Here is a 72089-nt window from a genome sequence, read left to right on the forward strand (position 1 = left end):
CTCTCCCTCTTTGACAACACATGCCAAAGACAACTCAAAACAACTTAATAGCATTATACCTGATCTACTGATTCATATGCAATGTCTTCATTGGTTTGCTGCATCAACTAATAGATCTTCAATTCTATTTCTGTTGATGCATCACTAGAACTGTATTTTAGTGAGCTTCAAATAGGAGAATGACCCCTGACTTACCTCTTAGATACAAGAATGCATCCTTAGGTAAAGGCTTTGTGAATATGTCAACAATTTGTTCCTTTGTATGGACATATTCCAATCTTATTTCCTTTTCTTGCACCAAGTCTCTAACAAAATGATACTTTATGGCAATATGCTTGGTTTTTGAATGCATCACTGGATTCTTGGAGATGTTAATTGCACTTGTGTTATCACAAAACATAACAATAGGTTCTTTGATTTCTTGCTTCATACCCTTCAATAATTGTTTGAACCACACAATGTTTGAGCAATTTACTGCTGCTGCAACATATTCAGCCTCTACTGTGGATTGAGATGTACAATTTTGCTTTTTGCTTGTCCAAGAAACCAACCTTTTTCCAAGAAAGAAAGCTCCTCCACTTGTGTTTTTTCTGTCATCAATATTTCCTGCCCAATCTGCACCAGTGAACACCTTTAAATCTAGATTTCCTCCAAGTTTATACCATAATCCATATTCTTCAGTTCCTTTTAAGTATCTCATGATCCTTTTGATTGCCATCATGTGATTTTCTTTTGGTTTTGTTGAGAATCTTGCTACAATTCCTACTGCAAGGGCAATGTCTGGTCTTGTGTGCACTACATATTACAACTTTCCAATCATAGATCTATACAATGTCTGATCCACTTCCTTTGATTCACCATCCTTGGTAAGTTTTAATCCAGTATACATAGGAGTCTCAACTAGTTTACAGTCTTCCATACCAAACTTTTTCAGTATCTCCTTGATGTATTTAGATTGAGTGATGTAGATTCCATTCTTATTCTGTTGAATTTGAAGACCAACAAAGAAATTGATTTCACCAAACATTGACATTTCAAATTCCTTGTTCATTTGTTCTAAAAATTCTTTGCAAAGATCATCATTTCTTGTGAACAAAGTATCATCTACAAATATTTCTGCCAAAATAATCTTATTATCTGATCCTTCCTTTGTGTACAAACTACTGTTGTCATTAGTTCTTTGAAAACTAATCTGAATAAGATAGTTATGCAATCTTTCATACCATGCTCTAGGGGTTTGTTTTAGACCATCTAATGCTTTATGCAATTTGCAGACCATGTCCTTCTTGTCTAGATCAACAAAACCTTCAAGTTGTTCAATATAAACCTCTTCATCCAATATACCATTGAGAAATGTTGACTTGACATCCATCTGATAAACTTTGAATCCTTTGAATGCAACATATGCAAGTAAGGTTCTGACACCTTCCAATCTTGCAACAGGAGCAAAAGTTTCTCCATAGTCTACACCTTCTTCTTGAGAGTATCCTTTGCATACCAGTTTAGCTTTGTTCCTTGATACCTTACCATCTTCATTTAGTTTGTTTTTGAATACCCACTTTGTTCCAATCACATTTTTGTTTTTGGGTCTAGGTACAAGAGTCCATGTTTTTTTTTTCTCTATTTGTTCTATCTCTTCATTCATAGCTTCAATCCAACTTTCATTGTCTAGTGCATCTTTGACATTTCTAGGTTCAAAATCAGCAAGTAAACAAGTGCCTTTCAACTTACTTCTTGTCATTTTTCCTTCTAATTTATCTCCAATGATCTGATCTGGTACATGATGCTTTCTGACATACTTGGCTAACACGGGTTCCTTGCCTTTTGAATGACTTGCATTGTTATCCTTCTGTGTCTCAACTTCTAGTTCTGATTCTGGTTGCTCAGGCTCGGTAGATGCTAACTCAGTAGCTTTTGTTTCAACTTGGGTTCTTGTAGCTTGGTAGGTACTGACTCGATTTGAACTTCTTGTGACTCGATTAATGAAGACTCTAGAGTTGAGGATTCTCGATTAATAGGTATACTTGGCATTGTATTAGGTTCCATGTAAAAAAATCTTTTGTAGTCTTCAGGTTCCTTTTTGATTTTTTCTTTTGTTCTTTCTACAAACTCATCAACTTTCACATGTGCACTTTCTATGACTTTGTGAGTAGATAAGTTCAAACATCTATATGCTTTACTTTTGCAAGAGTATCCCAAAAATATTCATTCATCACTTTTTACATCAAATTTACCTTTTCTAGATTCTTTCAAAATGTAACATTTGCTTCCAAATACTTTTAGATAACTTACATTAGGTTTGTAGCCATACCACAACTCATAGGGTGTTTTGAATGAGTCCTTTTTCAGCTCTACTCGGTTCAAGGTATGAACTACAGTGCTGATAGCTTCCTTCCAGTATTTGATAGCAATGCCTTTCTCAATCATTAAGGTTCTTGCACAATCCATGATAAATCTGTTCCTTCTTTTTGCTATTCCATTTTGTTCAGGAGTTCCAGGTGCTAAAACCTGTCTTTTGATTTCCCTTTCAATGCAAAAGTTATTGAACTCATATGAAATGAATTCACCACCTCTGTCAGACCTTAAGCATTTCAGTCTTTTGCCTGTTTCCTTTTCTACTTTGGCCAAATACCATTTGAACTTTTCAAATGCTTTTGATTTCTCTCTTAGGTACATGACAGTCATCATTCTTGAATAATCATCAACAAACAGAATGAAATTTTTTTCACCAGTATAAATTTCAATGCCAATAGGTCCACACAAATCAGTATGCACAATTTCTAGAACTTCTTGAGTCTGATAGTTCTTGCTTTTAAAACTAGTCTTTTCCATTTTACCAATTTGACAATTCTTGCATAGACCAACCTCAGGTTTCTTTATGTTAGGAATACCTCTTACTTTCTTGAATTTACTGATCTTTATCAAGTTTTCAAAGTTTACATGACATAACCTCTTATGCCATAACTAACTTTCTTCAATTTGAGCAATGAAACAAGAACATTCACCAAGCTCAAGATAAAATAAGTTACCTTTTGTTTGAGTGCCTAATCCAATCAGCTTTCCTTTGTCATCCAGCAATTTTGCTTTTCCATGCATAAATTCTACTTTGAATCCATTATTGAGTAGTTGTGCCACACTCAACAAATTATGGTTTAGTCCTTCTACCCAATATGCATTATCACATACCAAGTTCCTTGGTTAGTGAGATTCTTCCTTTTTCTCTTATATAACAAGGTTCATTGTTACCAAAACTTACACTGCCACCATCATAGTCTTCAAAGTATTCAAACTTAGTTTTATCACTAGTCATGTGATGAGAACAACCACTATCTATGATCCATGTATCATTTCTGCTCATATGAGAAATGAGTGACATTTCTTCATCATTATCAAATTCATCTTTCATAGCAATGTAGACAATTTCATCTTCTTCGTCATCATCAGAATCATTAGAATCTTAGCCATGAAACATGTTTTCTTACATTTATCCTTGAATGACTTGAAGTCTTTCTTGCCATTGTACTTGTGACCTTTCTTCTCATATTTCTTCTGCTTATTTGGGCACCTAGCTGCAATATGTCCAATTTCTTCACAAGAAAAGCAGATTAGAGGAACCTTACCTTTGTATTTCCCTTTGCCTCTTGAACATTTTCTTGCTAGTAGAGCTTCAACCACCTCAAGATCACTGTCTGAACTTTGTTCTGATTCTTCATCACTATCTGATTACGGATCCTTCATCTTTTTCCCTTTTTCTTTGAGTGAAAGCTTGGCTTCAAATGTTGATTCAATGTTCTTGACAGCTGGAACATAATTGTCATAGTTGTCTAGCTCAAATGCAATCAATCTTCCAACTATGGCCTCTAAATTTATTTTATGATTTGCCTTGCATCTTCTTTCTTGAATTGCAGAGACTCTGATTGCATAAATGAGAAGTAGAGTTCTAAGAACTTTACTTATAATTGTCTCATCATTGATATCTCCTCCAGATGCTTTGATTGCACTAACACATGCTTTAACTCTTTCAACATACTTTGCAATGTTTTCATCCTCACTCATCCTCATTTGATCAAATTGTCCTCACAAAATTTTTTCTTTGGCTCTTCTCACATTATCATCTCCTCCATAGATCTCTTTCAGCTTGTTCCACATTTCAACGATAGTTTTGCAATCCTTGATGTCATCAAATTCTTCATAACTCAGAGCATATGCTATATCTATCATCATTTTGTTGTGAGTCTTCTTTTCAGCAATATCATTGACATATAATGTACCAGAAGGTTCTTCATATTTTTCATCGAGATACTTTACCCCTGTATCACCAATAGAAGCCAGATGAAGCCTCATCAATCCTTGGCATGATGAGAAGTTGTTTTTGTTAAGTCTTGGAATTTCCCTTTTGTAAGACATCCTGATCTTTAGCTTAGATCCTTGAAATATTTTTCTGTAAGCACCAAAAGCTCTGATACCAATTATTGGAATTAAAGGTAGAGTAACTGAGAGAGGGGGTGAATCAATTACTTACAAAAATTAATCCACAGATCCCTTAGATGTCTTAAAGATCTAGTTACTGTTGATACTGGGTAAACATAACAAAAATGTTGTAACTCAGTAAATTAAACTGTTACTTATCTTCAAGCAAACATGCATGCAATTGAAAACAAAATGAACATAAGAGACACTAGATTTAACGTGAAAACCCAATATGGGAAAAACCACCAAGTACCTAGTCACCAATTTTTCACTCTTCTAAAGTGAGCCCTGTTAGGAGCCAACCCTGTTAAAGGTTACAATACACACTGTTAGGTGTGACCCTGTTAGAGGATTTAATCACCTTGTTAGGAGTGGCCTTGCTAGAGGTCTTTAGAACAATTCAACTAAATTGTCACCTTGTTAGAGGATTTACAAAATGGTTGTTAAACCAACTCTGTCAAGAGATTTGAAATCACTACTACAATGGTTAGAAAGAAACAATGAATTGACCTGAACATGATGCAACTGAATTTGGTGACTATAGGTCTCTGTTCAGCATCATTAGATCCTCCTTGATCAAGTATATCTTTGATGCTCCTCAATAATCTTTGATCATCCTTCAAATTTGCTTCCACAATAATCAGTCTTCATATCACATTAATTCAACACACACTTCCACTTCACACTTAGAATTTGCAACTTGACCTCTTAATTATACCATTCAAATTGTCAAGTTGGCCCATTTACATGTTACATTTACTAATAAACCATACATTAGTCGGCTACAAATATTACTCTAAACAAATAAATGTTATTTCATAACAATGAAATCCTTTACTGGCCGACCCTGATGGATAAATATTGCTTCCAAAAATTTCCTAAGTTAACCCTCTTGACTTGGTTAACATTGCAATGTCCATAAAATCCTTTGGCTGCCAAGTTTACTCGGTAAGAACTGTTTCTGCCACATTTCCTTTAATGACCGAGTTAGCTTGGTAAGAACTCTTTACTCGGTAGATACTACAAGTTTTCTTTACTAACCTCCTAGGCTCGATAGATTTTGTTGTTTTGCCTTGCTGACCATTTGAGCTCGGTAGACTCTGTCGTTTTCCTTGTTGACCTTCTGAGCTCAGTAGACTCTATCTTTGCCTTGTTGACCTTCTAAACTCGGTAGACTCTGTCCTTTGCCTTGCCGACCTTCTGAGCTCAGTAGACTCTATCTGATGACTGATATGACATTTGTGTGACATCAAAGACAACACACAATTGAACAATTGTATCCAACATGATCAGCATTAGAAGAATCGTCATTTTTAGTAAGTTTACATCCTATTATCATTGGTGTTCCCATAGGCTTACAATCTTCCATATGAAATTTCTTTAACATTTCTTTTGCATACTTAGTTTGGGATAATAATATACCATTTTCCAACTGAGAAATTTGCAACCCAAGAAAATAGGATAGTTCTCCAAGCATGGACATTTCAAATTCAAATTGCATAAGCTTTGAAAAACCTTGACTTAAAGCATCATCTTTGGATCCAAATATTATATCATCAACATAAACAAGAACAATGAGAACATCATCACATGTACCATATATATATAAATTGCTATCAACACCACCTCTTCTAAAGCCATTTTTTATAAGATACTAATCCAACCTAGAATACCAGGCCCTAAGAGCTTGTTTCAAACCATAAAGAGTCTTTTTAAGCCTGTATACATGATTATGATAGTCTTTGTTTTCAAATCCTTCAGGTTGATCCATATAAAGCTCTTCATTAGATATCCATTAAGAAATGTTGTTTTAACATCTATTTGGTACATTTTAAAGCCCTTCAAAGTTGAATATGCAAGAAAGATTCTAATTGCTTCAATTCTAGCCACTGGTGCAAAAGTTTCATCAAAGTCCACACCTTTTATTTGTGCATAACCCTTACAAACCAATCTAGCCTTGTTCCTTGATATCTTTCCATTTTCATCAAGTTTATTTCTAAAGACCCATTTAGCAACTATTATATTTTTATCTTTAGGTCTAGGCACTAATTCCCAAGTTTTATTCTTTTCAATTTGACTTAGTTCCTCTTTCATAGCATTAACCCAAAACTCATCCATACTAGCTTCTTTATATGATTTAGTTTCAATTTGAGATAACAAACATAGATTCGCACATTCACTAGATGTAGTTCTTGTTCTCATTTGAATACCTGGACGTTTATCCCCTATAATATGATCTTCAGGATGGTACTTCTTCAATCTTGTTCTTGTAGCCTTTGTACCTGTAGGTTCTAGTGTTTCTATTTGATCTTTTATCTCTTCTTTGCCATCATCAACCTTATTATCTACTTCTTTTCCTTTACTAACTTTATTGTCAACTTCTTTTAATGCTTTATCACTATCTTGTAGTAAAGTATTATCCATTTGTATTTCCTTTTTATCCTACACAACTTCATCCACTTTCACATTTATTCAACCTTTTATTAAAACATTTGTAAGCTTTACTTTGAGAAGAATATCCTAAAAAGATTCCTTCATCACATCTTGAATCAAAGCTTCCTATTTTATCATTAGAATTCTTAATGAAGCATCTACTTCCAAAAATTCTAAAATGCTTAATAGATGCAGGATGTCCATACCATAACTCATAAGGAGTGTACTTAGTTTTTACCCTTAGTTGTGCCCTGTTTAAAATATATATTGTTGTTTGAACTGTTTCTTTCCAATACTTGTTTGGTACTTTAGATTCATCTAACACAGTCCTTGCCATTTCTTTCACTGTTCGATTCTTTCTCTCAACAATTGTATTTTGTTGAGGTGTCCTGGATGCTGCATATTGTCTTTTGATACCATGTTTTTTACAATAACCAACAAATTCATCTGAAGTAAACTCTCCACCTTTATTTGATCGTAAGCATTTAACCTTCATGTCTGACTCATTATCAACCATTTTCCTAAAAATCTTAAACTTTTTAAATGCCTTTGATTTATGTTTTAAGAATGTTACCCATGTCATTCTTGTATAATCATCTATAAAAAGCATGAAATACTTTTCACCATTTAACAACATTGTCCTTGTAGGACGACATAAATCAGTATGTACTAATTGCAATGGTTCAGAAGTAAAATATTCTTTTGAAGGAAAAGATGCCTTTGTTTGTTTACCATATTGACACCCTTTACAAATAACATTCTCTGGCTTACTTATACATGACATACCTCTTACTTTTTGATGCTTACTAACTTTTACCAAGTTGTCAAAATTCAAGTGCCCAAGCCTTTTGTGCCATAACCAAATTTCATTCACCTGTCCCATAAGAAAAAACATCTTCATGATTGTGAGTATTTGTGATATCTTTTAAATTGTATACATTCCCTTTAGATATTTTACCTGATGCAACCAACTATCTAGATTTTAATTTGATTTGGCAACCATGGTCATCAAAAGAAACTTCATATTCATGATCACAAATTTGACTAACACTTAGAAGATTGTACTTTAATCCATCAACATAATACACATCATGAATGGACATTTTGTCACTGAGCATCAAAGAACCCAAACTTTAAATTTTCCTTGAAGAATCATCACCAAAACTAACATTGCCACCTTTGTAGTTAATCAATTTGTTAAACTTCATTCTATCTCCTGTCATGTGTCTAGAACAACCACTATCAATTATCCAAAAGTCTTTTTCTTCATAATGTAGAGCCATTTGAACAAAATAGACTTATTAATCTTAGGCCTCCATATCTTAGTCACTTTAGTATCAAATTCTTTATCAACTTGTAGACTAGCATAAGATTGATCATTCTGAATTGACTTAGTTTTGCAATTACTCATAACATGACCAAAGAGATTGCATTTGTAACATCTTAGACTATTCATTTTAGGAAAGGAATAACCAAAATAAAACTTTGAATACCTCCTTGACATGTATCTGCAATTACTTATTCTATGTCCATATTGATGACACATGAAGCAATACCCATCAAAGAAAGAAGTGAACTTGTTTGAGTATCTTTTACCAATGAATGAAGTGCTTGATGAAACCTAATTTTTATCATTAGAAATCTGATTAAAATCTGCATTTTTACCTGCATTTGATGTGGTAGCATTATGATTTGTATCCTTACTTTCAGATTTAAATATCTCGAATACAGATTTATCTTTCTTGTCACTAGAACATTGTCCAAGTTCAAAACTAATTCCTGTTAGATCACCAATTCTTCTTTGTTTCTTTAACATATCATCGAAAGTAGTGTTCTCATATTTTACTAACTTTCTTCTATATGATACTACTTCATTCATTAACCTCATACATTCCTGATCTTTAGAACTTAACTCTTCCTTAGTGACAAAGACAATTCTCTTTTGTTCCTCAACTTGTAATTTCAATTCTATAACTTGTTGATTTAAGTCCTTAGTTTCTTTTTCAAAGTTCTCTTTTTCTTTTAAGAATTGATTTTCTTGAACACTGAAATTCCTTTTTAATTCCTTGATCTTTTTAAGTGCATAAAGAAATTCACATTCTAAATCAGCCTCAACAAGTTCAATATCATCATCACTATCTGATTCTTGATAATATAGTCATGAATGAAACTTCACTTTCATCATATTCAAAACTACTAGATTCACTATCTGATACATCAGCAATCAAACTCTTCTTCTTCTTAAAGAACTTCTTTTTGTTATAGAATTTCTTTTTACTTGATTTCTCTTTCTCATCATCTACTTCATCATGACTATTATATGGACATTTAGATGCAAAGTGTCCTATTTTAGCACAATTAAAGCATTTGAAAGGAAGTTTACCTTTGTATTTACTTACTCCTTTATTTAATTTCCTTGATAAATGCACTTCAAGAACATCAAGGTCTTCTAATTTTGAAGAGACTTGCTTCACTTCTTTTCCACCTTGAATGCTGCTTCTTTGTTTGTGGATTCCTGTTTGCCAAACTTTCTCATTTCATAAGCTACAAGTGCTCGATGAATATCTTCCATTATATACTTGTTAATATCTCTAGTTTCTTCTATAGAACATATCTTAGAATCAAATTTATCAAGAAGAGATCTCAAAACTTTATTTACAACACCAATATTATCAATTTTTTCACCAAGTCCTCTTATGCCATTTACAGTTCCATCTATCTTAAGGAGATAATCTTCTACCTTTTCATCATTACCCATCTTAAGGTCTTCAAATCTTGATTTCAAACGTTGTATCTTGGCTTCTTTAACTCTATCATTACCATGATATGTGTTTTCAATTTGTCCCATACTTCTTTAGAAGAACCACAATGCATTACCTTAACAAAAACATCTTTAGATAAACTGTTAAGTATAACAAATTTAGTTTTTATATCCGTTTCATACTTCCTCTTTTCATCAGAATCTTTAGGTAAAGTATTAGGAACTTTATAACCATTAACAACTGAAGCCCAAATATTAACATTAATAGATAACAAATATGTTTGCATCATTACTTCCCAAAAAGCATAATCTGATCCATCAAAAATAAGAACTTTTGAAGAACTATCTTGAGCCATAAAAGATAAGTATTCCACTCAACCAAAATCTACCCAAAGTTGTTAAACTTGATAGAGGGAACCTTGCTCTGATACCACTTGTTGGAATACAAACACCATTGAGGGGGGGGGGGGGGGGGGGGGGGGAGGGGGGTGAATCAGTGGTTTAAAATACTTTGAAAAACTTGAAACAATTACAAGTTATAAAAATTTAACACATGAGCAAGATAGTTAATGAATAACAAAGTGATACAATATTTTAACATGGAAAACCCTTTAGGGTGAAAAGCCATTTTGAATTTGAAACTTTATTGGCCTCTTGGGCAAATCTTTTAGAGCTACAACTCTGGGAAGCACCAGCACCCTATTTTAGAAACACCAATTTCAAGGAATACCAATCCCTTACACCTGAAGCACCAACTCCATGAATACAAGAAGCACCGAATTCCAAAATGAACAAATGAGATATAAAATCAGAGGATCATCTCTATTACAACACAAATCATGAATCACTAGTTTCAACTTCTTGTTGAAAACACAATGTAGGATATAATTCTATTCTACTCAAAACATCCAATATCCAAATATATTTTCTTTTTCTATTAAGAGATATGATCAAATACTAATATGAATGAATGAAGCAACAATATATAACCCTTCTTCTATCTCTATTAAACTTTTCCAATAAAAATCAAATCACAAATATGAGAATAGAAACACAAAGCATTACCCTCTTCTTTGCTGTTAAAAATTCGCCTGCAAACTGTTCGGTCTACAAGGAATTCCACACCAATTCTGCAACTTCTATTAAAACCACCTGTTGGATGTTTTAAAGGAATGCATCCTCTACTTATAAACCAAGAAAATTGAAATTTTGGAGGCAATTACATACCCCAAACTTCCATTAGACCAAAATTGCTCAAAACTGCCAAAACTGTCATAAAATTTTGGCACGCGTTTATGATAAATGGACTTTTTTCTCCTTTTGTACATGTGTTATGCAAAAACTAATGAAGACCCATTTTAGCTAACTCTGAGACCTTTCCAAAAAGGTATAATAGTTGGGGTCTATCTGATAATAGCTTGTCGACTTTCTAATAGACCAAAACTATTTTTTATATCCATTTTCAAAAACAATGTGAACATTAAGTGTTAATTGTATAACACTTAAGTATTTGTCTTGAATATGTTTTGAATAATATTGAAGGACATCAAATAAGATAATTACATGATGTTAGCCATACCATATGTTCATTATTGACATCAATGACAACAATCAAAGACCAAATACCAAGGGTTCAACACAAACTATGTCTACTCTATCATGTGATGAGGATGGGAAGAAAAAATATGATCCTGCAAGAAATGATGATAGACTTAACATTCACAATCAATAAATGTTGACAATTTGGAGAGCAAATATTGATTGCCAAACATTTATCTTGCGGGAGCTTGTTCTCAAATACATTGCTAAATATGCATCAAAGGCAGAAAGAGCATCTGAGACATATACTAATATGTTAAAAAGAATATCTTTAGTCCAACAACTTGATAGTCAAGCTCTTACAACATATAGGAAATTTATGATAGAAATTGTAGTTCAACATGACATAGGGGCACAAGAAACATGTCACATGCTTCAAAAATTGCCTCTTGTTGTATGCAGTCATCCTTTCACATCCTTAAATGTTGGACAGAAAATGTTCCAATGGATAATAGACACATCAGGCCCAAATCAAATACAATCTACATACTTGTAGGCATACAATCAATGACCTTTGGAGCTTGAGATGCTAACACTTCTTGAATCTGCATGATCATACACCTATTCTGCAAATTGTAGAAATGACAAGTGGAAAGAAAGAAAGGTGAAGGCCATTGTCAATGTTTACCCAAGGTTCAACAATATTCCACATGTTGACTTAGATCATTTTGAAATATTTTGTTGGAGTGAGCTTCTCTTGTATAAACATTTTCGTATTATACAAAATGACATTAGTTTGACAAAAGAAAGAATTATTACAAATTGGACCCACATGAATACAAATGGATATCATGTTTGGCATGTCAATCGCATGCTAGAATGTGAACCAAACTCATAGGAAGAAGAAGAAAAGGAAGAAGAAGAGCAAGAAATGATGCAGATGAATGAATGGAAGATGTTGTCGCAACTGGGCACCTCACATAGTATTACTCTTGATGAAATTGAGATGCTTGGCAGGTGTGACTTGGATAACAACAACAAATGGGATCAAAGTATCATTCCCCAACATCTACATGAAATTGTAGCACAATTCATAAATACAAATAAAAATATTGTATAAGGTGAGAATATTCTACCAGATTACCGTATATCGAGGTATCAATTATCAACAAGTCAACAAATAACACTCGCAATAATTATAGAACATAACAAATCTTCACCTAGCAAACCTCTTTACATGATTATTCAAGGAGCGATTGGTACACGAAAGTCATACTTGATTGACTACATAAGAAATGCACAGAACAACAATGGTCAGTGACGAAAAGGACAACTATTGGCACTTGCTCCTACTAGTGTTGCTGCATTTAACATACATGCATCTACTATAAATACGGTGCTCAAGATACTGATTAAACAAATGCAACCACTACAAGGACATACATTAACTACATCTTAGGAGGACTTAAAAGATACACGATACATTCTTATTGATGAATTGAGCTTCATTGGCCCTAAGCTACTGCTAAAAATAGATAGTAGACTACAACACACATTTCCACAAAATCAGCAACTTTGCTTTGGTGGCCTTTCCATCATCCTAGTTGGTGACCTCGCCTAACTACCCCCTATGATGGACATGCCTCTATACACATCACATTCTATTGCAAGAACATTGTGGGAGCAATTCAAGACAGTTGTCACATTAGATACAATATTTCACCAACAAGGTGATGATATAGAGCAAGCACAATTTTGTCAACTCTTATAGAACATACGAAATGCAAGACCAACAAAAGAAGACTAGGAGCTCCTACTCACATGTACAGAGCAAAAGATTGCCTCAAATGAAAAGAATGAATTTGACAAATCAATACACCTATTTGATACGAATGATCTTGTCAGACTACACAATAAAAAAATGTTGAAATTATTGAATTGTCCAATTGCAATAAGTACAACAATAAGCACTACATGCAACACAAAATATGCAAGTGTTGATGAACGACTTGAAAAGGAGATCCTTTTGTGCAATGGGCAGCGTATCGTGCTCACAACAAACATATGGATTTTATTTCTGAACACAGATGGTCTAAGTCAAGGACAATGCTACCAAGTTCTATTTTACAAATTGCATACTATAGATGTGGTAAGAAAACTATTCAATATAATACAACCATATAGATCTGTTACTTATTTTTTATCGGTAATGTATATTATTTTAGATTATATTTTGCAAGCCACTTCAACAGATGTTCATATTGACGCAAACATTGCACCTTGTAGGTGCAAGTGCTAGTAATATTACGTGAAAGACCTTGCATTCACAAATAAGTCTTTTATATATGTTTCTATAAAAACGCTGTAAATGATTTGTAATGGTTTAAAATTTGCCCAAAAAAATGACATTCAATTAAATTATTGAAATTTCTATTAATAATTATTTAAAAAATTTACATGATGAAACATTAAAATAATAATATAATGAATAGCGAATGACAAATTCAACCTACAAAATGTTGTGGGATCGCTTGTATAAATTATTACACATTTTGAATATAGGGCCATTGTAGATAAAATAACCTTTTGAAAATTGCGAGTTTAACCCCACTCAATCGCACCGACCTAATCCATCCGAGACAGTTGCGTGACAAAAACTGAAATGGAAGATGTGGCGTTTTTTAGTCGGGAAGGATTGAATGCGAGAAATGTCACAGAACCCAAAAAGACAATTTGTAACTTCAATACAAAAATAGTATGCATATTTCTCTCGTTTTTTTTCGTTAAGGCATCTCCGTGTTTCCTGTTCATTAATATTCTCGTGCGACCGTGTCTCAAGATTTGGCTTTTCTCCAACTCCAGAGAAGAAAATAATGGTGGATTGCCTGTGGCGACCGTCTCTCCACCTGTGAAAGGAAATTTATCTCATCTTCCCTCTTTGACTGAGCTCCCTCTTTGCTATTAATCCAATTAAAGGGGTCTGTGCAATTCCTGCTTCCTTCTTCCTACTCTCTAATTCTGTCGATGGCAATTACTAACGACATTAATAGTGCTTTCCGATTAAGAACAGCGTGCAGAGACCATAAGAAGTGTCTATCTGAGCTCCTCGATATCTGCATACTATTCTCAATCGGATAGGTGTACCTATGATACAGACAAATCACCAGTTCTTTAGCATTTTCTGCCCGATTCTGTACAGGAAACCTACCCTCACCAAATGAGAAATGGTTGTGGTTGTTGTACCCAAACTTTGAAAATGGTGGGCTGTGTGCAGCGGGCAGTCACATGGGGCTCAAGATTTGCGCCCCTGGATTGACGTCAAGGACTGCATTCCCCAAACTGGTAGTGAGTAATCGATCCGTACGGAGGGTTAGGATTTTGCGGGACCCGTAGGCCCAAGCCAAAGTTTTCCAGGTTTAGAGACCGGTCATATGTGTGCCGCTCGGGCATCCCGGGAAGACGACATAATCCGCTCAGATCCGGATATTAAGGGGGAGAGGAACTAGAAGACGTTGAAGTTCGGGCAGCTCTCAAAGTCTTCTTTGCCGTGGATGGAACGAAATGTGTTCGGGCTTTGATCGCGAACGCGACTTTCCTTCACTGAGATGTCGTGAACAACCAGTTGACCATGGAAATAAAAGAATCTGGTGCCTGTAATTGCCATCGGTGACTCAGCTTTCTTCGTCATTTGCAGGCGGTCTGTCCGTATTGTTGTTTATCAGGGATATTGGCTACGATATGGGTGGAACAATTCCGAAGTATTGGAAATTTTTAAATTAGTGAAGCCGTCGAGAATTTTCACTGATCTGCCGATGGAATCCGACTTGACCCGTAAGTTTTCTTGCTCCTTAATGATCTTATTTTAGTTATGTGTTTGTTTTCCCTAGGGATTCAAGGTTAGGCTATTCAATTTGAGCTATTCGATTAGGAAGAAAATCCTTTCGCCGTTCAGTATGTGAAATTTGTCTGGAACAGTGTAATTTTAGCTCTTTTTGGAATCTGGTGGGTTTTAGGCGCGCAAGAATCTTTGACAGTTCAGACACGTCAAGTTAATGTGCAGGAAACCTTTATGGCACGAATAGCCTGCGTACATGCGGCTTTAATTAGGTTGTGTACTTTAATGATTAATAAAAAGTAAGAAAGAAAATTAATCCCCTTTCATAAGAGTGAGTTTGCTTTCCATTTTATGTTTTTTGCTCGAAACTTTTCGCTCTTATTTAATATTAGACTTTTTATTGGCAGTGAATTTAATTGTTTTATGAACTTGATTATTGAGTGAGGAATGTCGGTTTTCCAAGCATCTGTGATGCTATTCATCATGTGAAAGCAAACCTTTTCGTGATGATTAAGTTTTTCAGGGTGAAGTGTGTTCTAAAAGTGAAGTTTTGTTTTTGTTTTGATCTTTTACTTCCTATGCAAATAACACTTTTTGCTACTGAATTTTATTCAAACATGCTACTTCAAATTATGGTTTCTAGAGCAAAAATTTCAATCTTGAAATAAACTTGTATGGGCTCTTCAATGACGGCCTACAACGTTTATGCATTGATGGTCCGTGTGGATAAAATGTGACTGTGTGGAATTTGAATTTGTCCTATCTGGTGATTTAAGGCTCTTCAAATTTGTACGTTCCGTTAGCGTTGGGGATAATTTTGTCTGAATTTGGATTTTTTGGTCCTAGTTTATGGTTTGTGATTAAATTCTAGGGTTTTCAATATTCACAGTTATGGTGTATAATAGTTTGTGCTTTACTTGAGGATCCAAGTTTGATACTTGTCAAATAACAAAAGGGAAATAGTGTCCTTCAAAATTGAAGTTCGTGGCAATTTTATGACTTTCTTGTGCTCTCTGGTTGTCCATATGCGTCCACATTAGAAAATTTCGGGAAGCCGGCCCCTCTGATGTTAATATTAGTAATTTGAGGCTTTCTTATGATGCCCGAAATCCCCAGTGCTCCAGAAGGGCTTCTTGTAATTTAAGATTTTCGTATTGTATTTGATGCTTTAGATTTCATTCTGGCTGAGATTTTATGCAGTAAATTTACAGAGTACTGACTCTTTTAATAATTATACAGATGCTAACATGGAACCTTGCTTGGAGGGACGGTGACAGGGAAAGTTGGAATTTTTCGGTCACACGTAATCAGCTTTATATTTTGGGCTAAATAAGGACCTATTTCGAGTTGTATTATCTGGGTCCTTTTAACCTGTGGGTCTTTTTGACGTATTGATTGGTGACTTATCTTCTAAAGGGGAAAACAAAGGACATTTAGACTTAAAAAGAAGTAAATTTCGAGAGAGGAGATCATTAAAAATATAGAAATTCATGGCGAGAGCTACACTTCCTTTCCTTTTGTTAGTTGCTTTTGTCCTGTTTATTGCAACTTACAACACGGTTACCATGATATTTCGGCACAGCGTTGAAGGAGGGCATGATGTTGACGGAGGATATCCAGATCCAGAAATTGCAAATAGAGTGGATACAGAGGTTCGGCCATCGTCTTTTTCGGATCCAGTGATAAAAAGACCGCCAAGAACGGAACCTCCTAGGAAGATGCCTTTTCATGTCGCAGTGACTGCTACTGATGCTCCGTACAACAAATGGCAATGCCGAATAATGTACTATTGGTATAAGAAGTTTAGGGATCAACCAGGTTCTGAGATGGGAGAGTTCACTCGAGTGCTACATTCTGGAAACCCCGATAATCTTATGGATGAAATTCCAACTTTTGTGGTGGATCCTCTTCCGCCTGGATTAGATCGGGTATGATGTTATAGCCCAATCTCATTAGGTTTTAAAATATTTAATAGATTTTATGTGTTTTACAGCCATTATAGTTCCAATGTTTATATCGTAACAAAAGGTTTGATTTCAGCTGTAGTTTAATTGCCTTGGTACGAGAAGTTGGTTATTCTCTACATAGCTGTAACCTCATTCTTTCAGCCACCTAGTAGATGAAGATAGCGTTATTGTACTTCTCATGTCTTACTATTCTTGTTTGTCCATTTTTGTACTTATCATCTCTTACCATCATTATATCTCTCACTATTGTTTGTTCATACTTTTACTCCTCATCTCCTTCCCCGTGTGATGTTTACACCATCTATATCAATGTGTTTTATTATAATTGAAAATAATTTTGCATTGAATTTTCTCTAGAACTATTCTTGTAAGATTACAATTGTTATGCTGTTGATCCTTTGTTCATGGTTTATGAATGCAGGGCTACATTGTGTTAAACAGACCATGGGCCTTTGTGCAATGGTTGCAAAAGGCTACAATTAAAGAGGAGTATGTGTGATTGCTCCCAAGCTTCGAAAATTTGTTGAGCCATGCTGTTTTTCGTGTTTGAGGTTGAATAATCTTAATTAGAGAAGTACAGGAGTTGGATGATATTCTTAAATAACGAAAAAGGCTGTTCTTTTACTTTATGTCGATTCCTAACTGGAGAGTAGGATATTGTATCACAGGGATAACTCAAGTCTCTTAATAACATGATGCAGGTATATCTTGATGGCTGAGCCTGATCATATATTTGTCAAGCCTTTGCCAAATTTAGCACGAGATGATTTTCCTGCAGCTTTTCCATTTTTCTACATTAAGCCCACTGATCATCCTAAATTGGTACAGAAATTCTATCCTGCATCGATGGGGCCTGTCACAGACGTGGATCCAATTGGAAATTCTCCTGTCATTATAAAAAAGGTATCATCTCTGAAACTTCTGCTAATACAACTATAACAGAATGGCAAGTGGCTGTAGGGTTCTTTCTCTGCAACTTGCTACTAAGATTTTGCCTTGGAGTAAGTCCACAGACAAATTTACTGCACAAGATTTTATGAGATAGTTCATGATCAATGTGGAATTAAATGATGGCCTGCATGCCATTTCATATTTTTTAGTAGATTTCATCTTCGTTTTTTAATTTTGAAAGTAGATTTTATGGTTTTAAACTTTTACTTCAATCTTGTGTGGTGCCAGAATATTATCTGATATATCTCAAGTACTGATTAACTTCTTTGTTTCAGTCTCTTCTGGAGCAAATTGCGCCCACGTGGATGAATGTTTCAATGAGAATGAAAGAAGATCCGGAAGCTGATAAAACGTTTGGATGGGTACTTGAGATGTATGAGCTTCATGTCGAAATAGTCACTGGTGTTCTAAAGATAGGCATGCATTAGATTTTATGAGATGAGCATGTTGATCAAATGTGCTTTGTCAGCACTGTTTATTTGTTGATCAAAGTATAAATGATCTCCATCCTTACAGGTATGGATATGCCATCGCATCTGCGTTGCATGGGGTACAGCACATTCTCAGGAGGGACTTTATGATTCAGGTTAAAGTTGTTTCTATTTCTTTCTGCTAGATGTGTTTGCTAAATTAATATTTGGTGTTATAAAAGAATTTACTTTCCCAAAAATTGAAAATATATTTACATAGTTAAGCTGTCTAGAAATTATTCTTATAAGCTTTTATTCCTTTAGATCAGTCCCGGTTTGCGCAACTAACCTTAAGCTACTTCGAATGTTTTATGAACAGCCCCCATGGGATTTGGAAGTTGGAAATAAGTATATCATTCACTATACATATGGCTGTGATTATAATATGCAGGTACTTTTGTACATCTGATCTATATGATTACCCCTAAGGTACTTGTTTTGTGTATCTTTGCTATCTTGTAAGTCAGAAGTCGATCACTCCTATGCATATGATTTCAGTTACAACATGACAGTACTTTTATTAGATCTGATTTATGTGCCAAACCTTTGGGTAATTTCTACGTTTTATGCGACTATCCTTTTGAGGTACTTTTTATTTGTATCTTTGCTATCTTGGGAGTTGGAAAGAAGTATATCATTCACTATACATTTGGTTGCAAGTTGCAACTATAACCTCAAGTTAATTTTCAGGTGCTTTTGTCTTTTAATGTTCTCTGTGAATACTCTTGAGTTACTTTTTATGTGTATCTTTCTATCCTACTGGAAGTGTATTATTCACTTTACATCTGCTTGCAGTCAATATTAATCTGAAGGTACTTTTGTACATCTGATTTATGTGGAGTATCTTCAGATACTTCTAACGTTTTATGTGAACACCATTGAGGTAGGATTTATGTGGATCTGTGCTCTATAAAGATTTACCTGTCACCTAAACTGAGATGTATATGTATGGGTCAAGATTTGGGCATTGATATTCAGAAGTTAAATTAATATAGCACAGAGTATGGAGTCTTGATATAAAATTGAACTGGCTTGCTAGGACTAATATGGTGGTCTTCCCTGCTATTATGTGGTGCTTACTGGTACTAGTTCTCTTTCAGGGGAAGTTGACCTATGGAGTTATTGGAGAGTGGCGTTTTGATAAAAGATCATACCTTCGTGGAGCTCCACCAAGAAATCTTAGCATGCCTCCACCCGGAGTTCCAGAAAGTGTGGTAAGTTGCATGTTACTTCTCAACAATTAACTCCATAAAAGAATACGTGATCTCTCTAGAGGTTTTTCTTTTTTGCCGCCTCTATTTGTTATTGTTTTCTTCATTTGATTGATGCATTGACATATGACAAGCTATCTTTGATGAGGAACAGTCACCTAAATTTTCAACCTTTTTTTCATTATGTTGAATTCAGTTCAAGCTGCATGGATAAGTCTTGAAAACAGTATAAAAGAAGATTACATTTTTGTTAGATTATACAGTAATTTGTTTATTGATATTAGCTCTCTCCAATGTTCATCATTTTCTTAGGAACAGCTGAATTACATTGTGCAATTTAAGTGTCAGTTTATTAATGATAACAAATTTGCACAATCCATAGCAATTATTTAGACATTTTTTCTGGGTAGATTGCATAGAATTTTTTTCATCAACATTTTCGATGTCAGTTTATTCGTACCTTTCATATAGCTGATCATGGATAGTCATTGAAAAAGTTGTATCAGTAGATAATGTATGTTCATTGTTTGGTTAATTTTCTCAAATGATGAGGTTGAGTGTTCTTCAATTGTAAATCTCGTTTTATTTCTGTACATCTAATTACTTGCTTATGCATCCTCTAAAGCAAGCCTGAATTAAAAAGTTTGGATCTTGCCAAGACAGGTGACTCTGGTAAAAATGGTAAATGAAGCAACTGCAAACATTCCGGGTTGGGATGGAGGACTCTCAAAAGATGAGGTTGAGTGCTCATGAACTGTGAATCTTATTGGTTCTGTATCCTATAAAATAAATGTCAAGCTTAAATCAAACACTTTGGATCTTGTTGACACAGGTGACTTTGGTTAAAAAGGCAAATGAAGCTGCCACGAGCATTCCAAGTCGCAAAGGACAGAGTTGACACACTATTTTTTGTGCAATGTACAATGGGAGAGGTGCGTTTCTGACAGACATTTTTACACATTAATTCTCTTCCCTTTTTATATATGGTTTCAGAGAGTTGTGGTTGAAATCTGTTTTTATTTTTATGCTAAAGCTTGCAACTGTATTTATTTTGAAAAGAGAAAATTATGACTGGAGGAACTTATCCATGTCAGCCTTTTAGCAGGGATTTGATCCTAAACTGAAAATTTGGATAGTGTTCATGGCATCAATTTTCAGCTCTAGATGGTGGATTTATTTTATTCAAAATTCTTTTATCAATGGATATAAGCTGGGCAGGCTCTGCTGCTATGTAGATCTCAAAGAAAGAACTTGTAGCATTTTAACTAGGCATTAGTTGAGGTACCCTTCACCATGATGCTGTCCATTCTTTGTCCAAAGTGAGGTGATAGCATCCCTATTTGAGGTTGAGGTACAGTACAAACTTGAGAATTCCAACAGTGAGTATTTGACCGGCTATTTTTGTTAGTCAATCTTGGCTTGACTTTTTGAGAATGGAACTTGACGAGTTTAACCCATTCACTAATTTAATATTATAAGGAAATATGCAAAAATTCGTGATTGTTTAAGTTGGTAGTATGCATATGAAAGTTGGAAATATAGTTCATGTTGTTCATTTCCTTAGCTTGAAGCTCATTTCAGTCCTGGAAATTTAAAGCGCAGGGTATATTTACTTCTCATTATTCCATGTAATGTAGTTTAAGTCTAAGGGGCAATTGCACTTTCTTCAATGAGCTTTTCATATGTAAATGAACTTGTTTTGGAACGGTCTTGAGCAATGCTGAACTGGAAAAGTAAGATTGCACTTTACCTTTAGTAAGATTTCTTAGCCGAGAGCTAGCCTTCCCTACATTCCTTTTACCATTTTTGAGCTGACCAAAAGCGTTTCAATATGATTATTGTGAATGTATTAATCACAACAGTCAAAAGTTTACTAAGGTTAAATGTTGCCAATAATTTGAAATCTTTTTAATGGAGTTTGATTATAATTTATCTTTTAAAGAGGATTATTAAAAAGAGTCACTTGTTCATTGCACTGATAGAATCCCCAAGCGTAGGAATCACTTCATTTTCCTCTTCGGTCGAAGCTAAGTGTAGTAATGAAAACTGTTTCCTGAGTGAAACAATATAAACAATCGTATTTTAATTGCCTAAGATAATGGTTACGAGCTAAGGTATCTCTTACTTGTAAGAGGATGTTTCTCTACGATTAGACAATCATGATTGGAGGAACTAAATTCACAGAATTGTTTTCTTCTTAATATAGTTGAAAATTTAAAAACCAAGCACTCTTTATAAGATAATATATCATTTGTGTGCTATTTCTTTTGATGGAGGATCTTCTTTAATCTGCAAAATTGTTTTAGCTACCCGACCCAAGAGCACGAGCCTTAGGCCTAATCTCTTTGACTGAGAGTCAAGGACTGGGGTATTAATTCCGCCAAATTTGCCTGCGGTACAATCTCAGCCTCATTCTTTTTTAATGTTCAAGCCTTGCACTCAACAAGACTTGGTTCTTGGTGGACTCATGAAGAATCTTTCAACTTCACCAGCAGACCAAGGGCCCATTGACATTTGTGGGTTAATTTTAAATCTATCAGTTGATAGATATAAGATGAACAAAATTTTCAATTATTTTGCACTTTGGGCCATATGACCATGGCTATGATGAAATCTGTTTGATGCATTGCCAGCCCTCAGAAAATGTGCTCCTAGGATTTTGGACAATTTGAATTCATTACAAAGCATCTTGGTGTATTTTTTCTGGTGGCTGATGGCCAGAAGAGATGAGAGCAGCTAAATAGCCTAGCATCCTTTTGCTCTGTGATCCAATTTACTGTAAGTTTGGGGATGAATATGAGCTACTTCAAATTCAACTTTTATGGTTTTGATCAGAATGGGAATGTACTAAAAGAATATCAAATGACAACCTAAATTCAGTAGATTGTTTTATTTTTAATTACTTCCAAGGGACAGCTAATATAACTATCACAACAACCTGGTTTTCCTAGGATATCAGGGGGATCGAACTCTCATCAGGTTACTCACTTATATGCGTCTCTCACTGGCTACTCAACACACTAATCATATGTGAGGCGTGTCACAGCTCTCTATACCTTAGGAAGGCATTGCTTGTTTAGGATATATAGATTATGATAATATAGGAAGAATTAAATTTTAATAAAGCAACACCTAATGAGAATATTGATCACACATGTGGGAAGACCGTGTCGAAATTTAGAATACCAGCTTAATGAGTGCTACTAATTTTTTACATATCTGACATCTGGTCATTTTACAATTATAGATGCTGATTAGGGGATATTATACTAGTAACTCTTCGATGCAGCCTGGGACTAATCGGAAAAAGTGCAAATTTTCAAGTGTTAGATGTGACCTTATTAGTCTATATCTCATGGTGACTTGAATTCATTATAGTTATTGATAATGAAGCAGGAGCGTTTGAATCTCCACTTATTTAGGGCCTTCTAGATTCTTTGAGTAAGGCCTGCTAATGTTGCATGAACTTGTGGAGTTTGATCTTGAGCCCTTTGCTCATCAAAGTCTGGATATAGGAGTCACCCAGCCTCATTGGCATGGAAATGACTACACAACCATCAAAAGGATATCCGACAAGACCAATTTTTGAGTTTAATAATTAAATTAAAAATAAAAATGCAAACTTTAATCTAAATTTTAAATTAACTAGTAAATTCAGAAATTGGTCTTGTCAGGTATCCTTTTGATGCCCGCCTAGCCATTGCCCATTGACACCTTATTGCTTGCAAATTGCATTTCCAGCAGTACAACGGGAATGGTCGTACTTGGCTATTCTTTAGAAGGTACTTGGAGGTATTATATCACCACTAATATCTCCAGAAAGTAATAGTGAAATAGTTTAACTAGTTCATTCTTGAAAAATAATCCCACTTGAAATTGCGGGGTAATGATGATAAGCTGTAGATAGTAATAAATCATGATAACCAATGCACCATGATTAATAATCATGTTTAATAATGAAATTATTCACGCTGAACCATGGAAAAACATCAAAGGTATATACGGTCCGGAAATTTGTGCCAAACAGTTGTAAAAGAATAACACCATACTTTAATCAGATTTATTTTCGTCCTGCTTGAAAATTGCCATCATACATGGACATGTGGAACATTGTGGTGGGGAGGATAAGAACACCAAAAGTAGACTTGCACATTGTAGCCGTAATGAAGAGGGAGATTCTGGAATTGCACCAATTAGGAGGAGAATTAAAAGGAGACTGCCAAGTTGGAGAGGACGGAACGGATCAAGACGAGCTAGGGTTTTGCTTTTGACGTGCCCTTTTTCTGATTCTTTCTTCTTTTGAAAAGGTCTTCCGGACGGCTGAAGCATCCGTTGATGCCATCGAGGCTAACATAACTTACAAGAATCCTTATTTATTTTGTATTTTTCGATTTTCTTAATTTAGAAATTTATTGAAATGCTTAGCTAATGCAACTTAGCTAGAATTTTCGTGGAACAAATCCTGCAAGGGCAGCTAAAAAGATAAGCGCAGTCTCCGTGGGAACGTGTCATGCATATAAAGCTTGAATCTTCAAAAATCTAATTGGGAGTTTCATAGTTTTAGGATTATCAACTTTGAACATTGTCACGTTATTTCTAAACATACATTTCCTTGGTATGTTCATAATTGGCTTCATTGTGTATGACTCTAACTTTCAATGTGGGTTTGGTTCTACCCCTTGAAACCTAGGGGAGAGAACCTAGTCCGAACTTTGCGCTTATCAAAATATTTCGAAAAAATTTCAAATCACTCCTAGTTTTTTTTACAGTAGCTTACTTGGCAAGTCACCTAATTATAACTAAGGTTTGAAGTCTACGTCACTTGTTATGATGCCACATTAGCATGCCTTTTGCCAAGTCTAAAATAGGCCAAAAAAAAGTGAGACCAATGGTCGTGCATAAAGGGTACCCATAGTTGAACAACCGATGTGGCATCACATCATTGGTTAATTTTTATAACTAAGGGTACATTTTATTCAATTTCGGGTAGTTAGCATTGTACTAACAACTTTTAAAGTCACAAGTATTAGTACAATGTTGTCAAAAAATTGGGCATTAAGTCAATAAGTGTAGGTATCAAGTGAACAACTCCTATCGCAACTATTGGAACACGTTCAAGTATTGGGTCCTCTCCCTATTGGTGATTTGATGTGCAATGAATAAGACAAATTTATTGAGCACAATTGTATAAATGGTTTGTTAATATACATGCCAAATTTCCAATTTACTTATGTAGATCTTTTGTAGGCACAAAACGAGCAATGGATTTCCATCTCATGGCAGACTTCCAACAAAACCAAGTTGCTTGTAGATGCTACCAAAGAAAATATTATCTTATAAAAGTAGCATCAATTTATTCCGATAGTTGAACTATAATTAATGATAAGAACTCAACCAACTAAACAACTAAACTAGGCCAAGATCCTCCCCATTTGATGAATAGGGTTGTTTCTTGCAACTACTATTATCAAAATCTTAATTCTCAATGAAAGGAGAAATATAATGGTCATCAAGTCTTGGAAGATAATCTTGACCCTAACTTGTATCTCAATCCAGGGACAATCAATAGTCTTAGGATAATGCACGGTTGGAGTTTCTCTCTACTTAATGTCAATCCCTTGTTTCATCTTTCCTTCTTTCTGTCTATCTTTTGCTCGACTTGGAATTGTTAGGCTTTTTAAAACCTCCTTAATCTTACTTTGTCCCAAAGCTTCCTTGTCATTAACCTCTCTATATACCATTTATTATTGTGATCTCCTATCCTTTGTTGATTTTCATGTCTATGTGCTTCCCCAAAGTTGCAACTAAACCCTTTTATGGCCACATTGATTTTGTAGATTGATTTCCATTGTTTCTCCAACATTGGTTTGGCTCAATCTTTTCATGCCTCTCAAACCATGGTAAGGTGCTCCTATCCTACTTATATTTCTAATGGAGTCTCCTACCGAGGTCATCTTTATGGATCTCCATCCTATCAAAGCAATCTTTATGTGTCTCTATTATGCACTTTTTCAATTATTTCCACTTGTGTTACTCAAATTCTTGATACATTTGGGGCCACCACATTGATAGGTTAGTGTCTTTTTGATCTACACACGTCACATTGTTGCTCCATTTTTATGATAACTTGCATTTAGTTTTACTTTAAATAGTTCTTAAACTTAAATTTAGAATTCAAATGGTCTATTGTGCTTTTTTCTTGGTACATTTCAAATCTCGTTATAGATTAGCATATTTTCTCTATCCTTTAATTTATATTAGCCATGGATGTTGTACATCATACATGGTTTAGGCAGCCACAAGGATGGTGATTTATGTGAATTACATATTTTACATAATTGTTTGTATTTTGATGAGCATGTTTTAGATTAAGGTAAAAATAGGTTTTGAAAGGCACTCAAAGCCCTTAACAAGAAATCAGAAGATAAACCATTAAGTTCCACCAGGTCCTTGAAACTTAAAGTTTTTTAAAAGACTCAAAATAAGGTTTTACAAGGACTTGAAACCACAAAATAAAACCATTATATGAGACTAGGTTTTACAAGGACCTGGAACCTAGTTTTTAAAACAACAAAATCAGACAAAATGCTTAGACAATCGGGCCATAAACTAGGACAACTGTTAAGATAGAGACCAAAAATTAGAAACACAAAAGAATTGCTATTGCAGTTCTTTGATCATTTGGACCACCTCTTTTCCATCCTCCACGGTACTTTGGATGGTGTTCACTATAGAGCCCACCATGCCCTCAACAACTTTTTTCTTGGAACTCTGTTTGGTTCGTTTACTTGGACCACTTGGAGATATGATTTCTTCGTTAGTTCTCTTCCCTAAGTTGGCAGCAATTGTACAAATGCTGGAAGTAATTTGCTCCATCTTATTTCTGCTTTATTTGATCAATAATCGGAGGTTGTTTTCATATTCTTTTAGTTTATCCAGTGTATTACCAATTAGAATTTCCATCTAGGCAGTCTTAGCACGATCAGTTTCTTGGTTCTGCTCGATTGTGGTGACTTTCCTTTTTAAGTTCATTAATTCGTTATACACCTAGGAGTCAGTTTGAAGGGAAGAGTCTGCCTTTAGCTTAGCAATATGTAGGAAAGAAAGCCTAGAATCTCTACTAGCATAATCATCCTTATCCTCTCCCATATCTTCCTTACCCCTAGACTCATTTTTCTCTTTCCTTATGCCTTCCTTCACATTTTCATCATCCTTATTCAAGAGTTCCTCCTTTCCCTTCTCTGTTTCTTCTTCTTCTTCATCCCTCTCTCCTAGCGAATGTTCACTTTGATTAGTATCCTCTCCACCCAAATTATCCGAGCCAGTGTTTTTGTCATTGCCTTCATCCATTTCCTCCTTACTAGATTCACCCTTAGCACCCGAGTAACCTTCCAAATTAGAGTTGAAGTTTCTCACATCCATGTTTTCCTCCTCATCACTTTTTTTTTTTGTTATCAAACTCGGTAATCTCTTCCACGTTTTTTTGAGGGGTTTCTTGCTTCATATTGTCTTTTCCCACAAACCCCTTCCGCACCTTTACTCTTCCTAGAGTAGGTTTCACTCACAGATCTCTTCTTTTTCTCAGAAGGTGGGGAAGACACAATAATTCTCAATCAGTAAAATTAACCCTTCATGAAGAATTGGGCAGGATTCTTTTTTTCTATGAGCTTGGAGACTATGGAGTAAATAAAATCTCAAATAAAAAGGAAATGAGATTCTATCTTTGTACCTAAAGTGGTTCAGAAACACGAAATGAAATTTATGAACACGTTTAGCTCTACCATTTAGGATAAAATACTCACGAATGCATGAAAGTACATCCTGCTAGATGACCTTGATTTGGCCCAGTTCGTAAAAGTCACCATTCTTCTCCAAGTTCTTTTCCTCATCCGTTTTCGGGAACTTCTTAAACGTTGCATTTGAAATACTTGTCTCCTTACTAAATTTTATGCCAACTTTTGGCAATCCTGTTACCTCAGCAATAAAGTCTTCTGTCAAATGCACCATCACTCCATGCAGAGAAACCCTATCCTCCACCTAGTTTTTGAAGAAAGCCGTAGTGACATGAGGTTTACATCGATGAAGACGCTCTAAATAATTGGTGACATTCCCCTTCTGTAGAATATACCATACATAATTTTTGGCTTTCCAAGCCTTGCAATTGTTGGGCCCCTGTTTAGGTGGTTCTCCACCCATTTCAGAAGACTTAGTTATGCTAAGGAAAACTAGAGTCGAGTGCGGAAAGAGGAATAAAGAAAAAGCTAGAACCAAGGTATTCGTAATAATAGCGAAGGCGCTCATAAAAACAAATACATGCGAGGCCAGGATTGAAGTCACATTAATGTACATTCTCGAGAAAATAATTCTGACATTTGTATCTGCACCTCCAATTTTCATTATATTTCTAATCTTGGCAAATCTTTCCCTCCGTCACATGAACTCTATCATAATTAATGAGAGATTTCAAATCCATATCCTTGCTTAAATCATCATGCCATATCATCTTACATTCACGTTGGACTGCTTTGTTGGCGATCCAATCCACCACTGCATTACCTTCACGGTAAGAATGGGAAATAAAAACTTTCTCAAAATTATTCATTAATGATTTAATTTCCTTTACACAATCTTCAATTGACCACGTGACCAAACTTTTACCATTTAACATATTAACAATGTTTAAGGAATCTCCTTCTAGCTAGAGATTCTGAAAACTAGTTTCCACAGCAATCCTCATAGTATATAGAGCTGCAATGGCCTCTGCTTTATGGCTATTAAATATTCCAATGGGTATAGCTATAGCGTCTATTATATTTCCTGTATGATCTCTTAAGACTCCACCACAACCTGCTTTACCTGGATTTCCCTTGGCAGCACCATCAAAGTTCCCTTTAAGCCATCCCATAGGGGGAGCCTTCCATCTAGTGTTTAGTCTAGAGTCTTCTTTCTTCATATTTGAATTAGTAGAAAGCATTCGGCTATCAATTTGAAAATCTTTATTACAGTTCTTCCGAGCCTTAAAATTTTCCTTTATTGCCTTGACAATGTTTTGTCCAAGCACCCAATCTAGCATTTCTTTATTTTGAAAGATTCTATTTGTTCTTTCTTTCCAAATGCCCCACCAAAGATGGGGTAGGGTAATTTTCCATAGGAAAACAACATCAGTATCCTTAGAGGGACAGTTCCAACTTTTAAAACATAGATCAACACTGTTTTGATGGACTCAGGAAATATTCCAATAGTTAAGAATAGAGCTCCAAACTTCTTGATTGTAAGTGCAATTCAAAAACAAGTGATCTTTGTCTTCAAAACCTTCTTTACAAAGACTGCACTTGTTAACCACATTAATGCCTCTCTTTTGCAAATTGTCCAAAGTTAAGAATTTTATTTTGAAGCAGGTTCTAATAAAAGATATTTATTTTAGGTATAAGACCCTTAATCCATGCTTTTGTCCAAAAAGGTTGATTACCTTTCTATTTTAAGTTGAAAATAGAGGAAACTTTGAACTGTCCACTAGGATCAACACTCCATATCATCTTATCCTCCTGAAGGGGATGCAAGGAAAAGGCATTCAACATAATCTGGATATTGTGAAAACCTTGGTTTACATCAACAAGGTTGACCCAACTATTATTATGCCAATAGTGTTCCACAAGAGTCCCAAACAAATGTTTACATCTGTCAATTTGAGTTCTATCCTCAAAGTCCTTAATTAGGGGGTGATCCTTTATCCAAGTATCATCCCAAAATTTGACTTTCAACCCATTTCCAATTTTCTAGGAGCAACCTTTACTAAGGGTATTCTTAGTTCCCTAAACAACCCCCCAAATAGCAAAAGGGGAGAGAACATCAGGAGAAGATAAAAAATCAAGTAAAGAATGAGCATAAAAGAGATATTTATGTTTCCATATTGTACTCCATTCCTTGTCATCATGATATACTCTCCATCCCTGTTTAGCCAAAAGGGCTCTATTAATACTTCGCATTGATTTGATTCCCAGGTCTCCTTCCGAATAGGTTAATAGATTTGATCTAAGGCTATCAAAGCCATTCTCTTTCTTTCCTCAGTTCTAGACCATAGAAAATTTCTTTGGATTTTATCAATAGTTATCTGCAAATTTTGCTGGAATTTTAAAAATACTCAAAGCATAAGTAGAAATACTTTGAAGACAAGCTTTAAGGAGGGTTATTTTACCTAATTGACTCAAAGGTTGCCCTTCCAGCTTGCCAGTTTCTTGTTAAACTTCTTTATGAGATCTTCCCAGAAAGTGTCTAGAACTTTAGGTCCCAATGGGAGACCCAAATAAATACAAGGAAAAGATCTTATTGAACACCCAATAATTTCAGCAATTTTGTTCTATCTTGGAACAAGGGTGTTAATAAAAAAACAAGGAGTTCTTATTCCAATTAATCAATTGACCTAAAGTAGAGGAGTACAAATTAAGGGCTTTCTTAAGGTTTCTAGCTTCCTTGAAATCAACTTTTTCCATAAATAAACTATCATCAACAAATTGACCATGAGAACAAGTAAGAGGTTGAGAAGAAGGCTACAAACCTTTAATATCCCCTTGCGAAACCAGTTTTCCAATGTATCTTCCCAAGCAATCAGCCAAAATAATAAAGAGGATAGGGGATAAAGGATCACCTTGTCTTAATCCTCTGGACAGGTTGCAAAATTCAGAAGAGCAACCATTCACCAAGACAACAATAAAAGAAGTAGAGATCAGTTGAGATATGATTTTAACAATCTTATGGTTAAACCCAAAAGCCTGCAAAATCTTAACAAGAAAGTCCCATTCTACTCTATCATAGGCTTTGGCAATATCAACTTTCATGATGAATCCTTGTTTGTTAGAGAAAGATGAGGAATAAATAATCTCATGAGCAGTTATAATAGAATTAAGAATTTACCTTCCTGGGACAAAACAATTTTGTTGATCAACAATAAGAGAATGAAGCACCAATAGCAACTTGGATGTAAGAACCTTTGAAATAATCTTATAAAAGGAATTACAAAGACTAATAGGTCTGAACTGGTCTGGAGAATCAACCCCAATCTTTTTAGGAATAAGACACAAGAAGGTAGAATTGATCTCTTTAAGCATTCTCTTAGCCCCAAAGAATTCCTTTACAACATCACCTACATCTCTTCCAACCAGATACCATGCCTTCTGAAAAAAGAACATAGGAAGACCATCTAGTCCAGGAGACTTATCCCCTCCTAATGAGCCAACAACTTAAAAAATTCATTTTGTTCTTCAGTAATTAAAGAAGGAATCACCTTTAAGAGATCTTCTTGGTTACCTACATGAATATTAGGATCAGCTATCATTAACGAAGAGAAAAAAGAGACCATCTCTTTTGAGATATTCTTTTTCTCAGTTATCTTTAGATCACCCTTTTTAAAATATGCAATATGAGTTTTAGCTCTATGCTTTAGGGTGGAAAGATGAAAAAATCTGGTATTCTTATCTCCGTCATTCAACCAAATCGATCTAGATCTTTGTCTCCAATAGATTTCCTCCTTAGTGACAATGTCATGAAGCTCAACCAGTTTTTCTGATGGGGACACAACCCAAGCACATAATGGACACAACAGGAAAGGGAAATTTTATTAACTTTGTAAATAAGCTACTACATTCAGTACAGAGAAAATAGACTTCAAAACATGCTCTAAGGGCTTACAACAGTATAAGTCTGGAGATAATTTCTCCTTTTAGTACCTCTTTTCAAACTCCACTTCGAACTGCCTTTTACAATGCCAGAAATGTTCTTAAATAGACCCCGGAGGGTTAAGGATTAGGAATACATTCTAAAAAGTGTTAGTTGGCATCCACCGACCAAATAGAAGGCTCTAGAAGTCGCATTAAAAGTCAACACAAAATTAGTAGAATCCAGAAATGGTAACCGAACTTTCGGGAGGCATAACTTTTGAATCATAGCTTCGATTGACGAACCGTTTACATTTTCGGAAAGCTCTCGAAGCGCTCTATAGCCTTATGGACCAGCTCTGCTCGTCCCCCATTTTTCGGCCCTGTTCGAGGTCATTTAATGCCCCTAACCTAACTTTGAAGCGTTCTTAGGTCTCCAAAAATCGAAAAATTGCAATAACTTTCAAATCGTGGGGCCTTTCAAATACTCTATCCTAGAACACTGATAGTGGAACTGTGAGAGTTGGAATCTTTATTTGACCCAAATGGGTATCTAGAAATGAAAAGACATGAAATAGAAACTAAGTCTAAGTACATTTTTTTTTGGTTGACACAGGATTGCCCTTATACCTCTGGGTGCTCCTGGACCATTTTCATTCTCTTCTGTAACAAGGTCAGAAGAATAGCCTTCCTTCTGAATCTTGCTCTAAATACTTTGGAGGTCCTCCTTTAAAGTAGCTTTATTCTCAAAAATGCTACCAAAACATCTTTTATTCCATATTTTAACCTCATTTTTAGCATTTCTTAATTTAGCAGCTACTCTGAAAAGAGCAGTACCTTCAACATCTATATTCCACCATTCAGCCAGTTTACTCTCAAACTATGTATGTTGCATCCACATTTTTTCAAACCTAAAAGGATAGTTTTTTTTGAAATTGATCTTTTTCGCAGCTAATATCAAAGGGAAATGATCAGACCCAAACTTCTGTAAAGCCTCCAATTTACAAGAAAATTCTTTAGACCAATAAGGGGAAATAAGGGCTCTATCCAATCGAGCCTGAATACAATCATTACCAATCCTCTTATTACTCCATGTAAACTCAATTCCATGAAGATCTAGATCCATTAAACCCTCTTTATTGATGAACTCCATAAGATCTAGTCTACCATCTAGTTGACTCACATTACCTCCCTTTTTTTCATGGTCGTAAAGGGGAACATTAAAGTCTCCCAAAAAAATCCATCTCCCAAAGTAATCTTTACTCTTTATATGAGAAAGAGTCTCCCAAACCTTTTTCCTAGAATTCTTTAAATTCAAAGCATACATATTAACAATATACCAAACATTTTTCTGGTCAATGCTAGTAAATTTGACCACCATAAAATGTTTACTAGCATTTAAGATAGTACCTAAGTAAAAGGATTTCTTCCATAGCATCAAAGTACCTCCCGACGCTTCTTCTGAACTACTTGGTTTTATACATTAATCTTTAAAAGACTTAATTTGTTCAGCTTTCTCCTTTCCCATTTTGGTTTCTTGAAGCAACAGAAAATCTGGTTTATGCTCTCTTACAAAATTCCTAACAACGTCAAGCTCATGACTACTATTCAAACTCTTTATATTCTAAGTAATAATTTTCATATTTGTTTTTTGGGGGTAAAATCCAGCATTGTTGCTTGTCGTCCATCAACAATATTTTGCATACTTTCCATTTCTCTAGTTTTCCTTATAGATTTCCTACCAGTTTTCTCCGGAGTTCCAACATTTGGTTTCACCTTGGATTGCTGTTCCAATTTACTACTACGAGTCTCCACTCTTTTAGGAATTGAGTTATTCTTCTTTTGTAGCTTTTTCTTTTGGTTCAAATTTTGTTTCAAGTCCCTTGCCTTCCTCTTTTTTCTCCTCAGAATCATCATCATTCTTAAAGAGAACAAATTCTTTGCATAAAATTGTCTCAAGGCATTTAGGGGAAGCAATGTGATTTTCAATCACATGAAGATTCTGATCTTCTACTTGCACCATCGGTTTGCAACTATCCAATAGAATTTCACCCTCCTCTAATTCCTCCATCTCTACGAGATCTTCCCAATTAGTCTCAATTTTTTGATAAATAACTATTTGCTTCATCGTATTCGTCAAGATTTCTGTATTTTGCTCAGGTGAGGTAGAAACCAATATTTCCCTAATCTTCTAATTTTCACTGCTCAAGTTTTCCTCCAAAGCTGGTTTTTGCATTTTACCAGATCCTAGAGAATCCGAGTTCAAGTTATCCTTCACATCTTTAGCGTGAATAACTTTAGGTTTCCACACTTTTCTTTTGGACTTTGGCTTCTTTCTTTTTATCTTCCTTTTCAATCTTAAAGGTGTTCTTTCCTCTGTTAGGACAATTTTTCACTCAATGTCCCTTCTTTTTATAGGCAAACATGTATTTGGGAGATCTTCATAAATGACTTCCTACATTCTTTCCCCCAATTTTGAAATGAGTTCCACTTTTTCAGGGAGGTGATTCAAGTTTGCCACTTTCACATATAACCTGACGCTCTGAAGTTTTGTTTTTGAAGCCGTTGCCTGACCCATTGCAATAAGATCCCCAAAGGATCCAACAATTCCTCTAAAGATATCTTCATGCCAAAACTCTAAGGGAAGACCAGGAAGTCTTACCCAGATCGGGGTGGTTAAGAAGAAGGTATCGGATAAATCCATATTTGGCTCCCATTTTTTAATAGTGAGAGTACTTTTGCCAAACACCCATGGACCTGCACAGAGAACCATACTCATATCCTCTTTGTAGTTAAATACAAAAGAAAAAAAACCATTCAACATAGGGGCAATATCAACTTGACCATAGATAGCCCATTTTTGTTTAACCATTTAAAAAAAAGTTTCTATATCTGGTCTTGCCCCCATAATTTTTCCCACAAAAGTAAACTCCATAGAGGAAACAGAGAAATCAACAATGGGATCCAGAATAAAAATTTGAGACTCACCTTTCTCCCAGCAAGCATTCGATGTTACCGGAGGGAAGGATGATTTTCCACTTGGTTTCATGCCAAACAGGGATGACCAAGTCTTTTGATCATCAACTCCTTTCTATGAGTCATGTACATTCCTAGCCTCCACACTATCAAAAGGATTTTTCTCTTTCTCGAATACTTGGCCTGTCATGTGATTTGTAGAAGAATCCAAAGAAAGGTCCTGGACCCCACAACTAGTGGAACCAACATCTGTAGATTCAAAAACGGCCAGATTTTCCTCAAGTTGCCCTTTCATCCCATCAGAACTTGGTAGATTTCTCCGAATTCGCCCTTCTGTCCTGCCTGGATCAGTTCCTCCCGCAAGATTCTCCCCTACCAGTTTCTGGCCTAGAAGTCCACCAGACAATTCAAAAACGGTCTGAGCGCCAGCCATCCTCATTTTGATGAGCATGTTAGTTTACATATTTTGAAACGTTTTTATAAATTCTCATTAAATTATTTTTCTAGTGATGCCTAAAATGATGATACATATTTATCTCTTTATTTCATGGGTGTTTGCGGCACCCTCTTACCTACATTTTTATTAGATGATGATTTAATTGTATCGAATACGGATTTATAACATGGTTCGTGAATATGATGATTATATAAATGTAATTTTACTTGTTAAATGTGTATTTCTTTCTAATCTTATGAGTATTTAGAAGATCAAGGTAGGAAACTACAATTTTTGACTCATCTTTTGTGTTTGTCACTCTTAATGGATCTATAAAGTACTTTTAGCCTTTACTTTTTCCCCACTTCTGCAAATCAAGATAGAATGAATCAAGTGATACAAGTTAAACTTTCTTTATGTTTTGATGCTTTATCACCTACTATACACAATTACTTAGATATCATGTATAATTGGACATGCACAACAAAGAATATCCAACATCTTCAACGATAAAATCAATTTTCACTCCTAATATAACAATGAATTTTGGAATTTAGAAATGGCTCTAGTGGCTCCTAGTATCCAACATATGCTAGGGTTTTTGATGACAAGAATGTTAGGGTTGATGCTAGTGTTTTGCAGGTCAATGCTAGTGTTTTTGCGGCTATGTTCGCTAAAGGAGATATTGGGGACTCTACCCCCACAATGGACTATCATGGTCTGGTGGCTGCTGGGCAGTTGTCCTCCATGTTGGTGGCTTCTGAGCTTTCAATGGCCTTGGGTGGGGGCACTGAGTTAGTCTCCATTGACATAGCTATATTGCAGGAAGTTGGGGCTTGGAAGGAGGCTCTGGGAGGTGCGAATAGGCCTTCTTTTGCCCATTCTATGTGTTTTGGCAAAGGCTTGCGGAAGGTCTCTAAGTCACCTATATCTAAACCTTTTCCCTTTTGTAGCCCTATTTTAGTTAATATGAAAAAGGATTCTATTTCATAGATTGAGCAACATACTGAGGCTCTTGAGGTGGATGTGCTCATTTGTCGACTTATGGTCTTTTGGCCCTCTCTCAAGGATCTCCATACCTGGATCTCAAAGCACTGGGACCCATATATTACTATTTTTTTCTAGATTTTTCCTCTGATAAGGGGTTTCTTTATTGTCAGATTTGATAATGTGAATGATAGGAAATCAATTCTATGTGATCATTTCTTCTCTTGGGAAAACTGTTTACCTTTGCTAGTTAAACCTTGGTATAAGGACTTTAACCTTGCCACTGAATCTTTTTGTAAAATGCCTATATGGGTTCGACTTCCTAATCTTCCTCCATCTATGACATGACTTTGTGCTAGAGGATGTTGGGGAGGCTTTGGGTGATTTCTTAACAATGGATTCAAAATCCTCTAATATAATGCACTCTACCTATGCAAGTATATTGATTGATATTGATGCTTCTAAAGGCCTTCCGATGGAGGTTAAGCTTTGTAGTCCTATTGGCTTTTGGATTTAGCCTTTCGATTATGAGGGTCTCTTGCTTAGATGTCAGAAATGTGTTTAATATTGGGCATGTTATGACAAAGTGTGAGGTTGAAAAGATAAAATCTAAGAAACTGTCTTGGTAGATGGGGGCTTTGAGGCAACATTATACGGTTGTGCCCCAGGTTCGTTAGGACATTGGTGATGTTCCCTCTTTTGCTCCAGATGATGCGACTGTCCTTAAGGATGTTGAGGCGACTACACCTATGGATGACTCTGTCAATGGAGTTTCTGATGCGGTTGTTGTTCAAATTCTTAGTGATACTATTGGTCCAACCCAACATGTTGGTTTGGTTGGAAGTGGTTGCATTGTGGCTACTACAGATAAGAAAAGGAAGTTAACCATGTTCATTTGGACTCCGATATAGGTGGTACTTGTGCTATTGGTGTTTCTTCTATTATACCTGTTAGAGTTGATGCTGGCTTTGTTGGTGCTGATTGGTTTGCTGATTCACTAGCTTGACATTCTATAGAAGCCAAGATTGAGGAGGGTTGGGTCATGATTAAAGGAAAACATTCAAAGAAGTTCCCCTCTCATTCTTCTCCTAAATTCCTCAAGAAGGGGGCACTAAGAAAATCTTGTATTCTGAAGTCTGGTTGGGTGGTTTGATCATAAAGCTTACTCTTCCCTTGACTGCCATCTTGTTTTGTGGGGTTTGAGAGTTGTTTGGCAACCCCTATTTTGTTTAAGATTTGTTGTGTATCTCTCCCATGTCTCTTTGTTGAGTGTAATGATTATCTTTTGGGTTTGTCCCACAAATGTTTAGTTTTTCTTATGTTTTGTATCCGAGTTATAGGGCCCCTTCAAAACATGTTTTCTAAAAAAAACTTGTCTTTGAAAATATAATGCAATTAAGACATTTGATTTAATTCAGTGTAGATGCATGATACTCAAATTAAGATGTTTCTTTGGGAACTATTTTTTATTTTATAGAAATATAAAAACACCTTACAAAGATATATGACCAATTATATGCCATTAGGTAGATATAATATGAATTCAATGCTACAATCTAGTCGTAATAAGGAACCTCGTACTATTTCATTTTATAAGTAGTTCTTCCATATGACTAAAATAGTATTATACTATTTTTATACATTGTGATGTACTAAAAAGTATTCAAATAATATCATGAAACCAAATGATGTCAAAGTCCATAAATATATATGTATCCATAAAGTTTTATAAACAAACGTTTAAGAATAAAAGTCCATAAATATATAAATATATGGGTCCAAATATACAAAAAAGTTATCAACTCCTAGTCAAGTGGCCCTCAAAGAGAGTATCCTACATTGGTAGATGCATATAGCTCTAAATATGTAATTATTTATTAGAATTTATAGATTTCAATGAGTCAATTTATCACAAGGTTAATTTTACAAACATTATATGTTTTAAATGATAAATATCTTTAACATTTCCATTGTTGTCAAGTGAATCACATAAATGTACATGCTCTGCCTTCAAACTATTGTGAGTATTGCTTTTTGGTCCATCCTATGATTGCATAGATGTAAAAATGGATTTTGGATTTTATAAATAAAATTTATTATACCTAACTGTTGCACACGTTCTAAATAATATAAAGATCTCACCTATTTACTATCGTCAACTAAAGAAGGTGTATGTGTGCACGATCTACCTTTAAACTATGAATATTACCTACTAGATCAACCTATAAATGCATCTAGGAAAGAATATTCATATAATTTATAAAAGTTTTTAAATAATGACTATACAATTTGTATAGGCTATATATTTTTACATCTAGTCTAAATTAAAAAATTGCACATGTTCCTACATTATCTCATTTGAAGGTCGTGTGCCCCTAAATATATCTAATAATGACGTATAATGGAATGTGTAGGTGTGATGACATTGATCTTGGCAATAGTGTGTGAATAATGCATGGAGAAATAGAAAGGTTAGTAAATGAAGATTATTTTCCTATAGGGTGTGCATCAAAATTCTCTAAGCTTGGTGAAAAACTATACATTTGTAAGGGGGTGACTTAAAATGAGCTAACATTCAACAAATGACCCTAGCCATGTAAATGTCAGTAGAGATGCCCTCCTCAAGTTCTCAAACAAACATCATATCACACATTGAACATGACCATAACTTATAATTTGAATTAGATCAATTAGAGATGAAACACCAATGACATGATAGAGATCTAGGTTAAAACATGTCCTATGTTAATTTAGAATACATTATGTGTGCATAGACAACAATCTCAACAATGTTATTTATCTTCTTCCCTTTGGAAAGCAATGACCACATGATGGCAATATTATTAAGCACACCCAACCAAGTTACAATAGGTAGGAGGTTAACATTTGCATGATGACATGTGTCCCTTTGATATACCCTACAAAAATTCAACCCAAATTATGGATATAAATCTAATTTGTGTACACTAAATCTAAATTGTGTACACTAAGGCATAAGTTAACCTTCATGTAAAACTATTTAAAAAAATATAATATAATTTGGTTGTTATGAAATGGCCACGATTGAAAATACTACCATCTTAGGGTTTACATATTTTGTTGCTTGATATGCCCTAACACTAGTTTGAGGGTCATACTAAAGGAAAAACATACCTTTTTGATATTGTTTTGGCACATTTGATTACATGGAGCTAAACGAAGCATCACATGAAATTGTTTCTTGTATTTGGGCTACTAATGTCTCACCATAATAAGGTGATGTTCTCCCTAATAAATTTACAATAAAATATCCAATATCTCATTATTGTTTGTTCTATAAACACCAATAGTTTATTCGGTGATCTAAAATTAATCACATTTTCATGATTTCTATAGTTGTATGTGTGAAAGGTGAATTATCCATATTTGTGAGTTGCACATTTAAAATATAGTTGCTTAGTGTTTCAAATTGACATAATTTTAGAGTTCAATTTTATGTTTGTATAATGTATATGTATGTATGTACATGTGCACATGCATGCATAATGTATTTAATGGTGTACACATAAATGTTATATGTAGGTATACATATGTTGAGACCTTCAAATTTAACAATTTTTTGATACATGATAAACCTTAGAGTTTCTTAGATTTAGAAATAACCTAGTTTTTTATTTACCATCAAATGTTTCTAGTTCTATTTTTGTAATAATTAGATTTTTTTAAATTATGAAAATGATTTTTTTTGTCCCTAAGGGTGTAACGCCCCGCTAAGGAACCCAAGAGAAATTAAACTACAATTTTACTAAGTTTGCCAAACATTTTTTTTTGAAAGATAATATACAACAACAATTATAAAATAGCGGAAGCAATAATATACACTTAGACATAAGCAACATATAAGCATATTACATCTCTTAAGGATCCCATGACTTTGAATCACATTTAAGTTCAATTAATACTAAAACCAATATATAACAAATCCATATAAATAATATACAATTATCTCGAATGCCACTTGGCACTAATAAAAATGTACAATCATCCATTGTACAAGTCATAGGGTATGAAAGGTTGAAAGAATATACATCATAAAAATAGATTACATCATCTTGTAAGATCTATGAAATCAAATACAATACAACCAACCATCATAGTACATAAGAAACATAATAAAAGATAGTACACTCCAACCACGACATTGAACTATCAGATCTCAATGGTAAAAATAAAAAGCACTACCACTCGACCTTGTGATACCCAAAAAGGTCCACTACCACCACGCTGAGGAGATAGTCTCAAGTCCCCAATAGGATATCAAACTCCAAAGTCAAATCCAACGTCTAGGTCAAGGAAAACCTAAAACTATCTAACTCAAAGGTACCAAGACACAAAGGACATCTAAACCCAGAGGCAAATAAAGACACGTAGGAAATCTACTATGTAAGTGGGAAAGTGTCATTGTATGAGCCAACTCTAAGATTATCCTAAGAGTCTTTTAATACTCCAACCCCTAGTGTCTCTATGCGACATTAGTATCCTTTCGCACTGACAAGGCATACTAACGAAGCAAGCTTGCAACCAAACATCCTCTATACTCCCATCCTAGCATGTACTAGCACAAGAGGCATGAGCGAGGAAAAATAATTACTCTTATTAATTCATTTTACTCTAATTTAATGTAGTGTTATCACTTATTAAAACAACTTACAATGGATTAACCGATAGCCTCTTTAGGGCCTTGACCTCCATTACAAGCCACTTCCCAACATGACATACATATAACCTACCCTATGCTCAACAAAAGAAAAAGATCTCAAATGACTATAAACCACACATCAGTTCTTAAACAAGCAACTAGAAAGTACTAAAATATTATTGATCATAATCATAGATTCCACCAATATGATCATACCAATAGGACTGATCCAAAATCAAGTACACATAAACCAAATCCATGTCATAAAATGACATCACCAAAAACAAATCATTTAATCACCTCAGGCCTGTACAAGCAACTGGAAAGCAATCAAGGAAAACTGATCGAAGACTCAAAGGTTATATCGAAAAAGTCACACCATTCACTTTAGTTCTACACGAGAAATTGAAAGCAATAACAAAACATTTGATCAACTCAACATAGAGCACACATGACACATCACCATGGTTGGGTATAAAAGATCGTAACCAAAATAAGCCAAAACATCATCATAGAACAAAACTCCCAAGCCTCTGGTAAACATCTTGATTTGGTCAAAGAATTAAGTCAACCCCAAATCCAACATACAAGGAAATATACAACAGACAGTGTAGTTTTGCAGTTCTGTTTGGTTTTGAAAACACACAGTTTGAGTTAACAGTAAGATTCGAGTTTTCACTACTAAGTTTTTGACTTTAGAAAGATTTATAATTTTTCCCTATAATTGATCCATTTTCCTTTTAAAAATAAAACGCACAACTACTACTAACTCACGTCTCTATTAAAACTGTAAGACACAATTATATAATAATTATTAAACAATAACTAACAAGTTATTAATAAAATAATACATGCTTACTAATAAACCTATTCATTATTTAATAATAAAACAATTTTATTTAAAAATGACCAATTAATACCCCATATTAAGTAATTATTAATAATATTAATTAAAATAATCATAATAACTTGAAACTTTAATTATTTATTAAATTTAATTTAACATAAAAAATGATTTAAAAACATTTATTAAAATAAATTATATTAAAAAAGATTTTTTTAATAATATAATTTAAAACATTTTAAATTTAGAACTTTAAAATTTAATAAAAATTAAACAAAATAAAAATAATAATAAAAAGTGTGATTAGAGGCTTGTCGGCCTATGACACACTATTGCCGCAGCAACATACTGCGTACTATTGCTGGTGTAGTAGGACATGCTGCGTGCAACAATGACTTTCAACGCCACCGGGGTTAGAAAACGGGAGGGTAAGAAGGAAAAGTAGGCGGGGGATTGGTGGCCCTCGCCCACCATCATATTTTTAAATAAAAATGACCCCCCTGTATAGATGCAATTTCCAAAAACAAGTTTATGCAATTAATTTTTAAATTTTTTTTTTATAAAATAAAAATGTCAAACCCCCCCCCCCACCCCAAACAAACAAAATCACACCATATTTAAAATTGCGATTACCACAATAAAATTACTGTGGCATATATATATATATTCATTTTCAAATGTAGATTTGACAGGGCAACAAATTTCTTACCTCATTTGATCTACGAATTATCAAATTAATCAAATGAGGGGTTTGAATTAACAATCCATATACAGAGGATTTCAGAATGAAGAACAATGAATTCGCCTACAAGGGTTTCAATTTAATTAATTTGTTCACAGATGAAATCAAGAACAAAGAAACAATAAATTTCAACACAAGGGTTTCAACCAAATCAAGAATTATGAAAAGAGATATATCGAGACATAAAGAAGACAAGAATTCGAAGAACAAAAAACCACTGTACAAATAAACCTACAAGATTCTACTTGAATTTGATGCTAATATGACAACACATAGAGCATGCAAATAGTCCCCTTTTTTTGAAACCCTTCTTCGAAAATTGCTCCTCCAAAATCTAGTTCTCACAAAAATGAGCTCTAGATCTTTGATAAAGAGTTCTCCCTTAAATTTAGGGCTTTGATTATGCAATCATGTGAGAAGATTTATTTTAGATTACGGTAAAACAAGTTTTGAAGGGGCCCCGAAACCCTTTAACAAAAGCAGAAAAGATAAAGCATGAAGCACAACCAGGTTTTACAAGGACCTAAAAACTACTGTTTAAATAGTATCAAAATCAGGTTTTACAAGGACCTGAAACCACAAAAAAAATCTAAAAAATGAATCCAAGTTTTACAAGGACCTAGAACCTAGTTTAAACAACTAATTAAAAACCAGATATCACAACCATAAACATAAACCATTTACCAAGACCAGTAAATAAGATTGGGACTAGAACAAAAACTAGAGACCAAAGACCAGTAAAAGCTGTTATTGCAGCTCTTTGATCATTTTGACCACTTCTTTACCAATCTCCGTAGTATCTTGAATGGAATCAGCAACCTCCGCAGCTCTCTTCCTAGAACTCTGCTTGGCTCTCTTACTAGGCCCCTTTGGCAACATAATTTCTTCATTGGCATGCTTTCCAAGACTTACAATAGCAACATAGATACTGGATGTAACTTGTTCCATTTTATTACCGCTTTCCTTGATAAGCAACCGAAGGTTTTGTTCATAGTCTTTGAGTTTGACTGGTATGTTTCCCACCTAGATTTCCATCTGACTAAGCTTACCTCAGTCCATATCCTAATTTTGGTGTATATTTTCCACTTTCTTTTTGAGACTCATTAACTCGTTATACAACCATGAGTCAGCTTGCAGAATGGTATCAACCTTTAGTTTTGCAATGTGCAAAAAGAAGAGCATAGAATCTTTATGAGGTGAGCCATTCTTATCCTCCTCCACATCAACTCTGGTAGGAGACACCACCTTTTCAATCCGTTCCTCCTCCCTCATATTTATGGGGTCTTCCTTAGCTTGCTCCATCTCCTCTTTATCATCCCTTACTTCTTTTGAATGGTCACTCTGGTTTCCCTCACCACCAACATTACCCATCTTAGTATTCTCCTCACTATTTCTTCCTCATCCTCCTTCCCACTTTTTTCCTTGCTATCCAGGTAGCCTTCCAAATTGGAACTAAAATCTCCCTCATTCATGTTTTCTTCTTCCTCCAAGTTTTTGTCCTCCTTATTTTCTGAGTTCTGAGATTTAGTGGCCTATTCCACAATATGCTGAGGAGATTGCTGGGTTTCATGTTTCAGACTCCTCTTCTTACCCTTAACAATTTCCTCACCCTTACCCTTCCTAAAGTAGGTTTCAGTGGCAGAACCCTTCTTTTTATCTATCGAAGGAGAAGAAACAATGGCCATATTTTTACAATGACCTTTAATGAGAAGAATCAACCCTTCATGCAATATAGGATGCGACTCCTTTTTCCAACGAGCTTGCAAACTTTGAAGAAGAGAGAATCTCAAATAAAAAGGAAAGGAAAGTCTATCCTTATGCCTAAAATGATTAGGGAAGACAAAATGAAACCTACGCACTCTTTTATTTCTACCATCTAGGATAAAATACTCACGAGTACATGAAAGCACATCCTGCCATATGGTCTTGATTTGGTCCAGTTCATAGAAATCCCCATTTTTCTCTAGGTTTTTCTCCTTTGATTCCGTTTTGAGAAATTTCTTGAACGCGACATTTGAGATGCTCATTTGTTTGCTGAACTTAATGCCTTCCATGGGTAAACCCGTAATCTCCGCTATGAAATTCTCTATCAATTGTACAGTGATGCCATGCAGAGAAACCTTGTCCTCTGTCCAATTTTTGAAGAAGGCCGTGGTAACATGGGGTTTAAACCCATGAAGACACTCCAGGAAATTAGTCACCTTCCCCTTTTGTAGGATCTTCCAAACATCCTCTTTGTCCTTCCAAGCTTTGCAATTTGGGGGTTCCTGTTTTTGTGGCTCTCCTCCCATATCCAAAGAATTCAAAATGCTATACAGAGATTGTTCATTAAAACAAATAAAACTCACTTTACACCAGATATGTGTGTTGCCAGGATTGCAATCGCATAAATGTACTTCCTCGAGGAAGGAATTTCGACAATCGTATGCTCATTTCCAAAAATCATTAATTTGCTAACCTTGGCATATCTTTCCCACCATTGTGTGAGTAGTATCATAATTAATGAGGGCTTTAAGATCCACGTTTTTGCTAAGATCACCATTCCACATCATCTTATGACCCATTTGAACTGCATAGTTGGCAACCCAGTCTACCACCCCATTGCCTTTGCGGTAAGTGTGGGTTATAATCACTTTTTAAAATTTATTTAATAAAATTTTAATCACCATCACACTTGCCTCAATTGACCAATTGATTGAGTTTTTATTATTGAGCATATTTATAATGTTTAATGAATCACCTTCCAACTAGAGGTAAAGATAACCAGTTTCAATAGCTAACCTTATAGTATATATAGCAGCAGTAGCTTCTGCTATGTGGCTGTTAAAATTACCTATAGGGATAGTAATGACATCAATTATATTACCTGTATGATCTCTTAAGGCTCCTTCACACCCTACTTTGCCCAGATTACCCTTAGCAACACCATCGAAGTTTCCTTTGATCTAGCCAATAGGAGGAGCCATCCATCTGGTAGTCAATCTTGGTTTATCTTTTTTCAAATGAGAGCCTTGTGATCGCATCGGATAATCAATTTGGAAAGTTTGATTACTTTTCCTTTGAGACTTGAAATTTTCCTTTATGGCTCTAACAATATTTTGTCCAAGCACCCATCCTGGAAAATCTTTATTTCTAAAGATTCTGTTATTTCTTTCTTTCAAGATGCCCACCAGAGATGGGGAAGAGTAATTTTCCATAGAAAATCCACATCAAGATCCTTTGAAGGACACCTCCAACTTTAAAAAAAAAGTTCAACATTATTTTGATGGACCCAAGTTATGTTCCAGTAGGCGAGAACAATATTCCACACTTGTTGACTGTAAGAGCAATTCAAGAACAAGTGATTTCTGTCTTCGAATCCATATTTAAATAGTATGCATTTGTTCACTACATTAATACCTCTTTTTTGTAGATTATCCTGAGTGAGGATTTTATTTTAAATAGTATGCATTTGTTCACTACATTAATACCTCTTTTTTGTAGATTATCCTGAGTGAGGATTTTATTTTGAAGCAAAATCTAATAGAAGATGTTTATTTTAGGAATAAGACCCTTTATCTAGGCTTGAGACCATAGAGGTTGGATACTTTTCTCTTTTGAAGTAAACAAAGAAGAGACTTTAAACTGACCACTGGGATCAACATTCCATATCATCTCATCCTCATGGTTAGGATATAGAGAAAAAGCATTAAGACTTAGTTGTATATTATTAAAACTTTGGTCAACATCAATCAAGTTCACCTAAGTATTATTATCATGCCAATAATGTCCCACTAAAATACCAAATATTTTCTTACATCTATCTACTTGAGTGGTATCTTGAAAGTCATCAATTAGAGGATGATCCAACGACCAAACATCTTCCCAAAATCTCACTTTTTGCCCATTTCCAATTTTCCAGGAACAACCCTTACCAAGAATGTTCTTGTTGATCTTTATTTAAAATACCAAACGTGAAAAGGCTTGTTTTATCTTTTCTTATTCTATTACATTTTAAATATTCATGCACAACCTTTTTCAATTTAAAATATCTTTATTAAATTCATTTTATTTCTCTCTTTAATTAATTTTTGAGATGTTTTTGATAAAACTATTTATTAACTTAAGTAATAATAATATTTAGCATTTATTAAAAAATGATCTACTAAATATATTATTATTAAATTAAATAAATATTATTACGCTAAAAAATTAGAAATATAAGTTTATCTTTAAATTTAATTAATTTCTTAATTAATTAAATAATATTAATATTAATTTTACCTTTTAAAATTGCTATTAAATTAAATCATTAAATATTCTTTTAATTTGATTTAATTATAACAAAAAAATACACCAAAGACCCATAAGACTAAAAATGAAAACCCATAATGAAATACAAACAACTAGATCACACTCAAGGGTTATAATCATGAATTTATGTCACTTGAAAAATTTAGAAGGGTAAGCAACTCGGGCACTTGTCCTACTTTATAAGACAATTGGCTTAGGGATAGGATTCAAACTCGAGAGTTATCTCCCCTCTCTTACCATTGAGATATTGTGATAGGGTACGCTCATCTTGGCAATTTAGGGAAGTCGATACTCGGTACTTATAATTTGCATGAAATTCATGCATGTACATACACATATTCTAAACTAAACAAGCAATGATGAGAAGTGGTGCATCGGGTAGATCCTGACTAGTAGGTGATTATGACTCCCTCCCTCAACCATATTAGAAACATCATACATAAAGTAAAACATATAGGTACACCATGCATATGCAAGTATGGGGTAAGTATCCATGGAAAAACACATACAAATAATCCATCTATCTATCATCATGAAATCGTTGAAATCAATGTATACAAGTATCATCATCGAAGAACAATCATGCATACATGAAATAACTGGGACCAAAGTAACTCATCATATAATCAACTGAGTATGAAATAATATACAACAATCTAGAAAACAATGTCACTAATCAACAAGCATAAACATAAACCTGGCCTTAAAGAGTTGGACAATATAATACAAAAAGTCAACTAGGGGTAGGCATTACATCCACTCCCCTAGAAAATTAAAGAGTTATGTTTTAAAGTTGAAAATATTATATATATATTTTTTAATAATATCCCAAGGCTAAAATATAATGAAAATAAACAAAGTTTGTTAAACTTTACAAGGAGAATGAAACATAGAGGCTCTTCCTCTTTCCTAGGTTTCCCCAGTGAACTCAATCTCCTCTTAAAGCAACATGAGAGCATTGGATTTATCTTTGCTTCAAATTTTAATTCCCTCTTTATTCTTAAACAATTATTTACCAGAATTCTTGGTGCATTTTCTACATACTAGCAAGTTGACGAGCTTCTTTCCACCACTAAAATAATTTCAAGTTCTAACTTAGAAATTAATGATAAAATGGGTGAAGACCATTTAGGAAATGCTAGAAAATAAATTGGTTGATTCACATAAAGTGCATAAGGAGAATGGTTGCCAATAAATTTTTGACAAAATGTCCAATGTCTACATAGATAAAAGGGGTGTTGTGATAAAATAAAAGTTTAGAAAGTTGTCCAAATTAATTGCAATCAATATAGAGGATTTAGGAGGTCAATGAAAATTATTAGTGGCTTTAGTTTGTTACTAGTAAATGGTTTTTTATTCAAAGGGTTGATTTTTCTATTGGAAATAAGAAACAAAATTGAGGAATTAGTTTTACACCTAAATTCATAAAGTTACATAGAATTTAGGGAAGAGAACTTGGTAGTTGAGCACTTTACCTTTAGAATTCTCAAAATCCTATGTGGATATTTTAAATCACTTCCATTTTTTTAGTAGCACTACTTACAACTAAGGTTTCAAGGCTACATCATCAAATATGATGTCACATCTACATTCCTTTTTCCAAGGAGTTCAAAACAACAAAAAATAATAGTGAGACCAATGGTCATGAAAATGAGACACCCATACTTGTGCAACTAATGTGGCATCACATCATTGATTTCTTTTTATAAGGGTACATTTCATTTAATTATGGGTATTCATCATAAAAATAATAACTTTAAATTTACAACTATTGAAAAGAAATAGGATGTTAAATCAAGAAGTGTAGGTAATGAATTGTATGGATATTAAATCAAAAACTCCTACACAAGTGGTTGTGATCACATGATTGTTGGTTCTGTATTAGCTAACTCTGACAAATGAAAGGCTAGTATTTTTGTTGGTGCTAGCTAAACCCAACATGATGCTATTATGACTATTGTTGCTTGAATTATCTATCCAAGCTTAGATATAGTTCCCTTAGTGGAGGTTACCAATGTTGGTCCTTTCTAGAATGCTTTTTTCTGGCTTAGTTGGTGTAGGATCTTATTTGGGTTGTGTCTTAAGATCTTGGACTCTCAAGCTTGGCAGGATAAGGTTGCTTTGGTGGAGGAAGGCTAGATCCCAGTTATTGGAAAAAATCCTAAGAAGTCTCCTCATTTTGACATGAATCTTTACTTATAAAAGAAGGGAGTTAAAGGAAAAGCCTAATTTTTTCTTTTATGTTTTAGGTTGTGGGATCTTGGTTTTAAAACCCACTGGGGCAATTTGGGGCTTACTATTTATTTTTCTATACTGTTATTGTTTATAGTGTACACTAGCTTGGGAAAGCAATTTTGTTTTAGGGATCTCTTTGAATATATATATTTTTTGATGTTGTATAAGGTTTCAGGACCCTTCAAAGCCTATTTTTAATTTTAATTAAAAATAACTCTTACACAACTATTGGAACACATTTAGGTGCTAGATCCTCTCTCCTACAAATGAAGTGGGAAAATAAGTATTTTTAGTTGCAATAATAAATCACGTGTGAGAAAAAATATAAAGATAACAATTAGATATTCAACCAATCAAATGGGAATTTTTTGCTAATTCGAAAGGCAACAAATAAGTTGTTGCATCAATGAAAATCTCATTAAAACAAATGGAGTAGATTAATTTTAAAAACTTGCCTCAAAATGAGCCAATCAAATAAAAGATGCAGGTCTTTGTGTTTTAAAAACTAACCAATATGTTAATATGTAGTTAATTTATTTTTATTTTTTGGGCTATAGGACGATCTAGTACAGTTTTCTATAAAGGAAAATTTGTAAATCAATTTTAGGGGGATTATGGGGTTTTGGATACAAATTATCCATATATTTGGAAAAAAATTGTATAGAGAGGTTCATTATTATGAATGTAGATAGAGAATAATTAATTCAAATTAATAAACTTGTGTATGCCATAATTCTATTCAGATTGAGCATAATGAAAATATGATTAGTGATTTTTTTACAACTATCTCCCTTCTTGTGTGTGATTATTTAGAATTTTTTTTTACATGTCATAAATTACATATTTCATTTAAGGAGAAATTGCTTTAAATCAAATGTGGAGCATTACACTCTTTTAAGGACTCGTAAGTAGAGTCACAAGAAATATCCTTTTTCAAGTATGTCATTGTGAGGCATCTGTATAATTATATCCTTGCAATATGAAGTTTTGATGTTAAAAGGAAATATTTGTATGGTATAATTTGTCTCTACATGTGATAAATTATGAATATAGATTTTCCAAAAGGTCCAAAAAATACTAAATTCTATATGAAATCATTTCAATCGTTTTATTATATTTTTTAATATTAATCAGTAGTTAAATAAGGATGTTGACCCTTACAAACCCACTAGTCGAGGGTGTAAGAACAACAATACACACAACAACAAAACATTAAAAAGCTACCAATAAAATAGCCATATGTAAGCAATGACTAGAAAAGTGGTCAAACAACCTATGCACAACCAAATTATCATCACATTACCAACAATAATATTATCCAACTAGTTCCTACTCCAAATAAAATAATTTAAGCTATCAAACAAAATAATTTTCTTCTTAGACATGGAGTCTAGGTTAACAAACCACATTAAAAAGAAAGTATTTTAAAGAAAAATGTAAGGGAAAAAAAGTAGTTAGAATCATAACCATCTAGGAATTAAACGTTGTGGGGAATTTAATGTTACAACTTGGCTAGTGCAACACATGGCTCCATTCATTCATAAGGAAATTGAATAAGTCCTTGTAGTAGATTTTATTGTGTTATTTTAGTTTAGTTATCACATGTTCTCAAGGGCATATAGTAAAAAAATTAAAAGAATGTTAAAGGGCCCTTGGTCTATTGGTGAAGTTGAATGGTTCCAAATGAGACCACTACGAATAAAGTATTGTTGAGTGCAAGACTCTAAAATCATAAGGGATGAGTTTGAGATCATTCCCTAAGAAAATTTGGCAGAATGGATGCTACTGAGTCCTTAGCCAAAGAGGCCCTAGCCTATAGGCTTGCACTCATGTATCAGGTATAAAATACTTCATGGTGGCTCTTGTTGGGTTGGTTTGTGTGTAGGCTTCATGCCTCTATTAGAACACCATACTCAAAAGTTTGAACCTCCATAAAAAAATCAAAGATTATTTCTACCTTTGTGTTAATCTTACAAATATTTAGGATTTAATGACATGCTAATAAATTAAATCATTTTATTATGTTATCTTAGTTCAATTATTGTGTTTTCTCATAGATCAATAGTAAAAATTCAAAGAATATTACTATTTTTGGGTTAATCTTACAAGTCTTTAGAATTTAATAACACACACACATTTGACATGCATATATAGATACGTATGTACATGTATATGGATACATATATGTGCACCTATCTATACATTTTTGTAGACACTGAAAATTGATTATATAATTAGATATCATTTTGACTAATTATTCCTCTAAATTAATTTAAATAAATATTGTTGAATTAAAAATATGTTGTATAGGGTGAGCCACTACTAGAGACATAAGAGGACACATCTTCATATAGTGGTTTTTGTAGATAATCGATGATATTGATATCCTTTATAAGATACTCATCATTATGACTGATATAGTTGGACACTTTGTTCATGCTATTTGAGGGATCAAGAAGTATAGGACCATCTATTTGTAAGGATATAATATGCTATCTCATCATTAGTACAACCTTGATAGATATGCACATTTTGGGGAGTATAGCTTGACGACATGCACACTATATTGTGTATGAGATTTTGAGCATATTGCATGTACTAAACCAATGGATTTTTTCTATAAATATTTCTTCTTCTTAACCATGAGAACATTCTTACCAATATTGGAACACTTTCTTACCCATGTTGGATCCCATGGTAGCATGGGGGATTTGTTTATACCAAAGAGTGGTGTTTGACAAATTAGAGCCTATAAACATTACATGAAAGCTATACATAACTATGGTAATGTGGATATGGTACATAGAGTAGCAAGAAAATATGTTATGAGAGTAATTTTTTAGGTTCATCATGACTAAATAATAATGTTTTTATATTACGATCAAGTGACATATATAAGGAATTATCTCTCTAGTATTGATTTGCATGTAATTTTCATAGTGTTGTGAGTCCTAGAGCTAAGTGAAAATTGACATGACTAAATGTTTTTAGAGGATTAGGATTGAGATGCACTCCAAACATCTATGATGATATGGTTGACATGTATTATCATCTTATACATGGTGGTGGAGTGTTATTTATCATACTCCCATATTGTCTAGAAACATCATACTAGAGATTTAAGGCCATATGCCAAGTTAGGGTGTGATGGTGAAGAGGAGGGAGAGATTTATGGAGATGGAGATGAGGATCTTGATCTATATCTTGATCTAGAGAAGGATGAAAACCATACTTTAGACCATGATTAGTATTAGAAACACTAAATATTAGGATCTATCAATGTCAAAGGATAGAGTGAGGAGAGTAGGATAGATGGAGAATGGATCCACCACTCTATAAGCCTACCTCCCAAGCACATTGATCATCATTTCTAATATTTTTTTTGAGATAGTGGTCATCATGAGTGTGGGGGTATGAAATTTTTTTATACTACTCTGCTTGCAAGTATAGTACATATTGTAACATATCAAATGGTGATCAAATGTGATTAGACAACTAAGTTAAATCTAAATTTGAGAAAGAGAAGAAAATGCCCTCTAATTTATGCATTTTGAGGTCCCAAAATAGATTAGTACAACCAAATATGGGTGTGAGGGTGATAATGAAAAATGCAAGTCTTTTTAGGGGTGTCTATCCAAAATTCTTGCTTCTTTTCTTTGTTTAATTGTCGTTCTTTCCTAATTAATGTTAATTGATTGATTAAATTTGATGTGAAGGATGGAATGCAAGAAGAGTTGGAGCACACATAATGATAATAAAATGAAATATCTAATTTCATATATCAAAGCAAATCCTATGAAATGAAAAAGAGGGAAATGGACTCACCTTGATAGCTAGTAGAAGACACAATATCTTATTTAAAAATAGGCTATTAGATTACATAAAAAAATGGAAAATAGATGGATATGAAATGTGAAAGGTGGAAACATCTAACTATGAAAATCTGGCATTCTTAGACATAGATCAACTTTCCAATTATAGGTCAACTTGGGGTATATGCCAAGGTTGACCTATATTTGATAGTCTTGAAACTTGAATTTTTTGATGTGTGATGGAACTTTGAACTCCAAATCTTCCAATTCTGATCTCAAAATTCCGAAAATATATGAATCTTCTCCTATACAAAAGAAAAAGGTATGTTTTGGGGGGGGGGGAGGGTATTCCTTAGTAAATCTCATTTTTAGGAGTTAACATTGAAATGTGATAAAGAAAGATGCATATTAGTATTCAGTTTTCTTTTCAAATCCTTATGGATGGATTCAAATTCACTATCCACAAAGATGTATGAATTATTGTATATATTCACGTAAATATATGGTGTTTCACAAATGCAATAGATCTATAATTTCTAAATCATAGACCATGAATATAATTATTATATATACACTTGAACAAGGATGGATGTGTAATGATGATTTATGTAGATCACCATCCATGTTGAAAAAATCCTTTGTCTCCTATGAAGAAAGAAGCTAGATCTATGGAAGGAAATGTATGCTTGATTAAATGGATCTATGCCTTCATTGAATTCCTTTCTTTCCATTTTTTAACCCCTTGAATGAACCTTGGACTTTATAACATTATTAAAAAAAAAAAGTTTGATTACACACATGAGGGATAATCAAATGAAGGAAGAAGGGCTCCTTTAATAGTTATTTTTATATTCAAACTCAAGAGGGCCATTTGCACTAGGTGGGAAAAAGTGAAAAACCCCAAAATGGGGCTCAAAATTCCACAAAATAAAAACATTAGGTATAGGTAAACCTTGATCTATTATAGGTATAGGTTGACTTGCGAGACCTATACCCAATTAGATCTACTTGATGGGATCTTTTTTGAGATCTCTAGTGTGCAAATGGTTCAGGGAAAAATCAAGGAGAAATATAGACAATCAAGCATAAATGCATCCATGTTCTACGATATTACTCAAATGGGGCCTAATAAATCCTTGATCTTCCAAATTAATGGGTTCTAACTTTTAGGATGATACATTTAGTCTCCACTATAGTATGAGACTGACTCATACTCACAATAAAATAGATCAAATGTATGAGATGATCTTATCAAAGCTATGGAGACAAGGAAACATCAAGCCTAGAAGTGACTTGAGTCCTCGTCAATCAAAAACTATGAAAAGAGAGACATCATTGATCAAAGAGAGATAAGAGAGAGGGTTTGATTAGCGATGCCTAGTAAGAATGCACGTCTTATTGTAAATAATATAAAAAGGATTCTACAAAAGATGGTATTGAAAACCTAGTAGGATTTGTGTGTCATGTTAGTCAACCCATCAAGGATTCACCCTTAAGGATTGTGTCCATAAGATAATGAAAGTAAAAATATAGGGATATGTCCTTAAGGGTTTGTGCTTCCATAAGATATCCAAATGGAACACAACATAAAAGATAGCTCATGTGTGCAAAAAGTAGCACATCACAAGGGAAGCATGCTATGATAGGAAAACATATAAAGATTCATCTTGTAGGAGAAGCTAATCAATTGTATCTTCAACCCTCCTATCTCATTCTATAGTATTTAGGGAATGTGAGGAAACTCACAAGAGGATAAACATCAAGGATTAGAAAAGGATTTGTTGTAAATATAGTCCACTTTGTCTATTACTAGGAGTGATTGATATTTTTTGTAAAAGAATAACTAGTAAATCATGATCAATACCAATAGTCTCATACATATCATCAGAATGACTATTATGGATATCATTGTTAGTATAAATAACATCATAATTAAGAGTATCTTTTTCATCTATAGTATGCATAACAAAATCCAAGATACAAATAACACTATTGTGTTTGTTCATTTTAACTTTTTTAATGTTCAATTCCTCCATAGGTTCAACGATGGGTTTGTCAAAGGGAAGCAAAGCATAGGGTGGTGTATGCATGAAGATTTTTCTTGAGAAGCGTGTTCATGGATTTTTGCTTGATGCTCGTGACAAAAATCATAAGCATGTTGGTTATGTTGGGTCTCTTATTAGATGTTTGAGGTGGGGTAGGATCAATCAAAATTGGTTCATTTTCTTCTTTAGTTGTAAGAATATAAGGAACCACACCAGGTTAAGAGATAATCAGAGGATAATTCATGTAGGAAACATGATGTGGAGAAGTAGATAAAGGAGGAACAAGTGGTATAGAAAGAAGATCACGACTAGGATCATCCCTGGGTTTGATAACTTCACAAATATTTTGGATCCATAAGGTTTGGTATGATTGGAAGAGATAATTAAGATGCTCTTGAGGTGATTAAAGTATAGAAGGCCAAAATAAATCAAGGTCAATAGAGTCTCAAGGCCGACAAGGTTAATAAAGGCTATGATTAATGGTCTTGATCTCACCATCATGAGGAAATTTTAGACATTTGTGGATATGGAGAAGCTATGACTTGCATAGAGGCAAGCCAAAGAATACCAAGTTTGACTTGAAATTGATCAAAAGTAGAATTATCAATGAAAGTAGTTTCTATAAGTTCACCAAGAATTCCCACGGGAATGTGATGTAACAATGGGAAGGGTAAAGGAAAATATTTCAATTTTGAGTCGACACATCATATTCATCACAAAAATATTTTTACAAGTGTTTATTAAAAAGATGCTCTCCATTTACGACATTCACCATGAAAGTGGGATCAACAACAATACCACAGGAAGAAATATGTAACCTTTGTGACAATATAAAGATGACCATTAGGTGCCTTAATCATTTTAGAAGGATTAAAGGTAATACAAGGTTTAATTTGAGGTTGTGGTATAGGTTTAGATCAGAAATTATCAACTTGATTAAAAAAATGGTTGGCTTCATCAATTTTATCATCGTAAATAATTTTTGTAGAAGAAGGTTGCACAGTAGAAATTGTTGATTGAGATAACAAAGGTTTAGTGCATGTTTGCAAATTCTAATTGGGAGCTACAATAGATTTTATCCCATGATTAATATCATCATAAATAAATATTTCATTAGAATTAATGAGGTCTTGGATCAATTTTTGAAGGAAGATCACTTTTTTGTATCATGACCAATTTGATAATGGTATTCACAAAAAGATCAAGGATCAAAGGATTGATGAAGAGGTTTGTTTGGGTTAGTTGGTTTAATAGGAGAAAGTTTAAGAATGTTTAAATTTATTAATTTCATCATCACATTATGAAAAGATTCAGAAAGTAGAGAAAAATTATTAGAATGTCTAACACTAGTGGACAAAAGAGCCACACATTTGGATGTTTTTGATACTTGTTCATCAATATTGTTGGATAGTTTGTTGACCTTGATGTAATTTTTAGGTTTATGAAACCAGTTGGAATTGGATGCAACATCATTATTATCAATAGGAACATGAGCCATTGGAGTGTTTCTCTCACATTGACTAACTTGTAGTTGATAATGATAAAGCACTGCACATAATTGTGAGAAAGAAGAAAACTTAATAAGGATAATTTTATCTTTAATGTCCTCTTGTATATTAGTAATGAAAATGCATTGCATATCAACATTAGGCATATGATAATAAAATTTAGCATGAAAACTAAAAAATATACTAATGAAGTCACCAATGTTTTCTTTAACACATTGTCTACAATGCACTGAACCAGTCAAAGATATTTGAGGACCAAAGTTGATTTGAAATTATTGAATAAAAGAATTATAATTTTTTTCAAATGAATCAATGAAATAAGGAGGTAAATAATAGTACCATTTCAAATATTTGTCTCAAAAATTCATAGTGAATAACTTAGTCATGAACCTATAGCTATGAGAAAAATAACAACATACGGTTTGAAATTCATGAGTCACATGATCAACCTTACCACTATAAGTCCCAAGACAAGGAACCAAAAAATTTTGAGGAACAAAATATCAAATAATATCTAAGGAAAAATGATTGGTAATATCACATGTCAAAATATTGGATTTCGATTGAGTCAAGAAAGAAAGTTATTGTTATAAAGAAGAGACAATTTAAGCTTGGCTATTAATTGTGGAACCAATATAAGAAATTTTGAAAATATTAGGAAATTTTTGGTATGTTGAAGAAATAATATTTGAACAAGAATGATGAAAAATAGGAGCATTAGTATAAGAGATATTTGAATATAAAAAGATAACATTACAATATGAAGGCATTGAAGTAGGTAATAAAAGACATAAGACACTTGTAGGAAGTAAAGAAAGAGTAGGGTTAGTTAGACTCACATGTGTAGGATTACAACATTGATTTGAGTTTTTTCTGAGTAGTGGAGTATGTGTGGAGATATTAGGGATGAAAATAGAGATAGGAAAAATGGGGTCAACATGTGTAGTGAATGGAACATAGCCTAATTCTTGAGCACATTCAAAAATAGGTTTGACATTATAATCAATAAGGTGGAAAATACTATGCAAGAGGTGAAGACTATGTTCATAATTTAAAATGATCTTCCTTAAGGATTCTAAAGAAAAGTTAGTCCTAGGATTATGAGCTAACCAATGTTCCAATCTTTCAAAATATTGAGTGAGTTTGTCAAGTTGAGCGGGGAAACCTCTTAAAGGTTCATCTTCATCATGGAAAAAAAGAGGAAAAAATTTCTTTGTGAGAGGATTATGATAATGAGGGAGTATATTGGTTTCATTAAGATTCTTATAAAAGAAGGGGGGTTTGGGATGAAAATAACCCATGATTTTGTGACTTCTTCTATTTAGAATGCTATAAATTGGACTCAATGTGATAAAACTCATATGCAAAGAGATGCAAAGTAAGGTTAATGCAATAAAATATGTAATGAAATATCAATATATAAATCAATTTAATATTGGATCTAAATGCATACAATATAACCAAATAGTGAGAACAAAGTAGATCTAAAAAATGATAGAGGTATGTTCTAGGAAGATGATAGAACTAATGTAATGCCCCGCCAAGGGATCCAAAATAATTAACCTAAAGTTTTGATTAAGTTTGCCAATATTTTTTTAAAAAAATAAAGAATAACATACACGTCAAATATAAAGTAGCCGAAGCAATAAAATACAATCATAAATAAGCAAACATAACAAATTACATTCCTTAAGGATCCCAAGATGTTGACTCACATTTAATTTTTAATTAATACTAGTATAATAAATACCACATCCATATAAAAGAATAATTGAAAGTCCAATGTCCATTTAAATAATATACATTTGTTTCGAAAGCCACTTGGCAATAAAATTCGAAATGCTCAATCATCCATTGTACATGTCAAAGGGTGTGAAAGGCTAAAAGAATATACATTTATAAAATAGAATTACATCATCCTCCTCGGATCCATGATACAAAATACAATACCATAAATGAAGCCATCCATCATAAAATATAAACATCCATCATAAGATATAACCATCCATCATAATGATACAAAGATAGATTGAAAGGAAAAGCAAACAAGGAAACTCCAGCCATAGTAGCAACAAACAGATCTCAATGGTGAGAGTAAAAAGCACTACCACTCGACTGCGTAGAACCTAAATGGACCACTCCTACTATGCTCAGGAGATAGTATCAAGTCCCATACAAGAAAACAATCCAAATATCAAAGTACTCTCTAAGTCCAAGAAATCCTTAAAGTAATCTAACTCAAAGGTTCCAAGATAAATTGACATCTAAACCCAGAGGCACACAAGACACATAGGAAACCTACTATGTGAGCGGGAAAGTGTCATTGCACGAATCATACTAGAGTTGCCCTGGTAGTCTCTTAGGACCTCGCCCCCTAGTGATCCCTATGTGGCACTAGTATCCTCTCATACTGACAAGGCATACTAACGATGCAAGGTTGTAACCAAGCGTTCTCTCTACTCCCATCCTAGTTTGTACTAGCACTTGAGGCATGGGTGAGAACATAAAAAGACTCTTATTAGGTTCATTTTACTCTCATTTGGTGTATTTTTACTCATTAAACAACTTACAATGGGTTACCCTAGCAGCCACTTAGGGCCCCGACCTCCATTGCAAGCCACTTCCTGACATTACATATAGATAACCTACCCTAGGCTCATGAAATCACCAATCAAAGATTCATATAAAATCACCTCAGTCCTATACAAGTCACTGAAAAGCATCAAAAGATAATAACACATCAATTCTCTATGAGCAACTGGAAAGCACCCCAATAATAACTGATCGAAGACTCAAAATGGTTAAGTCAAATATGTCATAACATGACATTACCAATAAAAAATTATACCAAACACCTCAGTCCTATAAAAATGACTAGAAAAAAATCCAAATATACTGATCGAAGACTCCAAAATGGTTAAGTCAAGTAGGTCATAACATTCATCTCAGCTTCGCATAAGAACATTGGAAAGCAATAACAATCAATAAATCAACACGCATCATAGAGCATACGAGACACATTACCATGGTTGGGTTTAAAAGATCAAAATCAAACATCATAACATCACAATCACATAATCCCCAAGCCTCTCGTAACATCCTAAGACTGGTCAAAGCTAGGTCAAGCCTTGAAACCCCAAAACATAGACAACACAAAGAAAATAGAATAGTCTCACAGTTTGGTTTGATTTGAAAACATGCAATTGAGTTAAGTGTAATGTTTCAGTTTCCATTTTAACATACATTTTTGGTAAATAAGTTTCACAATTTACCCTACATGTTAACCCATGCATTTGTTTGAATAAAATAAAGAATTTACCCCCATAATATTTTAAATCAATTTTCTAAAATACTCTAAGGGTAATTGTTTGTATATTTAAATCATTAAAATAATAACTAATGATCTCTCAATAAAATAGTTTTAATTTAATTAAAAATCACCATCGTTATAAACTAAATTTAAATCCATTAAATACTTCTCTTTTAATAATTAAACTTAATTAAATTCCATTTAATTAAGTTAATTAATAACCATGCAAATGGATTATCTATATTGACATAATAATTTTTTTTATCAAATTTAATAATGAGTTCATTAATTAACATAAATTTAATTTAACTATATATAAAATTAAAATGAATTTAATTAAATTATATATATATATATATATATATATATATATATATATATATATATATATATATATATATATATATATATATATAAATATAAATATAAAATAACCATGTTTTAATTAATTATTAATAATTAAAAATAGTTAATAAAATTCTATTTAATAAATATGATTTAAAATTAATATAAAATAATATTAAAATATAATTAAATAAATTTAAATTTAATAAAAAATGAATTTAATAAAATTTGACATAAATCATTTTAATGGCCATTGGCCTTCCCTTAAACGGACTACCAAGGCATGCGCTCCTCTCGTAGGCCTGCGGTCATAGTGGTACGCTATACCACTGCTATCACAGTTTGTGACAACAGTCACATGATCGACTGTGAACTCAGGGGTAGGGGGGTGTGATAAATCCACCCTCCCAAAATATATTATAATATTTTTTTATATTAAAATTTTGCTATAAACATAATAAATGAGACCCCCCCTTCTAAAATGATATTTAATTAATTTTATTTTATAAAATTTTATGCATATAAAATTTATATAAAACAAATCCTCTTTTTTTTGTTTAAACATTTTTTTTAATAACATTTTCAACATTAATTTGATAGAGAAAATACGACCAACTAGTTGAATTTTCTCTTTGAATTTTTTTTTTAAATTTATAAAATTTCAAAACCCTCCCCAGTTAATATCTAATTTACAAAATTATTGGATGAGGATTTCTAAAATATTTCAATCTCTACGTATATAGAAGAATTAACATGCATACTAGAAATTTACCAAATTGAAAGCACCTATCACAAAAAATATTTTAGATAGCCATTCGACAGTCATGACGAAGACAGGAAAGAAAAGAGTGTAATAAATTGAGTGAATAATCACAAGTGTCTACTTGGACTTTGGTGCTAAGCGCTATGGCAAAGATGATTGTAGAGAAATTCCTCCTCTCAAAACCTTCTCTCTTCCAAAATTCTTTCCTCTTCCAAAATTCATGGTCCTTCAAAAATGAACCCTCAAATTGTGATATGGTTTTCTCTTCTGAATTCGGGGCACTAATTGTGCAATCACCCAAGAGGACTCCTTGCTCACCAGACATTAACTCTTTATTATCTTTTCTTTATCTTTTTCATGCACATTTAATGAATTATAAATTAACTTTATTTAATTTTCACTTGAAATCTCTTTTCAATTAATTTATTAAATTTTAATCTCATGCATGCATTATGTAGTTATATCTTTTTCACTTCTTAATTTATTTTCAAACGTTAAATGATAAAATATTTATTAACTTAAATAATAATAGTATTTAGCATTATTTAAAAATGAACTCTAAATATATTATTATTAAATTAAATAAATATTATCACGTTGTAAAATTAAACTTATAACTTTTATCTTCAAATTTAATTATTTTTATTTAATTAGTTTCCCAATTAATTAAATATAATTAAATATTAAAATATCATAATAATTTCCCATTAAACTAAATCATTACTTTAATAATTTAATTTGACTTAATTAATAGAAAAATCAACAAGGACTCATAAAGCAAAATAAGAAAATCCATCATAGAAAAATGCATACAAGCTCAAACTAAAGGGTTATTATCATGAATCAACATCATTCGACGCACTCAAAAGGTAAACAACTCAGATACTTGTCCTAATTTTCTAGGACAAATGGCTTAAAGGTTTAGGATTTGGACATAAGAATTTATCTCCCCTCTCTTACCATTGAGATAATGCGATAGGGTATGCTCATCCTGGCAATTCATGGAAGTCGATACCCGATACTTGCAATCTGCATGAAATTCATGCATGTACAAACACAATATTCTAAAGTAAATAGGCAATGGTAGGAAGTGGTGCATCATGTAGATCCTGACTAGTAGGTGATTACGACTCCCTTCCTTAACCACATCAGAAACACCATACATAAAGAAAACATACACGCACACCATACACATGCGGTATGGGGTAAGTATCCATAAGAAGACACATAATAATCCATCTAACTAATCACCATCAATAACTAAAATCACTAAATGATCATCATGCATACATGAAGTATAGAGTACCAAGTAATCTCATCATATAATCAACTAAATGTAAAACAATATCTGATAATCTCAAAACAATACTACTAATAATCAAGCATAAAACTGGCCTAAAAGAGTTTGACAATGATAGCAAAATGTGAACTAGGGGCAGACACTACAACTAAAATGAATATAAAGTAGATCTAACTACTAAATCAAAATATATAAAGCATGAAAGAGGCAGGTTCACCAAATTGTAAGTGAACCTATGTATGCCATGTAAGGTATGTTAGAACTTTGATTCATCTATTTACCACATCAAAAGAGGAAATGGTATACATTGGGTCCACCAAAATATACCCTATAAAATGACAATCACATGTGATTATACCACTAAGTTATTTGTACATTTAGGAAAGAGAAGGACGGGCCCTCAAATGTAACTCTTTTGTCATCTCAAATTAGATTATCACAAAACAATATGGATGTAGAAGCCCTATTGAAAAATTAAAGTCCCTTTTGGGGTGTCTAACCAAAGATCTATATTTCTTTCAATTTTTTGTTGTTCTTTCTCAGTTAACGTTGATTGATTGATTAAATGTGACGTAAAGGATGGAAAGAAAATAAATTAGGAGAAAATAAAATGATAGGAAAATGAAAGATTTAATTTGATATATCAACAAAAAATCTATGAAATGACAAAGAGGGAAATGTACTCACCCTAAGAGCTAGTAGAGGAGAAAGATCATATTTTAAAATAGGTTGTCACACTATATCAAAAAATAGAACATGGATAGATCTAAAACCTAAAAGCTAGAAACTTCCAATTATGAAAATATGGTACTCTCAAGAACATGTCAACTTCCCTAGTATAGTCGACTTGGGGAATAGGCTAAGATAAATGTATAGTTGATAGATCTAAAATTTGAATATTTTAATGTGGGACAAAAATTTCAAATTAAAGTCTGCCAATTATGATCCCAAAAATCTATGAATTTGCTCCTACATACAAGAACAATAATTTTTCAAGGGGAATGGGATTGCCTTGGAAAAGTCCTCATTTAAGAATTAGCCTTGAAATTAGATAAAGAATTTAAACCAAGATAAATGTTAGTATTCACCTTTCTTGTCACATCCTCATGGACAAGTTTGAATTTGTTATCTAGAAAGATATATGAATTCTTGTATGTATGTATAAAGAATGTAGAATGTCTTCACAGTTGCAATGGATCTACAATCACCAAATCATAGACCATGGATGTAAATATTATTGAAAAACTATGGATGTGAAATGATGATGTATTTAGATCTTCTTTTTAATGGCTAAATTATTTATCTCCTATGAAGAAAGAATCAGGTCTATGAAAGGAAATGCTTTCTTGATTGAATGTATAGACAACTTTAATGAATCCTTACTTTCCTTGCTCAAACTCCTTGAATACACCTTGGACTAGATATATTTCTTGAATTTTTTAAATTTTGATTAAAAATGAGAGAGATGATCAAATGAAGGAAGTAGACCTCTTTTATAATGATTTTGGTATTCAAAATTGAGAGGGATGTGTGCACTTGGTAGGGAAAAGTGGAAAACCCTAAGATATTGCAAGATAAAAACCTATAGGTCAACCTATACCTATACTAGGTATAGATAAACCTTGACTTATACTAGGTATAGGTACTCTTGTGGGACATATAACTAAGAAGTCCACTTAATGGAAAATCTAAAAGATCTCAGGTGTAAATGGTTAAGGGAAGATCAAGGAGAAATGCCAAAAAAAAAGAATACAAGATCACTAAAATGGGCCTAATAAGTCTTTGAGATTCCAAATTAATTGGTTGTAACTTTTAGGACAAAAATTACATTATAGCATCCAAGACTTCTACCTCAATGTATCTTAGGTGGTGAGAGGGAAATTTGAGAGAAGAGTTAGATATTTGTGAGAGACGATCCTTACAAGAGAAAATAAATTGAAAGAACATTGATCTTAGGGAGAGATGTAAAAAATTGAGGTATTTTTGAGGGGATGGATAGGAGAAGCAATTATGGTAGACACAATTGAAAACTTTTCAATAGATTTTCATTTTTTCTACAACAACCACCACAATCAATGCTTGAGGGTTCCACCAAGAATGATCCATAGGATGATCATATATATTATAATTGTACACAAAATATTTTTTTGATGGTAATTTTTCTACGCACACACACACACACATGATAATGATCTTTTTGAGTTTTAATATATTTCTGATTTAATGCCAAATAATGTGTTATATTTTACTAAAAGAACATTAAGCTCAGGGTAGACGTGAACATTTTTAAGTATTATTGGAGGAAAATATTTATGATATATTGCATATATAAATGTATAATAATTACTAGGGATCAAGGGGGATCAATCTTATCTCCAATTGTATTTGTTAGAGTGGGGTTGTCGTTGCACCAAAAGACCAATCTGTCAGTGTCTGATACTTCTCAGCTTATAGTACATAGGAGGTGGTTAAGCCCTTGTCAAAAATCCCAAGGAGAGTGTTGAAGATTTTGTCAACAATCTCCCCCTCAACATTGCCTGAGGGTTTGAGGATTTGAACCTATGATCAAGCTATGATACCACTTGTTAGAGTGGGGTTGTTGTTGCACCAAAAGACTAACCTATCAGTGCCAATACAACCACTAAACTTATAGTAAACATGAGGTGATTAAGCCCTTGTCATATGTCTTGAGGGAAGCATTGAATTTTTTTAGTAGTATATTAGAAAGGATGACGATTTATCGAGATCGAGAGAAATTGCAAGCTTAATGTGTTTTGTTGATTCTTTACAAATATGTAAAATTGATTAGGGAGATGAGATTGAATGATGCAAGATAGAGGACAAAAAAGAAAATTACAAGTTGAAGAATATAATTTCTACCACAAAATAGATAGCTTTGTATAGATTAAAAAAATACAATCTAGAAGTCACAACAAATCTATGATTTCAATTATGAAGCAATTTGTAAGGAAGAGGTCATTGGGGTTGACTAGTTCCTAGGAAGAGGTTATTTGGGCTAACGTATTCCATTTATTTTTTAAAGATTCAAAATATAGATTATATGTAAGGTCCAAAACTTCCTAGATTTGATATAATGCAATTGCCACCCATTTCTACACATAGAAAATAAGGAAATTATTGTGTATATTGGATTTTACCTTAGCTAAAACCTGTTTAAAGAATCATCCTTCGAATAGATATGAAATATTCTTGAAATAAAAGTTTACTAAAATAAAAGCAATATAGAATCCAAACTTAAATCATAAATTATCTTATAACTTGATGACACAATGCTTCTTTGGATGTAATTGAAAGTGTTAATGTAATAGATTCAACTCCACAAAAAAGCCTAAGAGGAAATTGTCAAAGACATTCCTTGCACCATGAATGTTGTAGGTTTCCACAATGCTTGATAAAAAAGATGAATGTCTTGAATAATTGAAGACTTTAAGTTGTTAGCTTGGAGCTTGAATTGACGTGATGTTCTTATGTGTTGATTATTATTGAATGAATCAAAAGGGAGGCCTTTATATAGGGATACAAAAGGAAAACCACTTTTAAAACTTAGGAAAATGATTTTTTGTATGTGGCATTCTTTTAGGGAGTGTGAGACCACCAAATCCCACTCCCAATTTTTTTGGAAAATATGTTGGGAACATGTCAAATTTTTGGAAACTTTTCAAAGACAAAAACACTCCTTCCTAAATTTAGTGAAATTTAATTGGGGCAAGATAATGGGTTCTATCCTATGAAAATATGCACCATACAAAAATGTGAGGTTCATAGATGAGGAAAATGTGCCTAAAAGGTTAAGGTTCAATAAGGCCAATCTTAAAGTGAGGAGACAAAATAATTTAAAGGGAAAACTTATAATAAATGTCCCAATATAGGATTTTGGTGAGAAACAATAAAAATATGACTCGTAATATTAATTTTTTTTTCTTTACATTAGTTAAGGTCTAGAGAGTACTAGGAGAGTGTAAAATTGAGCTGAGATGTTGGAAATAAATGCACAAACCCATTAATACTAAAATGAGGATAAACTAAGTATCTAGTTAAAGGTACTTATAATTTATCATGGTACACTTACCCCCTACTATAGTAGGATCATACATCTACCTCATGCTCATGGTAAAGTAGAAGAAAGAGAGTGATAAAGATGAATATATTAGGAAAACTACAAAGACATGAAATATCACTAAGTTTAAGGATAGAAGACCCCAAACAAAGAATCTTGACTTGAATAATCAAATGTAAGGAGGCATAAAAATAAAATAAAATCCTAAAACATAATAATATTCCAAATCAACTAGTATAAGAAACCTTGATGAATAAAATGTGTTATCCTCTACCATTAAACTTGCACAGATAGTGCAAAAGAACAAGGGGTCACATTAAAAGAAAGAGAGGACATATCAAGGATAAGAAAATATCTCATAATATAATCAAATAGAAAAGTGGGTTATGCTATGGAATAATGGAGATGAGAAAAATATAACCATGAATGACGCAAGTTATCTATTTTTGTTGTGGTAGTTGATCCATACGAGAGTTTGGTGCAAAGAGCGTTAGTGGGATAACAATTTTTGTTATACTAGTAAGATCATATTGAAAAATAAGGATATTTAGAACAAAAAGAGTTGATGATCTAGGAAGTTGTATTATTATGCTCAACTCATATTTGAAAATATGCGATATAGGAGAGGTCATTAGGATAACAAGTTGTGTTATAGTCTATTCTAGTCAATCCTAAGTTTGACCAAATAAAGCATTGTATCCTAGGAAACCTACCAAAAATGTACAAAGGAGTCATCTAACCCTAGAAAATCATATTATTCTAGTGTACTCAAATGAATGAAGTATCCAAAATATGTTATCCCCAACTGATAATGTTGTTAATGTTTACAAAAGAGTCATATCAGTTGTTATGTCGTCATTGATGTCAAGCCCTAATTAGTTAGACACTATGCTAATTCAATAGAGTACCATATCAATTGATTGATGAAAAGTATCTGGTTGATGAAGAGTATTTGAAGAAATTACAATGACGATGTAAGTGTTGCTAAGTATATGGTATTCAATGGGCACTTGAATGAGTTAGACTCTGATAGTATAATTTTTTTTTATTGTTTTACACAATTTGATTAAATGTTGAGGTCATGTATAAGAAGGAAAATTTGGTCAATGAATGAAGAACCCTAGTATTAATCAAGATAATACAATTTTCACTGAGTACATGATGATGAAGTGAAGGATGTGTAGTATTAACCATGCAAGAACAATGTTAACCGATCCTAGTATTGCCCTAGTGAAATGTAGAGTTAATCAAGAAAGGGAAGGAAGAAAAATTTAGAAAAAAATTAATTTAAGGATGAAATTTGATAAAAAATAAGATCATGTGAGAATTTTCGAAGATATAGATGAAGTTAGTTATGAGATCAATAGATGGAGAAGTTCAAAGAAGATCTGATAATTGAGTTTTGATGATTTGAATTGAACCACAAAGTTCAAGGTGAAAGCATGATATCTAAGTGTCTAGATTCAATGAATTTAAGAAGGATAAAGATTGAATGATTGTGTTTAAGAAACAAAACATTGAAGAGTCTAGTGAAGAGATAAAACATATTTCTATTTAAGGGATGAATGCATTGTGTATTGTTGTTGATCAAGTTGAAAAATAAGATTGATTACCAGAGGAAAATTGAGCATAATTGCATTGTGAAGATCAACCAAGAGAAGTGCTAAGTTGATGTGTAAATGAGTGGATTAGCTAGAAGAGAACATAAGAAAGAGGAGGATGAAAAAATGATAGAGGATGAATGAAATAGAGATCTGAACAAGCAAAGGTAGTGCTATTCTAAACAAATCATTTCATTGTTACCGTTTAACCATTGTAGCAGAAAATATCTTAACCAAGTGGACCTAACAAGTCTTATTTGAAAATCCATTGCATGGTGACATGTTGAATGTTGTATAAGTCTTTTAGAGAAGGCCACTCTATAGATATTTTAGGAGTAATAAGGTCTAGATGATCTTTGGTGAAAAACCTTTAATAAGGTCACATTAACATTGTGTATGTAACCTTTAACAAGGTAAAATCCTAATAGAGCTCACTTCAAAGGAGTCAAATTATAGAGTTGCTTGTTCTAGGTAGTTTTTCCATAAACAAGGTGATAGCTCCTATTTTCGATATGCATAATTTTCAAATTTTATGGTGAAAATACTAATGTAGAGAAGTTATGGTTCATATGTTTTTATTTTTCATCTGTAGAGGAAACCCTAGCATTTTTTGCCCTGATCCAATTATTTTTCATTGATATCCCAAGTGTGAAGTTTACTGCCCTGGGGTTTAGATTTTACCTCATATTACAAGAAATCTTCATAAAATCATAGTCTAAGCATTAACCCTAGGTTTTGAAACTAAGTGGGTTTTGATTTTGTCTTTACATCGTCTTCTATGATGTTAAGGTAAGAGGGTTAGCAGAGCATCACAATGAAGAATTTTCAATGTCTCGATCTTATGATTTCTTTTGTATCATAGTATCGTGGATGAGAAAGTTGGTCTTCTTGATCTTATGATTACACTTATATTGTATGATTGTGTGGCAGTTTAAGTGGTTGGCATTTCACCCTCTCCAATATTATGACAAAGGATGTAATCATGGCATCAAAGATAATGAAAAAGGGTGTTACAATTTTATGAAGCAAGTAGTATCATAGGATCGTGAAGGAAATATTGGGATGCTACAATGATATGGGATAACTATGGTCATAAGATTGTAAGGTGGAAAAAGACAAGCGACAAGTGTCCATGTTTGATTGATCAAATCGTGAAGCTTACATCAGCTGGATGCTTAGTTAGGATCAGTGGGACCAAAAGAGAATTTAATAATATTTTTGTGAGGCATATGGCTATCTCTAATCTTATGATATATAGTTCATCATAAGATCTCAAGGTAATAAATGATATGCTCTGATGTTAGGAATAAACCATGATCTTAAGATCACAAATGAAAATTGTAAAGTTTGCGATACTATGGTAAAAGGAGTTCATAGTTCGTCAGAGTATCGTAGAGGTTTCAAAGGTAACCAGAGATGTTACAAATTAATAAAGGTGACCGTGATCAAAAGATTGTATGATGAAAAGGGTCAAGATGAGATGCTACAAAGTTGTTTGCCGAAAGATTGTAAAGAAAGAAAAGGTTAGTGCCAATGTCACGACAACAAAGGAATCATAAGATTGTAGAAGGGTTTTGCCATAGTTTTTGACTGGTCAACAAGGGTTTTTTAAAGGGTCTCATAACATCAGGAGACTTTTTCTTCAATAGTAAGATAATACAAGAGGTCTTTTCATTAGTCATGATCATAGCATCAAAGACCCTATTTTTACATTAAAGTGTTAAGTCACTTTTCTGAGCTGGAAGCAACAATGAACTTCTCGACCAATGAGATTTAAGTACAGTACAAAAGGTGCATGGTTAGACAATAATGGCAATGCTCCCCTGAGTTGATAGAATAAGTTGATATTATGTTTCAAGCATGTTAAAATCAATGCAAAGTGAACTTTTATTTGCATATATTAAGTTGTAAAGATTTTCCTAATTTAAAATTATAGTTTTCCATTTGTAGAGAAAGAGAATTTGAGTAGTTTTAGAGTTTTTCAGTGCAATACAAATTGTTATTTTCAGAGCTTTGAGAATAGTTTCCTAGTTGCCATATCTTATTTACTAGTACAATGTCAAGATGTCTGACAAAGAGGTGGAGGAAATTCAAGCATCAAACATGGGAACTATAGAGCCTTCAACCTCTAAGGGTGGGAAATCAAGATAGAAGAAACCAAATAGGTTTTTTGAAGAATGGATGAAACTTTTTCTTGGTTCTTCTAATGCCAATGTTGTAGATAATCAAGCCTTCGTTGATCCATATTCTGCCTGGTGTTATTGGTTATGAGCTTTTCAAGTATTTATATTATAAAAAGGAGAAGATAATTCTTGTGTGTAACCCATGGAAGAAGAATTTAGCTAAGTCGATATTTCCAGAAGTCTTTGTAGATGTAGAATTGCTGAAGGCCTTATTTCATTGTTACAATCTAGCCACTAAATCCTTTCATAGGAAAGATGGAACCATCTTTTGTACTCTTGACCGAGAATCATTTATTGAGGCTTTTGGACTAGATGGAGCTATGGGCTAGCCTATAGGTTTAAAGGATTTGCAAAGAAAATTTGAGGAAAATACCAAGGCTTATACTAGGAAATCTATGCTACAACATACTCCCTTGGATTTGAAGGAAGAGGGGGATTATCCTAAAAAGGTGGAAAAAATGATGCCACTGTACAAGTTCAAAAATTATTTTGTAAAAATAATATATGGTGTCCACAAGGTGGTTGGCAAGGATGGAACTGATGTAGTGTATGGAGCAAAATTTATAATTTCTAGAGATGTACAAGACTCCTACCATGGTGGGGAGTATGATTATGTGAAGTATATTCTGGAGGTAATGAAAGAGAATATTGCCAGGGCTCAGAGTGGAGAACTAAAGGATTTCAAGTTCCATCATTATTCATTGCTGATGCACCTGATCCTCTACAAGAATGTAGGGTATATAAATCCTGATTTCATTGACCATACTTCCGATGCAAATGGAGATATACTAGTTCAACTATGGACATGGGTATGGGATAAAAATTATCATTTTTCTGATTCTATTTCATTCTTTAGTAGTTTTAGTGCTATTATAATGAGAATGTTAGATCCAGGTTACTTTAGGGCACCTGATATTTTAAAAGGCCCTTTGAGACCAACCTTGCTTCTGAAGGGCAAAAAAATTGACCACAACTAGGGGGACATCTTTTTATTTCCAACATTTTGTTTGATGAGAGTTTATGGTTGCCCTCAACCACCCCACATGCTACCAAAATTTATCACTCCTAAGTTGGGTATAATTGAGTTTATATGGCAATTATTTATGGTCAATAGGGAGTACTTGGAACCTAAAGCTCCTAAGGGCACTTTCTTGTGTAGATGTTTTAGGATTGGGGATTTCACAAATGGAAAAGAGGCCTTGGATCAGATCCATTCTTATTTCCACCACTACAATTTGTCTTCTGGTCCTTATAGAATGTATGACCCTGACAACTAGATGAGAGTTACCCTTAAAGAAATGAAAATTATGTATTGCCTAGCACCAAGGAATTGCCCCATGAGGATGTTATTCCAAATATAGTTGTAGAGGGTGAGGCAACTAACAAGCTAGGAAAGCTGGATGATGTTTTGAGGGCGAAGAGAGTTGAAAAGAATAGATCCCCAATTTTTGGGATTCTACATGGATATTCCCTATCCTCAGAGGATTAGGAAGATGGTCATTAACCATGCTAATATCATGGCTAAGATGCCCGAGGGACCAATTGGAGAAGAACATAGGGTATGCCCTGATAGGCTTAAGCTTGATGTAACCCTTGAAATAGAAGAAGATGATGCCCCTGAAGCATCATGGGTGGAAAAAAGAAATAAGAGACAAAAGGTTGTCCACATCCCTGCTGGGGTGAAACAAAGGACACTAAAGATCTTACCTGGAAATAGTCAGTATTTTGCTAAGTTAAGACAAAATTACCTCTAGGAAAGAATAAATGCAACTATGAGTACACTCAAAGACTTGGAATTAGCAGAAGCAAGGCTTGATGACAGAATCATTCAAGCCCAATAGTTCCTTGAGGATGATGAATTCATAAATTCCACTAAATTCAAAAGCTTTGTGTAAAAAATAAAACAGAGTGAGCTGGTATTGAAGATGAAGCTAGGAGAATCAGATGAGTAGAAAAAGGAACTGGTTGAAAAGCTATAGGTCTATGATCCTGAAAGCGAAATAATGACTCTAGAGGAGGCTAGGGATCTTGTACAAAGGAGTGGCATGCTATTAGTGCCAGGATGGGACTTGGAACAAGCATTTATGCTTGATCAGGTAAAGAGGTAGGAAAATTCCATTTCATATGAGGCATTTGGTGCAGATGGATTAGTATTAACATTGATACCAAATCTCTCGTAGTCTGGAGTATGGCTCCTTCCTATAATAAGCTAAAATTAATGGATGTACAAAGTATTGAATAAGGTAACATGATTGTATGGATTCTATAGGACACCTCTGGCACAAATATTTCCAAGGCATTGCAATACTTTTCATTTATGAATGAAAGTAAGGTGGAGGAAATAGAAACTAGACTTTTTAAATCCATACATGATTACATAGATGTGAGGAAGCTTTATGAAAATGAGCTTAGGAGCAGCCATGTATATAAGGAGAGAATTTTAGAGCTTAAGGCCAAGGTCCAAGCACTTGAAAATGAAGTTGCATCACTCAAAGAGCAACTTGTACAAGTAGAATAGGTGGTTGTTGCAAAATAGAGGGAAGAGCATGACTATCAACAACAACCAGCTAGGGATACAACTGAAGCCTTGATACAAACATGGGATTTGGGAGAAGAGGAGGCATAAGAACCCAGGAGGATGAGAATTGATGCTCAATCTACTCAG

At 33.6% G+C, this 72089-nt stretch overlaps 1 protein-coding gene across 9 annotated transcripts; it reads left to right on the forward strand.

Moving 5' to 3' along the window:
- Nucleotides 1-13888: 13888 nt before the first annotated feature.
- On the forward strand, nucleotides 13889-35690 carry LOC149542656 (hydroxyproline O-arabinosyltransferase NOD3-like). Of its 9 annotated transcripts, none has more exons than XM_089797546.1 (11): nucleotides 13889-15034; nucleotides 16278-16966; nucleotides 17427-17494; nucleotides 17707-17908; nucleotides 18232-18329; nucleotides 18473-18542; nucleotides 18746-18817; nucleotides 19527-19640; nucleotides 20301-20375; nucleotides 20470-20569; nucleotides 35343-35690. In XM_089797546.1, exons 2-10 carry the CDS (start codon nucleotides 16529-16531, stop codon nucleotides 20533-20535), a joined length of 1203 nt encoding a protein of 400 aa, XP_089653672.1. In that variant the 5' UTR covers nucleotides 13889-15034; nucleotides 16278-16528; the 3' UTR covers nucleotides 20536-20569; nucleotides 35343-35690. The 9 variants fall into 9 exon arrangements, 6 of the variants coding, with proteins under 6 accessions (XP_089653672.1, XP_089653667.1, XP_089653671.1 ...); XM_089797541.1 differs by lacking the exon at nucleotides 35343-35690 and adding an exon at nucleotides 20743-21145 and having other exon boundaries at nucleotides 13891-15034; XR_016355495.1 differs by lacking the exon at nucleotides 35343-35690 and adding an exon at nucleotides 20732-21145 and having other exon boundaries at nucleotides 13915-15034; nucleotides 20297-20375.
- The last annotated feature ends 36399 nt before the right edge of the window (nucleotides 35691-72089 follow it).

Source organism: Cupressus sempervirens, chromosome 8, assembly GCF_028749045.1.
Source record: "Cupressus sempervirens isolate cs-2001-9-10 chromosome 8, ASM2874904v1, whole genome shotgun sequence".
Classification (NCBI taxonomy): domain Eukaryota; kingdom Viridiplantae; phylum Streptophyta; class Pinopsida; order Cupressales; family Cupressaceae; genus Cupressus; species Cupressus sempervirens.

Excerpts from the sequence above, each read along its gene's own strand:
- LOC149542656 (XM_089797546.1), top strand. The coding sequence starts at position 16,529 with ATGGCGAGAGCTACACTTCCTTTCCTTTTGTTAGTTGCTTTTGTCCTG. Across the intron at positions 18,543-18,745 it reads GGAGGGACTTTATGATTCAG|CCCCCATGGGATTTGGAAGT; the intron begins GTTAAAGTTGTT and ends TTTTATGAACAG. Across the intron at positions 18,818-19,526 it reads GCTGTGATTATAATATGCAG|GGGAAGTTGACCTATGGAGT; the intron begins GTACTTTTGTAC and ends GTTCTCTTTCAG.